This window comes from Stegodyphus dumicola, chromosome 1 (assembly GCF_044657685.1).
Source record: "Stegodyphus dumicola isolate Sdum_Otavi_A_Nest chromosome 1, ASM4465768v1".
NCBI classification, from domain to species: domain Eukaryota; kingdom Metazoa; phylum Arthropoda; class Arachnida; order Araneae; family Eresidae; genus Stegodyphus; species Stegodyphus dumicola.
The window spans coordinates 115,324,101-115,396,189 of record NC_140768.1 but is presented as its reverse complement, the minus strand read 5'-3'; the positions used below and the strand labels follow the sequence as shown (position 1 = coordinate 115,396,189).

Below are 72,089 nucleotides of genomic sequence, written 5' to 3'. Positions count from 1 at the left end.
TGATTCAAAATTATTTAAATTGGTAACTAAGAACCGATAAATACATTGAAATGATTCATCGGCTAATTTTGGATTCAGAAAAGCAAGGATTTTTATGTAAGAGAGATTTCAATTGATTTCATTGTTCCTTCTCCTGAAGTTGATTGAATTCCTCTTCTATTATGTTCTTTTCTCTTTAAATTTCATTGATTTTTTGAGGTATTTCTTCTTCGAAGTATTTTGGTTTTAACATTTATTAAATTCTTTTTCGCAGGATTATTTGAAATTTATTACTTATGAATTTCAATTTTTGGTTTTTGTGAAAAATTATGTCTTCTAAATTTATTACTTTATGTCATTACTGATATATATATATATATATATATATGTAACCACTACCTTAATTGTCTAGGCACATTTCAAGGTGAATGTTTCCGTACTTAACAGTATCTTCACAAATATTGTTGAGCGTATATAAACGGCTTTGCTATTTGGAGTGTTAAATGGGACAGTAAACCATCCGGATATTCGATAAATCTCAATAATAGTACGATCTTTTCTCTAAATAGGAAATGCAGTTGTAATTAAAAAAATTATGTTTATATATATTTCATAAGTATTTTGGATTTTTTTATTACTTCATTTATTTATTCATTTGTGAATTTTATGTAATAATTTTATTGTTTACTTTTGTTTAACTCGGTGGTTCTCAACCGTTTTTGCACCATGCACCCCTTTAACGATTGCTAGAACGTCACCCCTCCTTTCCAAAGCTCGAAAAGTACATGTACAATTATTTAGAATTATATAATTTTTAACAGCACAGCAGGAAGCAGGTGGAGTTAGGCTGACCGCATCCCCTGAAATTATGAAATTCCCCCTAGAAGGGGAATTCCTTCATGGTTGAGAACCTCTAGTTTAACTGAATTTGTGGCTACATATTGTTGGGCTTGCAATTGTTTATTTCTTATATTATGTTGTAGACCTTTTAATTTTGAACTGATCAATGTTTGAATTGCAAAGTTACTTCAAATAAAACCAGATTTATCATTAAAAACCCACCAACCTTGGCGACCAGAAATGCAGCTGCATCTGGTGATTTGTTGCTAATCTGGCGACATTTTGGGAGTTTCTGGAGAGCACATGTTTAATGCCTTAGATTTAATATTTCCGGTTTCTTTCCAGAAGTGCCTGTGTGATCCAGTAACTATAGACTACACTGAAGCCATAAGTCGATCAGTTCAATTACGAGTTCATAGAGGTGCGACTATACTGAGATCCTGTTCGATCATTACTGCCTTAGATTTTGTTATGTACTGATATTGGAGATCTACAGTATTCCGAGTGTATTGAAGGAGAATTTGCCTCAGTTGTTTTTTGCTTTCTGAACTATTTAAAACAGTATTGCTGTATGAAATATTATTTATTTCAATAAGGTGTCAATTACTTAGCAGCGTATTTATTAAGAAAATCTGTATGAGTCCGCAATACGCAACAACGCTTATTTACAGTATCAAAACCAAAAGAATATTACATTTTTTATTTAACTGATTTTATTTCAATTTAAACAAGTTGAGAAATAATTTTTTTTTTGGCCCATAAACTTTTTCTACTTTAATTAATACAAAAAAAAAAAAAAACTTTTATTTATATGCGCCGTGAAGTTAAATAAAGAAGAGTAAGCCTATAGAAAATAAATACTTGTTTTTCCAACATTTAGTTTATATACAGTATATTTATTGGCTAATCATTATAGGTTATTCCTTATGCATATGCATACGTTCAATGCTTACCTAAAGTTAAAAAAACTGTTTTTGAACTGTGTTTCAATTAATAAAACGAATGAAAACGTAGAAATAAATTGAAAAACAAACTTAATTTCTCTCAGGTTAGAAAATATAGCACTTAATATTACATTTTTATCTGCAAATATATTTTTATATTAAACTAAATTTAACAAAATATATCATAGTATTAATTACAAGTTCTTTTCAAAATAATGTATTTAATAGATTGCCTGTTATAATATGTTTTACGACTCAGCGAGTACAACATTTGCATTTTTTAAAACTGTGTTTGTAAAATGGATATTTGAGTTTTCGTTATATCGTAAACAAATATCATCATTCACGACCTTTCTGGATATTTGATTCCGAAATTCCCAGGAAACATTTCTAGCAATTAACGGATGTCTGAAAATTATAGAATAAATATTTATAAAGTTATTTATATTTTAAAAATTTTCTTAAACTAACTGATTAGCAATAAATTATTTTTCATTAGAAGAAAATGTTATCGAAATCTCTGAGAATTTCGAATTCAGAACTTCCAAATAAAAATTAGATGTTTGCATGCTCCTTGAAAGATCTGAAATCTGAAATTTGGAGTTTTGACATTTTTAAACTTGCTATACTAAAACGGTTAATCTCCGAGTTTGTTAATCAAGAATTCATTAAATTCGTACCAAATGTGAAATAAATAAAAAACAAATTCGAAATTCAAAATTTGGCTTCCAGGGGCACATACTCGGGTGAAGGACTACGCGTGTTCAAAGTTTGCTGCACCTAGTTGCCCCCATTTTTTCGCAATGCGAAGAACATACATACACACATACAGATTTTTCATAATTAAATAACAGAGATATAAGCTGAAAATTTATTTAAAAATATTTGATGACTTTTATGTACATTACATCTACACGTACTATATTTCTAGACGTTTAATGTTAGGTAGATTTTTCTCAAATAGGAAAATGAAGAATTTTAATTATTTTTAGGCGTTTTTAGAAAATTATTTTAATTAAAAATTTTGTCCTCTGCTCCAATTTGCATTTTTGCACTTTCTAATATTTATAATTATTCTTTTAATAATTTATTTTTATTAACTGGCTAATTATCAAATAAATTGAGGGAAAAATACTCTTACGTTATACTTTGCGTAATATTTACGTCCTGACAAGCTCGAACTATTTTAGTTTCCTGAAATGCTTTCTAAAATAAAAAAACAAATACTAAACAAAAATTTATTTTTGGCAGTCTAGACACTTTTGACATGCTGCATTTTTATACGTTGAGAAATGATTAATGAGTTTCTTTTTATTTTTGTAAATCAAGTCCGAATCATCGAGTAGCCTTGGTTATCTAATTTTCAGCAGAATGTAAAACTATAAGGTATTTCTCCTGCCTTTTTAGCATGCCTCCGTGATGTATTAGCATGCCTTCGTGAGTGTGCCTTCGTGGTCAGGGCACTCAGGACGTATCGAGAGGTCCATGGTTCGAGTTCCGGCAAGGGCATTGTCATTTATAATATCTTCTGCTTTCTCAGTCGCCTTTAAAAAGGAGAGTATATAAGGTATTCCTCCCGCCTTCTTAGCATCTTGCATCGTGGTGTAATGGTCAGCACACTCGGCGCGTATTCGAGATTTCCGTGGTTCGAGTCCCGGCGAGGACATTGCGCATTTTTTATGTCTCCTGCTTCGAAATAACCTATGTCTCTACAAATTTTATCCTTATCAATTTTCTTAAAACAAAAATGTTGAAGCATGATATAGATACGTATATAAAGAAGTTATAATCGTCCATTAAATATAATAACATGAACAATTAAAAGAAAAGATGTATAAAATTATTAAAATACCCGCGAATGTGCCAGCATGGCTTCTAAATCACTGAACTCTGATATGTTCAGTTTTGATATAAGATGAATGCATTCAGAGAGAGTGTTCAAGCACCAGTTTTATACACAAAACACATGGATACGCCGAATTTTGAAATTTAAAAATTATCCTAGACAAATATGTCAAAATAAAAAGCTTTTAGTGAACGACATTATTATCTAATAGAAAGAAGCTTCTAATAACATAAAACTAATTTTCTTGAAACTTTTACTCATATTCTTAGTCTTATTGCTTTTTTTTTGATAAAAAGATATATTATAAATTCATTTATATGCAATCATTTGTATTATGATTATGCTGTATCCCCTATAATACAGTGAAAAGTGTAAGGGACCTAATGGAAAAAATCACTCTTTTAACCTTTTCGCGGGCAGTGGCTACAAAGTCAAGCCACCTAAAAATAATTTTTTCTCTAAGTGCGCAGAGTCTAGCTTTGTTAGCCACTTGCATTGATTGAAGCTTAAATGTTCAAAAATCATTACAGATGGCAGCATTATACATTATTATCGAATTACGATCTCTGATGGAGTGCAGATGTTGTACATCCATTGCATAAGTACTGCAAATTGCAATTTCCTTATTTTAAATAATATTTCTAACTTCTGCAAATTATTTTGACAGTTTTAATATATATTTTTCTATCATTTAAATAAATTAAACTAATTCAGAAGCAAAATCAATTCATTTTCATTAGGTTTTTGGAAAGCTTTTGGATGTGGATACAGGGTCTGTCCACCGCCCTTTTAGGGCAATAATAATGACCTTGAAAACGCCGCACTGCCTCTACACGAGTGGGCTTGATTTGACTCAGTATAGTTTTTCTGTTCGGCCAGAATGTTCATGTTTTTTAGAGAGACAAAATTTAGTGTACTTTCTCTAAAGTTACAAATGGTGACAAAGATTTTTTTTCACTTTATAGATGTTTCATTTGTAAATGCATTCATAATTTACAACATGCATACGGATAAATGCAGTGAATTTAAAACTGTGAAAGATTTCCGACGAGAAGTGATCCGAGGACTGCAAATTATGAGTTCCGAAATAATAATAATAATAATAATAATAATAATAATAATAAGAAGAAGAAGAAACAGAGTCTAGGTTCATAATCAGTTCCCGTAAAAAGGCATACATTCCAACAGAAGAAGCAAAACATATTCCTGTAAAAACGGAAGGGGCATATACAGAAGATGTGCTCATTGTAGTACAGTTTCGATAGTTCGTCGTTTTCGATAGCTGTACAAGTCCTGCAATGTCCCACTCTGCCTTCAGTCAAGTGGTCCTACTTGTTTCGAAAAATTTCATACTAAATAGTTAATAAACTTTATACCACATACCATAATTTCTGCTCTAAATGTTTATTAACTATATTTCAAACTTTTTTCTTAAAAATCTTTTAATAAATACAACAACGATATTGTACAATTATTTTACTGCTATTATTTTATTATTATTACTTTATTCCTCAAACATTTTGTATTTAATTATTATTAAAATTGTTATTTTCATAAAGATTAATTTCTCATAAAAAGTTGTCATAATAAGTTGAATTAATTTTGTCCTAACACGTAAGCTTAAGTGAGCAGTGGCTGTAAGCTCTAGCCACTCCCTAGATAAAAAAACCCTAATGAGAAATTTTTTTTATGGCCAAATAATGTTTAAGAGTGTTGAAAACATTATGTTTATAATGTACATTATCACAGAAAATAGTATTTTAGCTATGCGCCCTTGAAAGGGTTTTAAAAGAAGTCGATGCAAAAAAAAAAGCTTGGAAATCCGTGATCAAGAATCTTATTACAAGCGATTTCGTATTACTAGAAGAAAGAAAATCACATTATTCTCTGAAACAGCTTCAAGTGGATACACATTCTACATCAATAAACTCTTTCTTCATGCACCGTCGCTGCGTAACATAACAGCGCCTTTTTTCCTCCTATTGAGATTGATGCTTCTAATCTCTTGTCAATAAGCAAGAAGGATACCATGAGGAGTTACTCTCAGTATTAGGTTTGTGATGATGGTACCTCAGCGATGATGATTTGAAACAGATTTCCGGAATCTTAATGGATTCTAAAAGCTTTCGAGCAGCTTTGTGTAACACAATATCCATTTAAATTAATGTAACTACTCTAAATTAAATTTAAGATCTGTTTTTTATATTTCTGGAAGTTCTGAATTTTAGTTCTCAATAAATTTTATTAGTGTTAATTAAATAATTTATTGTTATATTACTTAATTTATTGTTTCGGTTAAATCTTACCTAAGCTTCTGCTCTTTCGTCTTCTCTACCAGAATATGCAAATGAAATGAGTTTCAAACAACAAGCAAGAATCTGAGTTTAGGATTGGACATCTTCAACCCTGCCGTTTTGAAACTTACAATTGTGCACTCGCCGCTATTCAAACCGCGGATCTTCCAACTGCTAGCTGAATACATTCGCCACTTACAGTACGTTCGTGGAATTCTAATGATGCCTAACAACTTTTGTATGACTGTTAATGCTGTGTAGAATGGCGAGGAGGGGAGGGAACAGTTGAATATTTAAGAAAGAGCATGTAGAAGTACAGAGTATTGAAATAGGGCAAGCAGAAATAGTGTGTTGCCATTCGGTCTTCCATGCTAATTCTCTCATCAGCAGCTTGCACTTCGATGTATGTCAATAACAGAATCAGTTTATTCCTTTGATAATCTCTATTATTAAATAATGAAAAATCTGTATACATGCAAGTAATGACGTTTGTATGTATGTAGTTATATTCTTCGCTTTGTGGAATAACGAGGCCACAGCAACCAGCGAATTTTGAATATACGTAGTCCCCCAGTCGGACATATGCACCTCGAAACCTGAATTTCCAGTTTCGAGTTTTTTTTACTTATTTCATATTTTGTTCGAATTTAATGAGCTTTGCTTAAATGCTCAGCGATTTGAAAGCACTGTCTTGCCATTCTGCAAGGCACAAGATATTTACGTTTCAAATTTAATCACAAAACTCAATGATAGAGTGAGTGTGTTGCCACTCGGCAAAACGCAGTATAATTTCCTCTTTCAAAATAAAGTTCATTGAGGGAAAATGGTGGTACCTAGGGTCACCAAATTTTGAGCGAATGAAATTAAATATCCGGTCAATTTTTGTCGTACGGGAGTCAAACTTCTTGTACTTTTATTTTTTCCTAACGAATGTAAAATTTCCTTAAATAGTATATGTTTCTGTATAGGAACAGGGAGACCGCATTAAATGTTAGATTTCTTTATTTGACCAAAATTAATTATTTTTTAAATTTGACATTGCCAAAGCATGAATAATTTGACATTTAAATGACTTCTGTGGTTGGAAGTATATGACTACGACCAAAGACTGCAAAATAAAGTCCGAGTAAGGAATTTTAAATTAGAATAATTCGAGGAAATAAGTTTAAATGAAGTGCAAGAAAAATTGTGTGTAATTTATTAGGTTGTACAAAAAAATCATGTGGTGTCCACATTTTAAGACGTATTTCTTGAGGAATTTCCTCGGAAATTTGTTCGTCGTAAAGCTTCCTTTGCGTAAAACAACTTGCTAACTTCCGTTCAGGAAATCAACCAATAATCTAGTAAAGTCTGAAAACAATTACTTCCTTTACATGGGGTCCAAACAGTAGGCTACAATTGGAGCTGTTACAGAAATTTGAAAACACATGTACTTACTCCCTAGGGAAATGGGTAGCTCCCATTTGCTTACTTTCTTGACTTGTCGGTGTTGCTAACTAATTTAATGGTTTGTGAGGGAAGTAGTTAGGATTCGGAGAAAGCTTTTGGAAGAAAAATATCGCGCTTTCCTTCTGGAAGTGCAATAACTTATTCTGACTGCGAACGTAAAATGCATCTTGATGATATCCAGAGTCAGCATTTCAAAACTGACTTAAGAATCAATGAAACTGGACCAATGGAAATAAAATAGAAACCACTCAGGATTAAAAAATCTAACATAAATAAAGCGGAGTGACCTAATAATGAGGTTTGAATGCATCAGAGCTGCATTCTAAATTTTTGGAAGACATACTTCGGCCGTTCTTGAAATAAAAAAAATGTCTCTTAAAATTAATTTATTTGAAAATTATTGTAATTTTAATGTTAACTTTATTATTCTTTAAACAAAACTGAAAGTCAATTTGCAGTGCTCTGCCTCTGTTCATAAAAGTGTATTTCATGTGTATAATACCTTATTTATTTTCAATGATTTTAAAATGTGAACCTACTGAGAAGAAATAAATTTTTTGGGTTAGCAAACCCGAGGAGAAAAATGTAAGTAAAACACCTAAATGTAATAATTCCTCTGTTTCATATTCAACAAATAATATGCAGCAGCTTGCTAGGGAGTTTAAAAGTAAAAACGATTTTAATCAGAAGGAAGTAATTACTTTCAAAATCAACAGAGCAAAAAAGCAAATCAGGAAATCTCAAAGCAGAGACCATTTCCGAGAGTGGAAATTTGTGACTCTAATTAAAAACAAGTTAATTAAAATATGAAATGATTCCTCTTCGGAAAACTGTCAAACTATTATTTTAAAATCTTAGATTGTTAATCAGTAACCATATGACAGTTGACAGTACTTAAATTACTTTCGTAGAACTGTATGCAAATTCAAAAGTACACGAGAGTCGAAAATGCTATTATATAAATATCATAATAATTAATTGAAAAATATTATTATACGACAGGTTTCGAAAATGGAAATGAGAATCCGCTTCCAGTCATTACAATGTAAACGTTTAATTGCCTTAAAGAGATCAAAATGTGTATCTAAAATTAAAATTAGTAAAGAGCAAAAAGTTGCTTAATATGTATTAAAAATAAAAGGTTTGCATTTCTTGCCTGTTACGCATTCAGAAAGGTTACTCACGAATTTTACAACAGAAATTAAAAGTCTCTTAAAGTATTCATGAATTATGTCTATGAATATTTTTCAGTGGTAAATCAGAAAATTCAATGCCAAATACGTTTTATTTTGTTTTATATAAGAAACTGTTTTCCTTCCCATAAAAAGTTTGAATATCGTTGTCAGCGAAAATTTGAAAATTTTTGTGATATGAGAAAAGCGATATGTTCTTACTTCATAGTGCGTTTAAAGAATTATGATAACCATAAAAACTGGCGTCTGCCTGTAATGAATGTAATTAAACGAAAAAGCCTGAACGCATGCCGAAAAATTAAAATTTTCTATACATTTGTGATAATTGTTCTTAAGTTTTACGGACAGTTAAATTACGCCCTGTCTTCTCATACTTGATTCATGTCACAATATTCATGCAAACCAGATAGTTCTAAAAATTTACAGGCATATGGCATAATTTACGCTTAATTGTGGACTTTCGAAACGAAAGCACACTTATTCCGGCAACATTTATAGAAGAATTAAAGTAGATCAGTAGCAGTGCTATTGGTTAATGTGCCATTAAAATTTTAGCTGCAATGTAGACCGACCAGATGTTTAGCTTGAATAAGAACATTAGTCGTTTTGATATGCTGTTACTTTCAATCGTAAACCACCAGGAGTGACTTATAAAGTGCTTTTTTAATGCAATTTGTATTCGGTTTAGTGTTAAGAGTTAAGTACGGGGTGGGATAAAAAAAAAAAAAAAAGTTCGGTGTAGGAGTTTACTCCTAGCGGCTTATCGGCTCAAATAATCGAGATTGTGATGATTTAAAACAATACAGCTGTCACGGTTACGGTTACAGACAAAATATTTCGAAATTTTCGAATGGCTACATTCACGTTTCTTTCTTGTTCAAGATGATCAGCTCAATGGAAAACCATAAACACCTCTGAACCCATATATATATGACGAAAATTGCCGGTGTAAAACATATGAGAAGACCATAGTTAGATCAATGACATCACAAAAAGGAGGGAAATTTTTTTTATTGGATCTACAAGTTTTCAACGGGTACAATGCTTTTCTTTGCAAATGTTTCCTCACACCTGTATTGTTCCAATACCGATTAGGACTTCTAAGAGCGCTGATCAGTTTGCGCAGAGAAAAAACTCCGAAAATTTCGAAATGTTTTCGCAGTAACCGTAACCCTGAGAGCTCTATTATTTTAAATGATCGCAATTTCGAAGGCATATCTTCAAATAACTATGTCCGAAATTTCATTTCGATTGGTTGAGCGTGTAGGCCATTAGGGGTTTATATATCGAGAAAATGTTTTTGTGACTACGATGTAGATATTGAGGGAATATCTACATCGTAGTCATATCACTCTTCAACATGTTGAGATAACTCTGTATTTTAGGCATTAGGTTGGATGTTCTCTCTCTATTAATTACTACAGAGTTGCATAAACCTAATGTTTATAACTACAGTTGAGAGTTGTTATAAACATTAAATTTGGATTTCATATACAGTTATAAAATTGTAAATAATACTTTAAAAACGAGAATTCTTACAACTGTGTTCAATTTCTATACGGGAGTGATATTGAGCTTTGATGCTAAAATAATCTTTAGTTTGAAATTTCAAATGAATCCGTTATGTCTACAAAACAGTTATATTCCAGCATCAATGTAATGTTTCTAAAAATTTCAAAATATTATTGACAACAAAAACATATTAATAACAACATTTCAAGCTATAATCTTGTGACTAAAATTGTTTGAAAAACAAAGAAAGAGATTTTTATGCGAGGTATAGATGCAGTTTATTCTAAAAAATTATTCTCGATAATCAAAGGAGTTCCACCCCTGTATTTTTGGATATTTCTTTTTATTGAATATTTGATCACTTTTATAAATGTAAGTTTTTTTTTGTTTTAATAATGTTTCATTATTATTTTTAATAGCTTTTTTATTGTATCTATACCATTCTATTCTAAAAATAGTATATGAATCAAATTTATAATTGTTCAAATAGCTTTAATATCTACTTCCTGTATTATTTTGTTATCTCTGTTTGATATGAATTAATATCAGGTTTGTCACAAGCTAATTTAAAATGTTATGCATTTAATATCTACTTCCTGTATTATTTTGTTATCTCTGTTTTTGCAGTTACATGTTCTTGGGTTTTGTACTGAGCCATATCACTATATTATAGGTTGTCCTGTTGTTTTTTACGGATTTTGAAGTTAATAGCTGTAAAAATAAAACAGAGAAAATTTATACAGTTTTTGTTTGAGTATGTTGTGTGGCGCATATGCTTTCTTTCTTATTTAAATTAACGACACAATTGAATATAGTGCTATTACCAAGATTCGAATCTAGGTTACTGCAGTAATTTAACTACGGTTATTGTATCGGTAATTTAATTGCGATTATTGATCGAATTTAATAACTGCAATTAAATGACTGATATAATAATTAAGAAATAATTAATTAATTGTAATTTGCAATCATTCGGAACATTTTTGGGTGCTTTTATATAAATCAAGTTTTACTTCATTCTTATCGGTGTTTTTTTGAACCCATAGCGGGCACGAGAAAATATTTCAATAAAAAGTATTCACTAATAAGCATAATTTCTTAATATAACAAGATATATTGTTGCAGAAGAATGTAGGTTACAATATAAATGATTATTCTTCTTAAACATTATTATGTTATTGATATTAATTAATATCAGGTTTGTCACAAGCTAATTTAAAATGTTATGCATTTAATATCTACTTCCTGTATTATTTGTACTGTACAGGTACCAAACAACTCCCTTACGCATTTCTCTGTGTTATTTCAGCAACTTTTACATTATGTGATTGCATGTCAGCAGGCGCATTACTGTCCTCTGGAATATGTATAATGGGGGCCACCAGTGGCCGAGGGTTAAAGCTCCTGAACACTGGTAGTTCGGTTCGAGGTTCGAATCCTGCGAACGGGCAGTCTGTACGGCCGTTTTCGTGGTTTTCCCATGTGTAACGCGTTAGTACGAGACCGTTTCCCTTAGAAAGTCCTCCACGAAGACATCCCTTCCCTCCGTGTAGTGCTTTAGGGCATAACACGTAAATAATAATAATAATAATAATAATATGTATAATGGTGAAATCATAATTATGTAGGGATAATACCCATCTGCCTACTCTCCCAGCGTCTTTTAATAAAGTGCAAAAGTTCATACGGTAGAAAGTCAGAATATTACTTGTGCACGAGATCCAGTTCAACAATATATGCCATCTAACATATGTATATATGGCTTACAGTTATTCTGGTTATTCCCAATACCTATTCTGGTGGTTTCTTAAGCGAAGATTCTTTTTTAGCGTTTATTTTTGCAGTAATTTTTGTTTTGATGTCACATCGGATCAGATCATATTTTGATGATTAATTAAAATTAAAAAAGGTTTCAAAATTTTTACTTTAATTTGCTTATCAAGGATTTTAATAATTTTAATTAAGTTAATATTTATTTAGCATTTCCCTTTAATTATTTCTTTTGAATTATTTCAGGAATTCGCATTCATATAGATATAATTCAGAAACGAAGATATGCTGAAAACCCTTCGGCTGCTCCTTGATAAAGAACAAGAAATCTCAACAGCTTTTTATATTAATTTTATCATGCAGTTTTTTTAACTGTTTTTTGTTTCAATTGTAATATGTTTTCTTCAGATTAGATTGTTAACCCCTTTCTTGATTTAGTTTTCGATTTAATTATTACCGCATAGCTGTGAAAAAAATAAAAAGAAAAGGAATTCAAATCTTAATTCAGTTGTGTGCTGATAGCAGCAACAAGTAGAGCGAATAATGTAAAATAAATTAAATTAATATGTTTAAAATCTATCCCATATTTATTTCGGAACAAACCGTATGTAATGATTAAGATGCAAAGGAAGAAGTAAATATATCAGCTTACTTCTAAGCTAAAAATTTCACAAATTAAAAATTAGAGTTTAATATTTAAAATAATATCATAGAAGTAATCAAAATAATTTGTGTTTTTATCAGTCCAAATGATTTAATTAAGTTTTATTGATTTGCATTATATATATATATATATATATATATATATATATATATATATATAATTGAACTTTATTGCACTAATATCGGCGGAAACAGATGATTTCATCATCAGTTGAAGTAATATATTAATATTTTATAATATAATTTATTCAAATTGATGTTGGAATAAAACCATTTTTTAAACATAAACTCTCTTAAATTGGAGAGATATGCTGAATGGTGTTTGGTAAATTTTGCTGAAATTCTTAAGGAGAAATAAGAAATTACTTCTTTTTTAATGAACAGCAATACGTATAGGAAACTAGGAATGGATTTTAAATGTATGAAAATAATTATGAGACAACATCACGAACACTGACGTAGATGATGAGTTGCTATAAAACAAAAACCTTAGAAACATTGAATGAAAACAGGGATCTAAAAGTTCAGGTTATAAAACAGGTTATATGTTCATCTGCCTTTTTATCAGTAGAATATTGCTTGGAAGGATATGGACATATCACTTTGCTGTTTGTAAATTACTACCTTTACTGCATTAACACGAAATTTAAATTGCAGTACGGAGCTAAACCTAATAAAAATTCATCTTAAACTGTAAATATATTATTAAAAACGCTTTAGGTTTTTAATCACATTGAGTTAATTTATGCATATATGTGATGGTAACTATGCGCTTCTTTTCATCTAATCATTTCTGTATTACCTAAATGCGTCTTTCTTTGCATTTTTTGTTTAACATAAGAAGCATGTGTTTTGAAAAGCCTAAAAACTGTGGAAAAACATAAAAGGGCTTTGAATAATGGGCTGCGATGTGCTTCTATAAATTGGTATAGTTTTAAAAATAAATTGCTTTGCAGTAATGAGATAAACGTGATTTGAATCCCATAAACAACATGAGAATATGAACGAGTGGTTGAGCAAATATTTGCACTCAAAATTCTCTAAGATTTACTAGTTCTTTTAATTAACTACGTCCCTGTAATGACTATAAAACGTTCCACATTTCATCTGTTATGTGGCACTATCACGAACGATTTTTTCTCTGAATCCCGTGTTACTCATAGTCAAACTGGAATTCATAATGTAGAATAGATTCCACATAAGAAATCAGATGATAGATTCTTGGTTGTTATCATCAGGGCTAGGTATAGTCGGAGACGTCGTTGTGCCTGTCGCGGTACACAATTGGAGCTCTATTTCGGCCAGTCTGCTTTCCACGTCCCACTGCTGTTGGCTAAGTTTTAGACTCATAGTGGCGTTGTCGGCTTCCAGGCTAACCAGTCTTTCCCTGAGCCTCTTGACTTCTGCCAGCAAGATCTCTCTTCCTGGGTATGGTGGTCCGATAGCGTAAGGCAAAGATGGAGGAGGTGGGTATCTCTCCTGGTGGTCAAGATTCGAAGAATAATCCGGGATGCCTTGCATCGGTGACCGCGTACGATAAGGGGAGGACGGCATGATGGACAACATGTTCGATTGGGATGGGGGTCTCTGAGGATCCGCATTTGTAGAATCCGAGGCACAGGATTGGATACTCGAAGCCCCTTGCACAGTGTATGTGACAGATGGTGAAAGGAAGTTAGTGGCTTGGAACTGTTGACGTAGAGTTCCTCGAGCCCCACAACTGCCAGAACTGTCAGGATCTCCCATCGAGCTGGTCGTCATGGGCTGGTTGTCGTCTTCAGGAACAGACATGTCTTCCAGAGGCACTTTACCACGTGATTCTACGAGACCAGGGGTGCTGCGACTGCGGCCCATGGACACTGCAGGAGGGACAGAGATGCATGACGTCACTAAATAGAATACATAGAACAAAATGTATCCAACAAAAGACTGATAATGCATTATTTTCTTAATAACACTTTTCTACAACATAGATTACATGGTAGCCTACCCAACTTATTGACTTGCATAAATGACTTATTTCCTTCTTGTAAAGCCTAAAGATGATAAATAGTATTTACATATTCGTATGAAGGATTGAAATTCTAATCAGACAATTTGTATTTGTTATTATCATATCGATACGATATGCAATTTGCAAATAGTACAAATAGTTAGTGTGAGTTGGTGTCACTAGCCAATATGCCATCTTTTAACAAAATCAACCATTCTTTAGCAACACTAGAAAACTACATATTTAGATTAAATTAGAAATAATGGGAAAATATTAAAAAGAAATTCTTTATACTTACCAGCAAGATGAAGTAATTAAAAATTAACGCATTTTTTATACACATTCGTTAAATTTCTTATTAATAAACGTACAACTTAATTTATTGAATATACAAAATGACCATTAAACATATTAAACATCGCTACACAAAATATTAAACATCACAAAGTTCTTTCTGGGTTTAATTTATGCATATCTCATGATTATTACTTCATAGAAGAAATTTAAAAAAAAAATTGTTTCGAAATAAAATTTTATCAAATTATCTTTAGAATTTCATTAAAGTTCTCAAGTTAGCAAAAACAATGATTTAAACTATTGTGAATACATCTTGATTATTTTGTCGAATACAATTTTCTCTGGAAAAATGTGCTGCTTAATGAAGCTAGGTTTCAGACAGAAAGAGAAACGAGTCTTTATTTAGTTTGAAGAAAGAAAGTGCACTTTTCTTTTTTTTACAAGGAGATAGAAAGGAACTTTGAGCAAACAGTGTTTCATTTTACAGCAAAAACATAAAATTCATTAAAGTATCTTATTAGTAATAACATTTTTTAAAGTCTGCGCATTGGAACTTAAAAAAATAAAAATAAAAATAAAAGTGAAAGTTTGTGACAGTTTTTCTTTGTCACGGACCGAAAAACGTCTTATTAAACAGCTCAGTTAAAAGTTCAGGCAGGCATCTCTCTTAAATGATACGTTTATAGGAAATAATTAAAATGACTTACTCTACTACTGGTTCTGCCACTATGAAAGGAGATATATGTTTTAAAGAAATTTTCTTGATAAAAATTAAGAAAGTTTCTGTTTATTTTAACCTTAGAATTCACTTGAGAGTGGGCTCAATGATTCAGATCATTGAGCAAAACGGATCGATGATTTTAATGCAAGAAAAGAAAAACCAAAGTTTTTTAATGAAAAGCAGATAGATGACTGATTTTCAATGAAACAGATCAATGGTTTTTAATGAAAAACACTAAAACGGATCAATGATTTTTAGTGCTCGATCATTAACATTATAAAGGACACTTCAGATTACAGTTGTATAATTAATTATACGGTTACAGAGATAAACATAACAACGCAAAAAGAAAAACGTCATACATCAAGAGAAAGAAAAAAGCATCACACGAAGAAAACATCGCAGTTGCCAAAATGTCGGTAGAAAAAGCGGTTCAGAAATTTCGCAGTTTTAAAACATTGTCGTAAAACATAAGGCATCTACAAGTCACCGTATAATGATAATGCAGCAGACATATATTTTCAGACTTTAAAAGTTTTAAATGCACGGTTGTCCTACCAATCCAACTTTATAAAAGACATTACTCTAAGTTTATAAAAGAGATTAATTAAATAACGAACTTTAATAGTTAATTTGACGAGTTCAAAATTCTGTAACTGCTATTTGTAGCATTAATTATCTATTCATTTTTCAGTTTTTGAATGCGTAAGCTTTTTTGTTGCTTTTCAAATAAAATGTTTTATTTAATTCAAAAACATGATATGTAGAGGTAAGAATATTCGGTTAATATTTCATAATCAAAGTGAGCGCCAAACTTGGCGAGAGATTTTTATTTAGCGGGAATTTGTTTGGTTGTGATTTCTGGCTGTATGTTTCCTTGTGGGAAACTTAAAGCTTTATTTCGGTAATTGTAAGAGTGCGAAATTAATGTAGCCAGAAGATTTCTTTTTACTTCCTTGTACGAAGTAAAAAGGATGTATTGCAATCGCGAAAAGTTTCAGGCAGCATATTTCAACGAAAATATCCATTTTGACCGCTATCGAATGCAATTCAACGATGTTTTTGCGTGACATCTGTACGTAAGGACAGGATAAGGGACTCCCCCCCAAAAAAATTAAAACTAATTTAAAATGAATTCTAAAGACAATTTTTCGTGGCGTCTGTGAGTACGTACGTATGTATCTTGCATAACTCAAAAATGAGTAGCCTCAGAACGTTGAAATTTTGTATATAGGATTGCTGTAACATGTAGATGTGTACCTCGTATTTTGGTCGCAATCGACCGCACCAAAAGTATATAAATATGTGTATATATGTATCCACTCTGTTACTTGTCTCAGTGATCTCAGTTTTTTTATTCTTATATGTTTGTAAATTGTGCATGTTTTGCTTTAAATATGATTGAATTATGTTGTTCCTATCTTCCGGTTAAGGTTTTTATGCCTTTAGTAAATCTGTATGCAATATGTTTAGAATTACTACCAATTTAAAGGTTGTTTAAGGACCGCTAAGCCTAATAATTTTTTTCATGGAGGCCATTGCTTGTTTGCATTTGAAACAGCAGAATAGTAGATTTGTTGCTAATCTAGAGAAAGTAAGCTTCGCAATAACAAAGATAACGCCTTCTTTTATTATTGTGGATTAAATCATACTTAATCCATTCTGGAATTTATTCGAGGAAATAAGTGTTTAAGATTTACTTTATAATTTTCAGTACAGACATCTTGAGTTTTAATATATTTTTGTCTTGTCGCGAAGTGAGAACTGAATTAATTGAATGAGAAATACTGAATCGTCTGTGAAAAACTGTTTCTTTTTTATTGTTTTTTTTTTTTTTTTTTTTGCTTAATTTCTTTTATACTTCATTTTAGATTTATTATAGTATTTGAATAGAACATGTGGCAACGATTAGATAATTCTTAAGATGATATAAATTTTCTGCATTCTTAGTTATAATATGGATTCTGAGTTAAAAAATGATGGGACGCATTCTGAGTTACGATATGAGATTCTGAGTTAAAAAATGAAAACGAGAAAAAATCATCATGAGGTAGTTTCTCTCTTCCGACGACTACTGCTCTTCTTGATTTTTGGTAAATATCATTTTTGCTTGTTCTGCGCGATATGGCCAGTAATAGCGAACCGCCTGATAGGGGCAAAATTCCTTGGCATGCTACTTTCAGCGATTATGACAGCGATAATGATGGTACATATTCGAATTATTCAAGAAAATTGACTACATCTAAAGAGATGCCTGTAATTGCTTCAGATGACTCGGCGCTTCAAAGTATAATTGCTACTCTAATTTCTACTGAGAAAAGTAAAATCCAGAGAAAAGAAAAGAAAACCGTAGGAAGTCCTAAGAAAACAGCCGATAATTACTAAAAAATTCAAACCCTCTCCTTCAAATTTTGAAGCAGTAGTTAACAAACATAGAAAAGTTTTTCCTAATTTAACAGAAGCTATCTCGCAAGAATATCTTAATACTCAGCTTCCGATTAACCCAAAAGATCTCTCACTCAAATTAGAAAACGAAATTGCCGATAAATTAAACTGTATTGAGTCTATGAAGACATTAACCTCCTTACCAGCGATCAAATGCGTTCAAAGTTACAAGATGAAATCGAACGAAATCAGTTCATTTTAGCAAGCATTCATAACAACCCCGAAGCTCGCAAATTCTAAAACAGATGATAAAACAATAATTCAGAAGGATTGGCCAACTCCAAAGAAAACAACAAAAAGTTCCGAGTCTATCCCACCACCAGATATTCCGCAAAATAACAGATTTGAAGCTCTTAACGAAAATAACGAAGCTATGGAAGTTACAGATGAAACGCAGACGACTATAAGACAGAATAAAGTAGAAAATAAAACGAATGTTCCCCCATTAGTCATTCCAGAAAACGATGTTGATTGGCCTGAAATAGACAAAATGCTCAGAGAAATATGTAAAAACGAATTTGAAGTTACAATCAAAGCCAGACAGATTTTCCTTTACACTACCAGCGAAGCCGATTATAAAGCTACAGTTCATAAATTCCAGAAAGCACAGGTTAGTTTTCATACGTACCAAATTTCCTCAGCCTATTCAATTAAAGTTACACTTAAGAATATCCCAAGATCCTACATAGAGCAAGCAATTCACGCAGACTTAGAACGCAGAAGCTTCCGTATAATTAAAGTAAAGCAATTCACGAAGAAAGCAGAAGACCAGATTATCCGTTTACCAATATTTTTCCTTGAACTAAAAGGAAATTCTGCAGGACAGAAAATTCATCAATTAAACAACATATTCGGGTTCAATATCACAATAAAAAAATATCAGCCCAGAAATCGCCCAATTCAATGTTTCAATTGCCAGGAGCTCGGGCACTCCCAAAATAACTGCTTTAAAAAGGTCAGGTGCTGTAAGTGCGGACAAAATCGCAGATTCAATACCTGTAAATTAAAACCAGATGAAAAACAAACTTGCATTTACTGTCACGAAAATCACGTTTCTTCTTATCGTGGTTCTAAGGTATACAGAAAAAGATTCAATTATTTAGAGAAGTTAGAAAAACCACAAAAAATTCCCACTAAAGATGACTTACCCGAATTCATTCAAGCTTCAGGCCAAACTAATAAAGAAATGCCTAAAAACCTTTATAGTGACAAAGTTAAGCAGAAAAACTCGCAGGAAAATTTAGCAGAAATCATTAATATTTTCAAAGATCAGAAAACCCTTTATCGCATGAAATCAATGACCACAATAGCTCAGAGAATTAAATCATCTAAATCAAATATGCAGAAAATTTGTCTAGATTTTTAAGCCATCGAGATTATTTTGAACTCTGCAGATCAAGATTAATACGCAGCTTCTCTCAAGACAATCATAGCCGAGCGGCAGAAATCCTCAAGCTGCAGATCCTCATATCGTGGGGCCACGTTTACTTCTCTTCTAGAGACTCTGCACTAGGTGCAAAACGTACGTTCCATCTTACTGGATTCAACTCATCATTAAAGACACCCTACTTATAATATATTGGTAAAGGTCGCACTAGGCCGACTGCCTCTTAATTGTGTTACGACATAGACATAGACATAGTTAAAAATAATGAAATGTAACGCTGTTAAGTGAATCTAGGGCCAGAGTGTCGCTATAGTAAACAAATATAGTGAACTTTAGAGAGCGCATTTAATCTGATGTGGTTTATGCGCTATCGACGAAGTAGAATTAATTCAATCCAATAATTTTATATAAAATGTAAGAATAAAGGGTATAATTTAATACAAGGAAGTCATGTGATGCACACATCAGGTTTTTTAAAATTTAATTTTGAAATACTATGTTTGTTTTTAAAAGTTTTACTGTTTAATATTATATTTATACAAGTAGTTGCAGAAGGTTAAGCTGTTCTTGGTGGGAGAATGTTGGATTTCAGATGACGTGAAGTTTATAATTTATGAATGTTTTTATTTAAGTTTATTTATTTATTTTAGTTTTGTTTCTTGCATGTGGCAATCGAAAGACGTGGAATATTTAAAGTTTTGAAGGAAAGTTGTTTAGTGTGTTGAATTCTAAGACGATAGTAACTTGAATATTTTAGTGAGTTTATGATGCCTCCGTTATTTGTGAATTTCAATATATTTACTATTTAGTAGCAAAGACAAGACATTGTTTTTACTTACAAAGCTGATGCATGTTGTTTTATCATTTAATCAATTTCATTTACTATTCTGTTTGCACATAATAATCGCTGTTCACCCCTGTAAACAAAAATTTGCTATTCTGTTTACGTTTAAAACTCACTTCGCAGTGCTCTGATCTGATAAGTGTATATATTTATTTACTCAATAATTATTTAAAAGAATTGTTTATTCTACTATTTTATGACGAATTACGTAGATAGGAACTCATTTTACTATTCTGTTTGCATAAAATAACGGCGTGTCACTACTGCAAAACTTAAAACTATTCTGTTTGCGTTTAAAAATCACATCTTAGTGCTTTCTTTGGCGCCAAAAAAAAAAAAAAAAAAAAAAAATTCGCTAAATTTTGAAGGCCAAAAACGTTTGGCGCCAATTTACTCCGCTTATGGAATATTAGCCAAAAGTCTTTATTCTTTGTTTCTCTTACAAATCATTATGTGAACATGTGCATGCAATTTTAAGTCTAAACAAAATATCGCCGATATTATCATGCTGCGATTTGTAGGTGTTAAAAAATTTTGCCACGATATTTTATATGATGATGTATTAAAATTACGATGTTTTTGAAAAACTTTATTTTCTACGACGATGTTTTTATACCACGATTCTTTTTCTTGCAGTTTTTCTACCACAATGATTTTTAAGATGATGTTTTCTCCTTACTTTGTATTCTAAGCGACATATTTGCCCGTGATATTTCCGGCGGACACCAATTGTACTGATATACTTATTATACCTTATAAAGTATTATATTATAAAGTGTTTATTATTTAGCAGTATAAAACTCAGGTATAAATTCTACAATATTAATGTCATAGTCTTAAAATATTATTACATATGCATACAATGTGAATACAGCTTTAAAATCAGTGATGGGAGCTGAAGAACAAAATGGATGATTGAGAGAATTCTGACAATTACAGGAAGTCTTTTCATCGCAATGTTCTTGAAATTTCTGCTATAAAGACATATAAAGGAAGGGCGAGCGGCAGAAGAATCCGCTTTTAAATTGAATACATCCTTTAAGTATGAGATCTTGTGCACCGAAACGTTTGAGAAAGTTCTTTGTTCTTGGATATCTGCTCTTTTATTCTCAACTCCTAGCTTGCTGCTACGAAGTTGTCGCTTTAGCACAGCATTCGGTGAGGATCTAATGAAAGAAAGCCTTGCAACATTAAATTTCGTGATGTTAAATAACGGCACTGACGGTTTTGGGCTGTATATAATAGCTTCCGCTCGGGGGTTGACTCAGAATTCATGGGAAGTACTAGCTAGGGTTTGTACTTAGACAACCACGAGGGTATAAAATCAGTGAGACCTGAGTTTACTCGGGACGGTGTAGGCTCGGCAGGGACCGTACTGGTACTGCCCCTGGGCCGTGGGTTTGAAACATTGTAGATAAATAAGTTGGCGGGACGGCACTTAATTCCGATTGGTAATGTACCTTAGGACGGAAGTTGTCCCGTCACAAGATTTGTATATAATAGCATACCTAGACATTATAACATGTAAACTTGAAAGACAGACCTTAAAAGTGCACTACAGTTGTCTCTCGCCACTTCGCGTTTTGACTTTCGCGGCTTCACTCTATCGCGGTTTTTTCATAGGTCTGAGGTCGTGCCTTCAGAGCAGCAATGACCTTGCTCTTCTTTGTTCTGCAATACATCTCTTCTTCTTCATCGCTTCATCAGCGAACAAGTTGCACTGTTTTCATAGGTTCGTTGTTGTGTGTAACATAACATAGTTGCACACGTGCCTCGGCTACCGTATGGCATTACACGGACTGGACCCCAGCTGGAGACCCCCATAGTAGGCAGGGGGCAGGATCCCAGTCAGAATATCCCCAAGAGGATCGTAGTTCTCATTCGCTACCACCCCAAGGCCCTAATCCAAGGTGGCAGACTTTTAAAGGTTTTCTCATTAACCATGGTTACGCCTGGGCTCGCGGGGTCACCACTCCCGGTTTTCAGGTTTGGCCAATGGCCCGGGAAAGATATTGACTTGGAAATTTGACTGGTCGTTAGAGTGTCCCCGCCAGTACTACGCGGGTAGTCTACTGAGCTGAGAGTTTGACATGAAATACTTGTGATGGCCACGGACTGTCCGTGGCACTCACCGCTACCAATGCCGTGGACTTCAGGTCACGGAATTCGAGTCAAGAGGCAAAGTCACGCCCTCTACGGATACCACCAGCCCAGTGGCCTATAGCCTTTTCCCCTTACAACGGTCTTCCCTCAGGCTTCTGGAACCGTCAAATTCAAAATGCTTTTTCCCCCAGACTACGCTGTCATGATATAAATCAAACCAGTAATGCAACCCGGAACTTTTCGCTTTTCATTCTGAGCTGTGATTCCAAGCTACTAGGTTGTGCTGTGGTTACGCTTAAGATTTTCGGATACTGACACAGTCCCGTAGGCGGTCGGTGATTTTACCTTCGATAGATTAGTTACCCTCGGGTAAGTAAAATGTCCGTTTATAGGGCACCACTCGATAGTTCTGCTGAAGAGGACCACCGAAGCGAGCGTTCGTTCAAATCCAACAAGACCTATCCATTGAAGAAAGAGGATTTCAGCGTTTTGGCCAAGGACAAGAAAAGTAAAACGAAAAAGGCGAAAACTTTGTCAGATACGGAAAGCGGACAACCTAGTAAGAAGAAAGATGTTAAACCTGGCAAGGAAAAAAGATACATTCAAACACCGAATGGAGAAGCTACTGATGAGCAGGCACCAGATTGGACAGATGAGGACACTCCAAGATTTTATACAGGTAGTAACGAAGAAATCCGAAACCAGATTGCGAAATTTGGATTTGACGTCATTTTAAATTACTTTCATGAAAGATATAAGGGTGACTTGGATGTAGAGGCATTCACGAAAAATTGCTGTCCAGAGCAGATAACTGAAAGAAGAACAGACAGCAGGGAACAAGAATGGATTTCTCCTAAGAAAACAGCGAAAGTAACTGAAAACGAAGCTCCAATGGAAGTTACGAAAGAAAATCGATTTAAGCAGCTAAGTGAAGTAGAAAGTATGGAAGAAGAAGGAGGAGCCGTAAAAGAGGAAACTCCACCCCCAATAGTTTTCTAGCAAAGAGAAGTGGATTGGCCGAAAATTCATGAAATTCTTATCAATACCTGCAGTGAAGAATTCGAAGCTGAAATGAAGACGAAACTGCTGTATGTAAATGTAAAGTCAGTGGACGATTACAGAAAAGCAACTCTGGTTTTACAGAAAAGAAGTATACCATTTCATACCTTTCAGTTGCTCAGCGAAAAACCTATTAAGGTTGTTCTTAAGGGCCTCCCATCTACGATGAAGGAAGAGATAATACAGGCAGACCTGGAGAAAAGGAAATTCCCGATAAGCAAAGTCAAGCAGTTTACCAGACGTAGAGGGGATGTTATCGAGAAATTTCCGATATTCCTATTGGAGTTGAAGAAAACGAAGGAAGGACATGCTATCCATGGACTCAATAATATGCTAAGTGTTAATGTCAAGATTGAGAAGTTTGCCCCGAAAAGACGAGTGATCCAGTGCTACAGATGCCAAGAGTACGGACATTCTCAGCATCTTTGCTCAAATCCTGAGCGATGCTGCAAGTATTGACAGCAACATAGAAGTAAGGAATGTCCTCTAAAGCCAGAGGAAAAACCCAAGCGCATTTTCTGCTCACTACTGCATGTAAGTTCTTACAGGGGTTGCCCCGTGTACAAGAAGCGCTATGAAGCCAAGAAGCAGCAGGCGAAGCCAGCAGCCAAGATTCCTACGCCGGCAGATTTCCCGAAATTCATCGAAGCAAAGGAAGACAGCAGTAAAACCCTGATGAAACCCCTCTACAGTGATAGAGTAAAGAAGAAATTGGTAAACCCACCCAAAGAGTACAAGGAAGTCATAGACTGGATTTAAGATCCTAAAATCATAGAATTTCTGAACAGTATGTTCGAGCTCGTTGAGAAGATCCGCTCTGCAAAAACTACGGCTGAGAAGTTTGCTGCCGGGTTCAAAGCAGCCATGACACTGATGAGGTTTGCTGAAAGTGAAGAGTAATCATCACCTTAGAAGCATATGAGGTAATTTCACAATGTTTACGATTTCTTTACTTTTTCAACACATAGGTTCTCCTGTTTACAGCAGCAGAGCTCGGGGTCAGTACTTGGGTGGGTGACTACCCACGTGACTGGCCTCGACGTATCATCTTTTCCTACTAGTGAAGATACATCACAGCTTGTACGGCGGCCAATGAAGCACCAGATGCTTGAACCCTCCTTCTCCTAATTCACCTTCAACTTACATGCAATATGCATTTGCAAAGTTTCGCCTTATATGGCGCGGCGTAACCACCTTATTAAAACTATGTTTACAAACGCCTAAGGGCATATTTTAAACAGAGGCAGTCAAAGTAGCTTGTCCTACTAAATGCTGCCTAATCACGACAAATGACAATGACAATGCACCCCGGGAGGTGTGGTTGTGTGTAATGAAAAGTTAAATTTATTTTTAACGTCTAATATGCCTTATTTTGTCTAATATATTTGGTAAAACGAGTGCAATGGGGACTAAAGGGTGTTATTTCATGTCTGCAGGCTCTAGAAATATTAAAAAAGTATTTAGATGATAAACGGGACGTTTGTGCTCTAACTGCTAAAATTTTGGAATTATAAATAAAGAATTTACTTTTCTAAAAAAATTCACCAATGGCGATAGAGTCTGGAACTGATTAACCGCGATAAATGTGAGCCGACTGTAGGCCATCGTGATCATCCGTCAGAAAATACTTGGTTTACTAAACAAACATCCGCCATAGGACGATTCGCCCACCAACATCAGCAAACATATGCCTGTTCGCCTGTTCATCATAGATAACGAAAAGTAGGGCCTCTACGTCAATGCAAAGCTCAATTAAATTCAGATTCCCACGACATGATCCTTGGACATCTTTCGCTAGGAGCCACCATCACTGCCAAACTTCACTGTTGGTAATTACAGCATCTCCCTGATAAAAGACGCTCCTGCAATGTGACTCTGTGCAGCTACAAAACGAATATGGAAGATCATATACGGTTCGAGCAACGAATTTGAAATTATTTCAGTGGGATATTAGGAAGATTTATCTGCAGAATTGCCCATATCTTCCATTAATATATTGGCATCTTTCCTGGACTTCGACATACATACTAATGGTCTTTTTATTATGGAATGTTTTTAAGGCCATTTTACTATCGAATTAAATTTGCTCGTTATTATCGATTATTTATAAAACAAAAATACCATACATGTATACATGATTCGCTATTATCGATTTGGCGAACAGCCAGACGACAAAAGGATTTTCTCTGAAGTTAATCCTTGAAGTTTGGAATCCTTACAGAATGAAGATGTAAAACCTGAAATCAACTTTACGTTTTATTACAGCACAGCTATTAAACAGTGTATTTACAGATATAAACTTAAATTGAATTTTTATTCGATCTAACTTTCAAATACGGAATACCAGCGCGGAATAAAATACGGAATACTAGCACAGAAAAAACTTCAATTCACACTTTAACACCGTTGACGATTCTTTCTCTCAGAAAAGTAAATGTTTAAATTTCGGATATCATTGCCTATTTACACTTAACCAATTCATTTCATTTTCTTTTACCATTTTTGATGATTTGCTAGTCTGTGCATCTAAACTGACTATGAACTGTTTTGACTATGAATTTTATAGGGTTGCCTTTGATGGTAATGCAGTTTTAACCTAAAACCCTAACAGACGTGAAGAGGATTATCGCAATGCATGAGAACAACGATAAGGTCTTGAGAGGTTAAAATAACCTTTTTGTACAAACATAAATTTAGAGCATAAGGGGTGTGCTACAATGACCGCAACTCGTAGTGAGGCAAAAAAATAGAACAATACAATTTAACCTTAACGTTGAACAGTAGTCAAAGATTACACAATTAAATATTATACTAGAATCTGGCTCACTACTGCACCGTAGATGTTAGAATTAAAGTGTCGGCTGAGAGAAGCAACAAAGCCGAATGATTAAAGTTATTAGAGCTGGCAGGAAACTACCCACGTAGCGCGCATGCGTAGTACCAGAAGCATTCTCTGTTTCAAATTCAAAAATCTCATATTTAAAACTCACTACTAATTGCATTTTGTTGAGGAATACGGAAAGAGGTAGTTATAGTAAAGACTAAAATTATAATAACTAGTTAATTAACATAAGGCTCCTTAAAACCTTAATAAAACTTTCAAATATTTTCGCAATTTTAGAGTGTTTTTAATATAGTCACATGCTATTCAACTGACTTCATTTCTTATAAAGGAATCTTATGTATCTTAAGAGTTTATGAGATTGCAGAGATAATTGCAAATAATTTACAGAGATGACTAAATGTATTTATAACTGACTAAAATAACAGGACCCATGACTAAACCCATGACTAAAATAACAGGACTTAAAAATAATGATTAATCCTAAAATAAATGGCTTCTAAAAATTGAATTTAATATCTATGATGTACTAAAACTGTTGAAGGGTTGAGTGTTTTGAAAAAATTGTTGAATGTTATTGGAAAAAGGAAGGAAAAAATAGAGCAAAATGTTTTCATAAAAGGTGCAAAAAATGCCTTAACATAAAAACCTCGCAAAATTAAGAAAGAATAGCAGATTAAAAGGAAGTTAAAGCAAGAAGAAGAAGGAAAGGAAAGTGTAGTTAGAGAATCGAATTAATCAGTTTAAGCTTTAGCCTTAAAAAATTCAAGACGTATTTTAACTTCGGTCTCCACATTTCCTAATTGCCATTTTAAATAGGAATTATGAATTATTGAAATCAATTACTTAAATGTTTTTATTTAAAGTGCGTTTTTCACAGTTAAATACATTCAAAGAAGCTAATTAACTACTGAAAGGAAATGTAAGTTTTATTTTAGGAAACTATCTTCGGGAATTTAATTGTATGAGAAAACACCCCTGTTTCGAAAAGAGAAGTATTACATCACCTATAATTGTTGTATTTACTCACGTAATTTTCCCCGTCACTTAATTCGCTCCCCTAGCTTTTAAGCATAAAGCCCTGAAAAGTTTTAACATATTCCTGCAATTTCTTCCTTTCTCATGACGTTCAGAAAGCGAGTTATTCTGAATTTTAAAATGGAGTCATCCACATAGTGATTAATTTCGTCTTACTAATAAATATGCTCGTGAAATTAGGGCATATAGGCTATTGGTTTACCAATAGCGGTGAACAGGTTCAGAAAACAAGAAAACAGCAAGAACATGAAAGGGCGAGATTCAAGTTACAGGTTAACAGAAATGAAGATAAGTGATATTGTAATGCTAATATTGTTACGAAATGTCCAGCCGCGGTAAGATAGCATCCCCACAAAGCAGGTTTAGGGTTGCCCGAAAATGACATGAGAAGGCAGGGTTGCTACATTTGGCGAGAAATCGCCCATTTGGCGCCAAACGTAACAGTATGTTTATTGTGTGTGATTATGGCAAAGCCTCGAAGGCTATCTGCCTAAGGGGAGGGATGCCTTCGTGAAGGACTTTCTAAGGAAAACTGGCTTGTATACACATGAGGAAGAACACGAAAACGCTCATGCAGCCAGCCCGTTCGCGGGATTCGAACCTCGGACCGAACTACCAGTGTTCAGCGATTTTACTGCTCGGCCGCTGGTGGGCCCGTATTTTTATCGAAGTGCAGGTTTCTTTTAAAGGAATATTATTGTGATAGTTACCTGTAGAATAAGTCTATAGCTGACAGCTGTCGCGTGCATTTGAGAAGAAAGAATTGCTTAATTTCGCAACTCCCGAAAGGTTAACATCATGATATCTAATCAGATATCTTCATTTCTACTTCCTTGTAGCTTGAATATCTCCCATTATTATTGTCGGCTTTGGTACTTCTTCCGGATAAATCATCCTTAAATAATTAAAGAAGGTGAATGAGAAGCTGACTGGGCGGAATCGTAAACTGAATGTCAGTCCGAGCTTGCTTCACTGTAAAATATCAGTTCTCGTATTATCCTTGCATAACGTTCAAGAGTCAGAAGGGAAAGGTGCAACATGACCTTCGCGGTAGTTTGAGATGGGATTGTCTTCATTAGTAAAACGAAAGTAGTCACTACATGGATAAATCCACTTTACAATTTAGGGGAGCTCGTTCTCTGAATGCAATAAGGAAGGGAAAAATTGCATGAATATTTAAAAAAAATTTAGAACCTGGCGTTAAAAAGATAAGGTTAAAAATACGGTATATAATCCGCTGATCGAATAAAAAATTAAAGTACAAATATTTTTATTTTTAATTAATTTAAATAATCTAACAAGTTGGCTCCGCGCCAATACTGAAGTCTTCCAGTATTTTCTAGAATACAAATTCTATAAGATTCTGTGAATAAAACTTCTTTTTGAAAAAAAAAAAGTTATACTGATTAATATTTTTCACAACAATTTGCACAAAAATGCTTGTCACGTAATCTCTTGCCTTAAGAAACTTTTTCCGAAGTGATATTTTCTTTTATTTGCGTACTAATGCAAACACTTCGCTCTTCACTTTGTGTACGACCTACAAATACAGTTCTCTATTTTAATATCAAATAACTCGATAAATTTAAATTTTTGTCTTACGGGAGTGTAACATAGCTTTTTGTTTTCATAACGAGCTCACAATTTTGCTAAATATAAGTGGAACACAGGAAGAATGAATAAAAAGCTAAATGATCTCGTATTTTATGCAAAATTAATATGTTTAAATATAAAAGTGCCAAAATATGAATCTTTGTATTATTTAAAGCATTTTTTTAATTGGAAGTCTTTATGTAAGATAAACGGTTGCGAAAATGTTGCCCGGGTAAAGAATTTTGCGAGAATGGTATACCTGAGAGAGAGAGGCTCATAAGTGGGTTGTGACTTCATACTTATGCATTATTTTATACCAGGGATGGCTTATTGTGTTAGCTGGGATCTGTATACAGGTAGCATCTGCACTGGGGCTACAAAATCATTGAACTTGGCGGTTTCAGTTCCGGAGCAAGCTCCTAGGGCCCTCGGAGTGGCTTGGTGTTAATCCATTAGCTGGTAGAATCGGTGAATTATGGGGGAGTGGAGTTCTCTGTATAATTCATCCACTGATGGGTATTCCTCAGAGTATTGGCAAGCAGCATTTCTCATGACCAGTCAGATGTCCAGGCATCCATAGTTCCCTTTAACGTGGATTCTGGCCTCCGGCAGGGATGACCCCGATTAGTCAGTGTTTGGCTGTGGTTTTACAGAGATTTTTATTAAAGTCTGCCGTCCGCGATTAAGACCCCTGGACATACAGCATCATCAGCATATTTCTAACCTCTCTGGGGACTTTTGATTACCCCCTGTCTGCCGCCGCTGACCACATCCTGCCACCCAGCCCCTGTTTGATATGGAGGACCGGCTGTGTATTGATCTAAATGTAGAGAGCGGAACATGCATGACAAACTTACTTACTCGTGTATTATTTGACTTCATTCATTCTACTTGGCTATAGAATTTGTTTGCCGAAAATGGCAGACAGGAGCGTACATAAATATCCTGGTATGATGCATTTATGATTTTGTTACTTTAACATTTGGATATAAAGGCCCTCATGATATATAGTCAAGTGGTCAATGAGAAGTTCTGGAGATTAATGATCGCATTACGAAAGTATACAAAGTTAAAAAAATGACGAAATTACTCACTTTTCTTTCCATTCTCTTCTTTTTTGTACTTTTCTAGACGTTTTACTGCAATAGCCTCAAGTCGGACTCTTGCTGCAGGATAGTCCTTGAGTACATCCCACATGTCCTGCTTGTAAAGGCAAAACAGATCCGAGTATCCAACGGATCGAACAGATGCTGTTCTTCTGTTTCCAGCAGTTCCCATGTTGAGGACGCTGATCTCACCGAAGTAGCTACCCGCTCTCAGCGTAGCCAAAACCGTCTTGCCGTTATCGGTAACAACTTGCAGGCGTCCTCGGTTTACGATATACATCTCCTTTCCAACTTCACCTACGTAAAGAAAAAAAAGATGATATTTATGTTCAAGCAAATAATCTTTGACAACACTCGATGATAACTTAGATCAGGTATTATCCAAAAATGAAACACACGCATATACACACACACTAAAAAAATCTGAAACCAATCAGATTTTAACGTTGCACCAGAGGATTTGTTAACGTTTTTTATGTTCTCGCTGACCGTCGCAGGTTACCAATCTGCTACTGCACTCGCCCCTGTTAACAGAATTGTTTCTCTTTTTAGCTTTATTACTAAGCATTGTTTCCTTCGCACTTACGCCACATAAAATTCAAGAGCAAAATCACAAAGTATTTAAAAAAAGCATATCTTCAGAATTCCCACTAATGTATTAAGTGTTGCCATGCATTTTTTGCATTGGTTATATTATTTCTTTAAACTAATACATGGCAATAAAATTTGGTGGCAGCATCCTTTTATTTGAAAAGTGATACAGACAAAAAAGTGAGGATTTAATAACACATCTGCTGCTAATAAAATCCGGATCTCGTGTTCGCTAATGGAAATACTACCTATTACAACATGAAGGTATGCAATGAGGAGAGGGAAAATTCTTTACATTCTCTTAAATTTAAAGGCCAACTAGTATCTTGAGTATGTTTTAGTATGTTGAGAAAGAATGACACACAAAATAAAACTGAGTGTAAGAAGAACAGTATTGACTAATGTAGAATTTATTTTACCAGAAACATTCAACACCATCGCCTTCTTCTCCTGCAATTTAAATGCAGGAAAGGACAAGTACCATAAACAGAAAGAGAGATTGAAGATCTATCGAGAACTTTTTAGTAGAATAATTTTACGATAAAGGTGTGAATTTACAGACATGAAAAAAAAAAAAAAAAAAAAAAAGGAATTTCAACCCAAGTAGATAATTCGGAGATTGATCTATACTGAGGCAATCAAAAGATAGATGAATTTGGAGAAATTTATTTGTAACGTAAGTGTTCGAAAATTTATTAATATCTCTTTTTGTTTGAGCTACTTGTCTTTGATTTAGTGCAGCCGGAAAAAATTTTGAACTGCTAAAGGTACTTTCGATAAAATAAAATTAACAAGCTTAATTTTTCTTATACTCACTTTAGCATGCAAGATATTAAATTAGATAAAAAATGTTCATATTGTAATTGAACTATTATATTTTGGCTCGTATATCTTCGGCTTAAAAATAATTTTAAACTTCTGTAAATATATTCAGCATGTTTTCAGTTTAACAAAAAATGGCACAAGAAATCAGTCGTTCCATTATTGAAGCATGAGCAAAATATAAAACAGCGTTTCAAATACATTTGATTAAAGATTTTACACATACGATTGACCTTTTTTTAGAAAATACCATCCTGGGATCAATACGGCTTATCCGGAGGTTGCAGAACTTAATTTAAAATTCTTTTGGGATTTCCATTACAATGTTCTGCGAGAATTTATGCTATAGAAATGTTTTAGAAAAATAAGCAGAAATTTTAGTCTGTCTCTAGGAATACATATTCTACTTCAGCATAATCCGCCTGAAGTTATACGAGAGGAAACACTGTATGCATAATAATTTGAAATATAACGAAAAATTCTTAATATCTTTCGAAGTATTGAGAGCAATTTCATCTTCTTAAGAGTTATCCGCTTTGTTTTTGCTCATTTTGCTTTTAAGGCTAATGGAGTCGATTTCCAATACCACTGAGTCTAATAGAGGAATAGAAAGAAGGAGATAGTCTAGTTGACATATTATCGATTTTAAAATTGTCAGTGTCCTCGGCAAGAATAAGCTATCTTAGAAGTTTTCGATCATTTCATCTCCCATTGATAAGCATATGTAATAAAAATATATACATTTATCTCTCACATAATAGAGTATTTCTACGCGTATTCTCCCATTTTAGTATTGCTCCCCCACCAGTTTTTTTCCTAAAAATTTAAAAAACAGTCGCTTAAATCTCTCCTTCCTCAGTGCGATCAAAGAAAGATCTCCCCTCAATTTTTTTTTGGGGGGGGGTTTAATGGATTAGTCGTAGTAGTGATAGTTTTCGTCTTACTGACACAGACAAATCCTCGCAAACTACATGCGACAGTCACGCCGAGCCTTTCATTTCTAACTGTTGCACTTCACAAGAACTAACCCATCCCATCTAAGCAAACACGAACTGCCATTCAGTTTACGATTTTCTCCAGTCGACTGCACATTCACTATCTCTAATTATTTATATAGTATTAGGAGTTAAGCAGTAGAGAAACAGGGATAAGAGCTTGAGAGATACAAATTACGGAAAGCAGAAATGAAGATATCATACTAACTTTTCTAATGTTAATATTACTAAGCGTTGTTATTGGTAATTATAATTCTTTTAAGGAAATAATATTGTTATAGTTACCTGTAGTTTAAACATGGATACTTTTCATTTGTTACCTTTTTTACAATTACTGTATCCTTCGCGAAATTAAATTATTCGCATAAAGTTTCCTTTTCAATTTTCGGCTTGGTTTAGCTTTATTTGATTATGGCAAAATGGTATATGCTTCGAAGGGAAGGGATGCATTTGTGGAAGACTTTCTAAAAGAAACTGGCTCATATATGCGTTACACACGGGGAAAACCATGCATCCGCCCATGCAGTCAGCCTGTTCACTAGAATTCGAAACCCATACAGAACTACCAGTGTTCAGCTACATTACCGCTCAGCCACTGGTAGGCTCTCTCGATTTTCGTGCGTGCGTGCGTGTGTGATTATGGCAAAGCCTCGAGGGCTATCTGCCTAAAGGGAGGGATGCCTTCGTGGAGGACTTTCTAAGGGAAACTGGCTCGTATACACGTTACACATGGGGAAAACCACGAAAACGCCCATGCAGCCAGCCCGTTCGCGGGATTCGAACCTCGGACCGAACTACCAGTGTTCAGCGACTTTACCGTTCGGCCGCTGGTGGGCCACTCTCGATTTTCAGACGATCATACTATAAAAATAAAGGGGAGGGAATTCGCAAGAAAACGCGACTTGTGATACTCTAAGAGAGATTTATCGCAAATTTCTTACAATATCACAAGCTTTCAGTGATCAGAGAGTTTTGTTTTCATTGCACGCACTTTGTTCTGAAAGAAATAATCTTTTAAACTGATGATTATATTCTTTCTCCGAAGATAATTTTCTTTTCAGGAAATAAAAGAACTAATATAAGTATAGAACAGACACCGATTAAGCTTCCCCGTAGACTCAACGTCGTTTAAGAGGCCTTAATTACCTACTTTTTTCTTTCTTGTCCGAAGTATAGAAATTATTGTAACCTCAAAAAATTCCGGATTCGATATTTCATTGGAAGTATCCACTTTGACATTCCCAAATATATTTGGGACATTTTTTTTTTTGCTCGATATCTGCACATACGAACAAAGGCTCTTTTTTCCAAAACTGAATGTAAAATGGATTTAAAGTGGAATCAAAATTTATTTTTTTTTGGGGGGGGGATCTGTGAGCATAGCATATGTACGGATGTATGTATCTCGCATAACACGAAAACGATTAGCAGCACAACGTGAAAATTCTGCAGAACGTTTAAATATGGAACTTCTGTAACATTTAGTGGTGCATCTCCCTTTTTTATTGCTTTAACACAGTGTGTTTCATACTGAATGTGCCGAAAAGAAAGCATACCTGCGTGAACTTTACTTTTTTGATAAATAAAATTAACGGAAAACTTATAGTTATCCAGTTTCTAGAGATGTTCTTTGTTTGCCTCTATGGTGACACGGCAAATATCTATGCGTATTCGATTTCCTGCCATACTCGTATTATAATATCCTATATTAATGATTCGAGCACTTCATTTGTTAGCTGCTTCAGTTGTTGTTAAGTCCTTAGGAAATGTATGCACGAACACTTTGTCTTTAACAGAACTCCATAGGAAAAAAGTACAAGGGGTTAGATCTGGGGATCTTGGTGGTCAAAGAAGCGATGGCATATCGTTTGACCGAGCACGGCCGATTCAGCTATTGGGTAGACTATAGTTCGTCGACTATAGTTCTATTGGGTAGACTATAGTTCAGGTACTGGTGTACGTTTTTATGCCAGTATTGTGGAGCACTGTCTTACTGCAAAATGAAGCTGGGAATTGCTTCCTCTAGCAAAGGAAACAGCGGCTGTGCTAGCATGTTTTGGTAAATGGACCCATCAATCGATTTTTTGATGAAGAAAAAGGATTGAAAACGTAACTGTTGGAAATGGCGCAGAAGCATTCACCTTTGGAGAATTACACTGATGTTGTGAATGTTGCGTGTTCCCAAATAGTAAATTATAGCGATTAACTTTGTCAGAAACATGAAAAGTGGCTTCATCCGTAAACATAAGTCTGTTCGCGAAACTGCCTACCGCAAGCTTATCTTGCAAAACACCTGCACCATCTAAAAGGTCTCTAGGCGGAATTGTAGAGGTTTTCGTAACACGCATCAAACCGTTAAGTTGTGAAACACATTGAGTTCAGAACTCGCACCACGCGTTGATTTTGTGCGACTTCGTAAAAACGTTTCACGAATTTTTCAACACTTTCGGTTTTGGCTGCTGTTTGCCCAGGGTTGGTTTTCTTATAGAAGTAGCGATTGTAGTGAAACTACTTCACCCATCGTTCAGAGCTGTGACAATGGGGTTTACCAAGTTTAGTGCAAAAATGTCTTTGAACGACGATAAAGAATATTTTGGCGTATTCAAAACACAGTACGCTTTCTTATGCACGGACGGCCACATTTTGATTAACAATTTGTCGCGATTTCGTAAACCAGAAGATTTTTCGCCTTTGCGAGATAAAATTTGTATAACTGTAGTATTAGAATTAATTTCTTTCCGCTTAAGATATCAGTTACAGAATTCATACTATAGTAGTCATTTGTCCCATTCAATATGAAACGATATATAATTTAAAAATAATGTGAAGTAAAACTAATTATAACTAAACCGGTAAAAGGAATTTAGTAAAAAAATCTAAATTAATAATATTGCAATTTTTAAAATTATAAAAATATTTTGCTTTTGTAAAATTATAAAAATGGTATATATACCCACACCTCTCTTACTCATCTTAAAAGTCTTTACTCGGCCTTTATTTTCGCAATTCGTTGGTCGTACTCATATACTTACAATTACAGGAGTGTTTTGAATGACGAAATTATTCATGTTTTGGTAATATCAAATTTAAAAAAGTTGATATTGGACAGATAAAGAAATCTAACCTTTAATGCGGTCCAGGATGCGGATGTTCTAATTGCTAATTATATGTGCTAATGAATCATACCACAAGAGCTTGCATGGGGAATGTGGTAATGACTTCTAACATTGTGATCACACTTCTAGTAAATTTTTTTAAATGCTCTAGTACATTTAGTTTGGTTAATTGCTAATATAGCTTTTATGCTTTTAATAATTCCACTTCTTTAAGTATTTAAATGTAATTGAACTCTTAATTTAGAAAATCATCAATTTAATTGAAATTATTATTTTATTTTGGAACTAAATATTAAATAAAATCTAACATTTTCTTTTAAGTTTAATCTAACATTTAAACAGGCAGAATAATATCAATCTTACGAAACTTGCCGCAGGGAATTATTTTACTCTCTGATACGTGAGTCAGTAAGTCATATTTAAGCTGATATTTATTCCTGAAAACAACAGCAGTTTTCTAAAAAAGATCGCTTAGTATTGAAAACGTTATTTCCTTCTCAAGGGAAGGAGTAGTGTAAATGCTTAACAGTAAAATTACTTTCCTCTAGTGAAAGAGTTTCGCTAAAACGTACGTTTTTGTCATTCGAGGGGGGGGGGAAGAATGTAGGTAGTGAAAATTTTGGCGGATTTTAAATGAGGCTTAGTAAACTATGGGAAAGCAATCGAGGCAATCTGCATAAAGGCAGGGATACCTTCGTGGAGGACTTTCCAAGGGAAAATGGCTCGTCTGCGCATTGCACATGGAGAAATCCATTAAAAAACACCAACGCAGTCAGCCCGTTCCAGGGATTCGAATCCCGAAACGAACTACCAGTGTTCAGCGGCATAGCAGCTAGGCCATTAGTGTTCAGAAATAAGAAGGGCAGTGATTGCATTTTGTTCAACGTCTGTAGGAAAGCACAACGTAATTTTTTGGGATCTTAAAGAATTAATCTTTTCGCTTGCAACGTACCATATGAAGCTTTATTTTAACTGGTAACCAAACATCTTCGGAATTAACTTACTTTACGACAGCTCATGGTCCATATTTGGCTTATCTATTTCGTTTTGGCCAGCGTCACGTGGATAATTGTGTTTGCGGCGAAACAGGCTTATATATAGATTATTACATGTTTGATTGCGAAATTACACAGGATCTTCATTTTAGACCCCATATCAGCGAAAACGCCCGGTGTGGTTTTTGCTGATACTGCAAAGTTAACAACTGTGGTTAAATTAAATACAGTGTTGCATTACCTTTCAGAAAACAGTGACAATCTTAATTCGGCTTGAAGGAATTAATACTGTGAAAGGTCTATTTGTTTTACTAATGACTACTTTATTTTTAAGACTTACTAACATTACTTAGCATTTATTATATGAAGATTTAATACTGTTTTTGCTTCCTTGTACGAAATAAAGGAAGTATTATAATCGCGAAAAATTTAGGGTACCAGATTTTAACAGAAATATACATTCTGATCATTCCCGAATCCATTATGACTACTTTTCGCAAATAAAGGGCTCTTTTTTTCAAAACGGATTAAAAATGGAGCTTTTCGTGACGACTGCACGTACGTACGTAGGTATGTCGCATAACTCAAAAACGATTACCCGTTGAACGTTAAATATTTATATATGGAACTACTATAATCTCTAGTTGTGCATTTCCCTTTCCCATCGCAATCTGCTAGCCGAAAGTGTGTATATATATCATAATTACAAAACAATTTTTTTAAAACAAAATATAATCATACCTAGTATTTTCGCCAATTAAGCTGCTGAAAAATTATCAGTAAAGACACTATTATAATTAAAATACATTGAAATGGTTCATTGGCTAATTCTAGATACAGGAAAGCAAGGACTTTACTGGAAGAGAGGTTTCAATTGATTTCAGTGTTCCTCCTCCTGAAGAAGTGGCAATGAGGTTGATTGAATTCCTTTTTTATTATGTTCGTTTTTCTTTAAATTTCATTGATTTTTTTTTTTTTTTTTGAATTAGGGAATTGCTTGTTTAAAGAGTTATGGTTTTAAAATATTTGAAGTTCCTTATTGCATTTATAGGATTATTTGAAATTTATTACTTATGAATTTCAATTTTTGGTTTTCGTTAAAAATTAGTTCTAAATTTCTTTACTTTATGTCTTTACTTATATATATATATATTATTATTATTATATGTAGATATATATATATATATCTAAATATAATAAAGAGTCTGTCTGTGTGTCTTTCGTTCGCGCTGCGCATAAGCTAATAGACCCACGGCTAGGAAATTTGGTACATAGGTGCATCTAGACAAGAGTCAATGCACCTCGAAGCGATTTTTTCAAAATTCGAATTCGAATTTTTTAAATTTTATATTTTGTGACGAAATCGCGTCATTTTGAGAGACGAAAGAGAGACGATTTTGTGACGAAATCGCTTCATTAGTTCGTGTTTCAATAAATCGATTAAATACGAATTTATTTAACAAAGTGAGCTTAACATCTTTCCAACGGGATTTTTTCTAAAAGGTTTATTTTTAAAAATGTACAGTTTAATTTTCTTTGATTTTTGGACACGTTAAGCTTTCATCCTTGCGACTGCTTTTACAAAAAGAATTTTGGAAAAATGATAATATTTTGCATTTAAATTTTTTTTTTAAATGAAACTTCCGAGTACACTTCTCACATCTCAATCTTTAAAAATGTGATTTTGGCAACAATTTTCCTTTCTTATTGTTGTTGATAGATTTTTGATGAAATCGCATCATTTTGAATAGTTTCATTCTTTTAGAAATATGGGTTTGGCAACAATTTTTTATCGTATTTCTTATGTCACTGTTTTTACGAGATTGGCATATTTCATTGTCTCTTTTTTACATATATAATACATTTTTATTGATTTTTTTTGATAAAGTTGTTCTGCAGAGTAGAATTCTGCGCGGAATTTTCTTGTTTTTTGAGTTTCTTTCATGTTATTTTTTCTTATTTCACTGTTTGTAAGATATTGAAAGGTTTTGCATGATTTTTTTTTCTTCAACGGAAAGTTGGTTAATTTTTTTATTAGGATAATTAATTAAGGGATTGGATTATATTAGGGGATATTAAGGGATATAGCTTATTTCATCGTAATTTTTTTTTCTCTTGAAAACCTCTACATATAATAAAAGAAAGTCTGTCTGTGTGTGTGTCTTTCGTTCGCGCTGCGCTTAAGCTAATAGACCCATGGCTACGAAATTTGGTACAGAGGTGCATCTAGACAATGTATATATAGGCATACGTTTAAAAGCCAGAAGAAGGCTGGCCTTATAGCGGCTAGTATATATATATACCATCCGTCATATCCGACTTAAAAGTCTTTACACGGCCTTTATTTCCGCAATCGTTTGTCGAAATCATATACTTCCAGTTATAGGAGTGTTTTAAATGACGAAATATGCGTGTTTTGGCATTGTCAAATTAAAAAAAAAAAAAAAAAAAAAAAAAAAAAAAAAAAATTGTTCTGTGTAAATAACGAAAACTAACCTTTAATGAAGTCTCTCGGTTTGTATGCTTATATTTGGGAAAGTTTTATATTCGGTATGAAAAAAAAAATTACAATAAGTTAGACTTCCATAAAAATTAACCAGGATATTTAATCTCAAAATTTGCAGTTTTCGATATCATTTTCAACTTATTTTGTGGGATCGGTCTCCCGCCTTCCTAGCCTGCCTTCGTGATGTATAGGTCAGCACATTCAACGTGTAATTGTCCGTGGTTCGATTCCCGGCGAAGGCATTGCTAATTTTTCATCTTGCTTGCTTTCAAAAAATACCTAATTTCTCTACAGTGGCGCCCGAACTAAAAGAGTGTTTGATGATGATTCTCCTCATCTAGGATTTGGAGATTGGGTCCCCTAAAAATCCCAGTCGCCCTTTAAAAGGAGGAGTATATAAGGTATTTCTCCCGCCTTCCTAGCATGCCTTCGTGGTGTAGTGGTTCTGCACGCTGGGCCGGTATTCCAGAGGTCCGTGGTTCGATTCCCGGAGAAGGCGTTTGCTAATTTTTCATTTCTCCTACTTCCAAAAAAGTCTTAATGTCTTTACACGGTTAATTGAATTAGAATAATTCGAGGAAATAAGATTAAAAGAAGTACAGCAAAAAAAATGTATATAGTTTAATAAGCCGTAAAAAGAAGTCATGTGGTGTCCAAATCAGATTTTTTAATCAAAGATTAAGTAAATTATAATTAGTTATGCTTATGAATTAGAATTATTTTATACGAACAATGCTATTTTCTAGTTTCATTATAGGCATTGGAAATACATTAATAATCTTTATGTAAGTAGACAGTAATATCAGTGGTAAACAAAACTTTAAATCACAAATTACTAGTTATACAGTCAACAAACCAAACAGAATTATATTACATTAACCAAATTACGTTTTTGGATTTTAATCCTATTTGCACATTAGAATGCAACTTCTGGCAATTTTTATCCTCTTCAACAGCTCCAACTAATTGATGCTAATGCACCTTCAGCCCACCGAACCTTTGACTTTTGCTGACCTTTTTTTCCCAGGTTTTGTCGAGAAGAGAAACCTCTTAACGTCAAGGTTTTCGTAACCCCGTAAAATAAACGCCTTTATGGAAATACGGAGAAAAAATTACATTGCGAAGGAATCTGAGTTAATTTTCATGTGACGCCATTAGGCAGGTTAATCAGCTATGGTAAGTAACAAAGAAATGGCTGACCTGCGATGCGTGTAATTCTATCAAACTTTCTTCTCATACTTTTCCATCAAGTTGGTTACAGCGCAGCATGAAAAACGATGATGCCCTTTTAATCAAGTGTCAACTCTATTTCTTTGGGGTCGACACATATCGTCAGAGACGTGATTACACGAGGCTCTGCTAATGGCACGAGCAAAGGGGTAGCTGAGGTTGGGCAACAGTAATAGCGACGATATTTCATACAGGAGGAGAATAGGAAGGCATTATGACTTGGAAGGCATCAAAGAAACAAAGGGAATTATAAGAACAGGAAATGTTAGAATTGCATTCTGATGTACTCTCGGAATAACAGCAGCAGGTTGTCTTTGCCTCCTTTTTATTGCATTATAATGTTCCGTCGTGAATTTATTAAACAAAATATAAACAAGAACTAATTTAGGTACCCGTGCAGAAATCAAACAACTTTTATACTCTGCGAATTTTAGTTCTAATATAAAATATATTCTCTCTGAAATTTTCTCGATTGCATTAATAAAATACATTTTATTATCAGAACAGATCAGAGGTTGAAACTGTTGAATACATACTATCCAACAGCTTTGAAAAATAGTAATTAAAAAAAAGTATGCTATGAGCACCACATGACTTCTTTGATGGCCAGTAAAATTATATATATTTTCTTTGCAGCAATTCATTTAAACTTATTTCCCTCGAATTACTATAACTTAATGAAACGATCTCTCAAGGTCAGTTGAAAATGACATAAAAATATCCCGGTCAGTGTTTTCGTACGGCAGTCAAGCTTTTCATGAATTTATTTTGTCATAATGTGTATAAAACTTTCTCTATAGTAAGTATAGAAACTGGGAGACTACATTAAAAATTAGATTTCGTTATTTGTGTGAAATCAATTTGTTTTTAATTTAACGTTGATAAATAATGAATATGTTCGTCATTTAACACTTATATAATTGGAAGTATATGGCTACGGCCAACGACTGCGAAAATAATGGCCAGGTAAGGACATTTAAGCTGGGTAAGGGGGATGGATATAATATACACTCATGTCCATAAATTAAGGATAATGCAAAATCAGGCAAAGGAAGAGTTAGAAGCAAAATAAATTTGACTTATTTGTAAAGCTTTTTTATTAAACAAAAGGTAAAGAGCAAAAAAAGATGCTATATGTTTGATATTATTAAAAAAATTAGCGATTTTTTCAACCTGGAGCAAATTACAAAAAAAAAAAAAAAAAAACCTATTTACAAAAAATCAATATTGCATGGTTGGTATGATTGTTAATACATTGTACAGGGGTTGGACAAAAATATGGAAACACCTTTAAAAAACATGTTTCTTTGCTTAATATGGTGTAGGAAACCCGTTGGCATCAAAACAGCTTGCAGTCTTCTCGAAATGGATAAATACAGTTTCTGTATGTTTGCCAAGGGAATATTATACCATTCTTCCTGCAAAACGGTGGCAAGTTCAGATAACGATGTTGGCGGTGGATAACGAGAACGCACTTTCCGTTTCAATGTTGACCACAAAGGTTCGATAATATTCAGGTCTGGTGACTGTGGTGGACAGGGGAGATGGGACAACTCATCCTCGTGCTCAGAAAACCAGTTCTGGGCAATGTGAGCTGTGTGAACAGGGGCTTTGTCGTCTTGGAAGACACCATCACCATCGGGGAACAAAGTTTGTACCATGGGATGAACTTGATCAGCCAAAATGTTCACATAAGTCTTGGCAGTCATGTGCCCTGACACAGTTATCATGGGGCTAGCAGAGAACCACGATATGGCTGCCCAAACCATAACAGAACCCCCGCCATGTTTCACTCTTGGCAACAAGCAGTCTGTATTATAGGCTTGAGATGGCGTTCTCCAGACGTAAACTCGGCCAGAAGTGGGAAACAATGTCAAAGAAGACTCGTCAGACCATATTACTCGCTTCCACTGCTCTATAGTCCAAGCCTTTATGACTTAAACACCACCTTTTCCTGTTACGGGCATTAGCATAACTGATGAGTGGCTTCTCAATTGCAGCACGGCCAGCAATTCCCTGTTTATGAAGCTCCCTTCTAATTGTTTTGGTACTCACAGGGTTCGGTAACACAACATTCATTTCAGTAGTAACTTTTGCAGCTGTGGTCTTCTTATTTTTTGTCACAATTGCCCTTAATGATCGTCTGTCACGATCACTCAGGACACACTTTCGTCCGCGCTGTGATTTAGCAGATGATGTTTTTCCGCTTTTCAAATATGCGGAATAAATCTTCGATACAGTACCTCTTGAAACACTAAACACCTCGGCTACCTTGCTTACGGAAGCACCTACCATACGTGCTCCAACAATTTGCCCACGTTAGAAGTCTGTTAACTCTGACATAATGCAATGACAACTTCACATAACAGTACTCCGGAAACAACTGAACTGTTTAGCACATTTACGAAGTTGAATAGGTGGCGTCAGTAGTCAAAAACGTCAGTGCCACCTACATATTTCATTAAAATCAATCTTTCTTTTCAAACATGCATTTCACAAGGTGTTTCCATATTTTTGTCCATCCACTGTATGTCTCCCAGACGATGCAATACAGTCCATACAACGCCTAGGCATGCTGAGTATCAAATTATCGATCTGATCTTGGGGGATATTACACCACTCAGCAATGCTCTCCGAAGTTCCGGCAGACATGTAGGAGGAGGTTGACGGGCTGGAACTCGTCGGCCAAGCATGTCCCACACGTGCTCTACTGGATTCAAGTTCGGTGAGAATGCTGGCCAGTCCATACGGGTGATATCCTGCGATTGAAGGCATTTGCTTACGATGTTTGCACGGTGAGGACGGGCGTTGTCATCCATAAACACAAATTGTGTGCCCATGGCGTCCCGAAAGAATCCAGAATGACATCCCGATGGATTTGGCTTGTCATGGTTCCAATTTGAACATGCAGGTGAGTTCTGGAAACCAGAATAATTCCATCCCAAACGAGTACTCCTGCACCACCGTAACGGTGTCGTTTAATGATGTTTTCTTGGTGGTAACGGGTACCTGGAGCTCTCCATATGAAAGTCCGGCGAGAATCAGACTGCAAGCTGAACCTGCACTCGTCGGAAAACATCACACAAGCCCACTGTTGCGGTGTCCACAATGCATGCTCTCTACTCAAGGCTAACCGCAGGCGGCAGTGAGTTGCAGTAAGTGGAACGCATCTGACACGTCTACGAGCATGTAGACCAATCTGCCCTAAGCGTCTGTACACTTTCTGCCTTGAAATTGTCGTACCAGTGGCTGAAGAGAGTTGACGAGACAGGTCTGAGGCTGTGCTCCGCCTGTTTCCTTTGGCAATAACTGCCAAATACCAGTCCTCATTCGGCGTTGTAACTCTGGAGTGACCTGTGCTGGAATGTCTACTCACATTACCATCATCTTGGAATCGTTGCCAAAGCCTGAAGATGACACTCTGGGCAATTCAAAGTTCGTCTGATACATCCAGTTGGGTACGCCCACATTCCAGACGGCCGATAATTCTACCACGTAAAAAATCATCCAAATGCGTCCTTTGTGTCATAACTATTCGGTTATTGTACTGAAATGCTTATAAAGCGTCTGCGAACAATTTTACTTCTTTGCCTGTATTCCTTATATATCACTCTCTTACATTCTCGTCATTATGACGTACCATCGGTGTCATCTGGTTACTTCCTGAAATTTGCATATGATTCTTGAAGATGTGTGTAGTGATTTTACAGGTGATATATTTATTTTAGAGTTCAATTTCCGCGTGACTTCGAATTATCCTTAATTTATGGACATGAGTGTATAATACTTGTACCTTTGGTGCTGCGGATTGCAATGTAAAAGAGAGCTATATGGTAAAGCATTATTATAAATAAAATTTCAACGTTGCGGGGATAATCGATTTTGAATTATGTAAGATACCTCTTTACGTACGTACGGTCACGAAAAAATCTATTTCGATTACATTTTATGATCCATTTCGGGGTAAAAAAGTGCCTTTTATTCTCTTTAGTGCATACGGACGTCACGCTGAACATACTTCCAAATGGTTGCGGGAACGGTCAAAATGGATATTTCAGTTAAAAAATGACACCTGAAATTGTTCGAGATTAAAATACTTCCGCGTAAATAAAAGCTACGTATTCTAATATCTATACCAGGGGTAGCCAAACTTTTTTGATCATCGCCCCCTATATAATTTTTTGAAATCTCCATAGACCCCTACAAAGGTAATTTTCAGGTAATTAAAATAAAACTATATATTAGTCTAAATATTTAATAAATCAGAAACAGTAAGTAAAGTAGCTACAGATTTTTTACTTCTTAATGAGATGAGTGTGCCTGGTGTTTCTTGGCAAGGTTCGCTATATTGGGTTCGAAATTAGTCAATTTTAACCGTAAATCCCCTCCAAGCTCCACATTTAATTTATTTCTATTTTTAGTTAAAATTGAATTAACGTGACTGAAACCGGCTTCAACCATATACGAACTTGGAAACGCCAGCATAAATGGCTGAGCCATTTCGTAAAGTTTCACATATTTTTGCTTTATATTTATATTAGTCCAAAATTTATGTATTGTCAAATTTTTAATAAGCGTTTTTGCTTCAAGATCGGACAATAGTTCAGCAAGCTCATCTTGTATGTTGATGTCGACGTTATCAATTTGCGCCGAAAATGGCGCAATAATCCAATCAGGGATGTCGATGTTTTCTAAATCAACAAAGCGCAGTTTAAAATCGTCGCTTAATTTTTGAAGATGATTTGTATACATTTCCAAGTCTTCTTCGTTTATTTTTATTTGTTGCAGATTTGAAAAATACTTATAATTCTTACGTAGCAATGAAGATCTAAATAAATTTAATTTTACTTGGAAGCCTAACAATATTGTCCGAGCTTGGATAATTGTTACATCTTTTCCTTGCAGTTTTCTTTGAACGTCATTAAATTTTCCAAATAAGTCTGCTAAATAAAAAATATGGTTATTATTGTTTTGGAGTTCATTGTTTAGAACAGGATTTATTTCGTTCAGAAATTCTGTCGTGGAGTCAAATAAATTGACGAGCCGTTGCAAGCATACACCTCTAGACAACCATCTAACCTCGGTGTGCAGAAGTAATTGGTTAAATAACTCATTGTTTTCCTCACAAAGTTTGGCAAATAATCTTGATTTAAGAGGTTGAGCTTTAATTTGATTAATAGATTTAATACAAAACTGTAAAGCTTCATGTAACTCTGTACTCAGATATTTTGCTACTAAGTTGTGTCTATGCAACACACAATGAATAGCACGAATACCGGGCACTTTTTCTTTGAGGAATGTAGCAAAACCTCGATAACGCCCTACCATAGAAGGTGCGCCATCTGTGGCTACTGCTATTATATTTTCAAGCGGAATGTCATATTTATTTAAACATCTAAAAATTCTTGTAAACATCTAAAAATTGTCACTCCCTTCCCATCGGTTTCAAGATATTTAGCAAATAAAAATTCATCAATGATTTCTCCTTTAATTTTACTGAAATATCTAACATATGCCATAAGAATAGCAGAAACGCCAAAAACAGATTCATCAAGTTGTATAGAGAACTTGCAATTTTTTAGCTCCGAAACTACTGTGTTTTCTATTTCTTCGGCCATTTCGTCAATACGCCGTTTCACAGAATTTGCACTTAATGGCAAAGACTTTAAAACATTAGTAGAGTCTTTTTTCATCACATTCTCAATGACGTCTTTAATTGCAGGTACTACAATTTCTTCTGCGATTGTGTGGGGGCTTCCCCTCTTTGCTATATTAAGCGAAATCTTATACGAAGCAATTAATCCTCCTTCATTTTCAGTTTCAGTAGACTGTTTCATAAAACTTTTTAGAGTTGGTCGACATGTGAATTTTTCTTTGAGATTTTTGAAAAATTTTAATTCTTCATTTTTTTTATCTGAATGAAGCCTTTCAAGATGATCTTTCATTTTTGACGGTTTCATGTATTCATTTCCAAAAGTTTTTTCGCATATAAGACATATAGGAATAGTTTCATTTGTCGGTGAACAAATAAATCCAAATTTTAAGTAATCCAATGAATAATACCGACATTTCTTTTTAGATACTGAAGCTGTCATTTTTAAATTAGGGTTCTGTAAATCAGTTAAAATTAAGTTGGTATATTATACTAATCCACATTATTAAAGCTTACCTTTTCACAAGTAACAATAGTTAAAATTGATATCAAAACTAAACGAATAGTTTTATAGAAACAATAACTCATTATCCAATGGTAGATATACACAGTTCACAAAGATAGCTGAAAATGCATATGATATTTGCGTTTGTAGCATCCAGTGTAGAATTGGACAAGCGCACATATGCATCTGACTCATATGCAAGGCTCGTATGGTTTGCGATGGAGACAAAGGGCGAACCAACGACACAATGCGTAACTGCCGTATAAAAAAGAAAAGAACTAAAACCACACACAGAAGAAGAAAGAAAACGGAGTACTGAAGATTCCCTTCGCGCTTAATGCATAGAAAGCCAACGGCAGTGTCGTCGCTCGCCAAGTCTGCGCCAGAGGCTCCTAATTGGTTGATGGGTTCGCCAGCAAGAGACACGGATAAACCTCAATCGCTCTTCTGGCTACGTACTATGAGTCGTGCAAATTACAAACTGGTCACAAGGTCAAGTTGTGACGTCACGGTATACATACGAAAACCCATAAGGAAAAAAGGAGCAGACTGTTTTCTGATTTATTATTTTATTTTCTATAAAGAATATAATATTAATTATAAAAATATTTAAAATTTTTACGTACACAGTTAGATATGTGTGATTTGCGTATTAAGAACTGTTTTTCCTTCGAGTCCCAATAGACCCCCATTCGACCCCTTGGGTCAGATAGACCCCTACTGTTGTTAAATAGACCCCTAGGGGTCTATATAGACCACTTTGGCGACCCTTGATCTATACTATTAAAAATCTGCGCTCGTCTGTTGGTTTTTTTTTTTTTTTTTTTTTTTGTAACATTATCTCCTTTGAAATAGACTAGCGAGCTTGCCTGTTAGTCTGTAATAAAACGTGGTAAGTAGGGTGCATCAACGTAACGCTTTGCGTTGTTACTCTGCAAAATACATTATATTTGAAATTAAATTAGAAAGAAGAAGATATAGAAGAAGCGTGTTGCCAATGACAATATACTTGTGTTTCGAATTTAATCAACAAACTCATTATTTAATAGAAATGTGTTGGCACTGCCCGAATTAAAATATTTTTTTTTCGTTTATGCAGGAGTATTTTATCGTTCAGTAAAGCGAAAGGCATAGTTTTTCTTACAAATTTATTCTGTTATTAATTAACGAATTAAAAATTTAAAAGCAATAAATACAGATTTATTTCATTTATTATTAATTACTAACTAACGCTATTGAACGACACTAGCTGAATTCATTAGAATCCACTATATATATCAAGAAGAAAACAAAACTTTCCGTTTTTGTTTTATTGTGTGTATAATTAGTACGAATATACGATTTTATTCCGACCTTTATGAAATTTTTCACTCTTGATCTTCAAAACAAGGAGAAGGTCAGTATTTACATGAAATTTTGAACAATTACCCCATGGGGGTTCAGTTTAGGGCGTTTATATTAGAGCGCAGCTCTCACGTCATTCTTCTTAGGTTTACGTCGCCGCTGTTGTGGTCCCGCTATCTATGGAAGTCATACTTGCCAAGCAGGGAACTCATAATTTTCTTTTAGAAAAAATAAATATTAATATTTTTACACAATTTCAACTTTGGTATCACACCACCCATCTTCGGTTCACGTCGTCGCTCTTGTGTTCTCAATATAGGTCCTTAATAAAACCATTACATGGTGCTGTGTTAGTATTACATTGTTTTACAGTTTTACTGCAGCTTGGTGAAAGTTTACTAAATTTATAAGGTATTTCTCCCGCCTTTTTAGAGTCTCTTCGTGGTGTAGTGGTCTGCATACTGGGCGCGTATTTTAGAGGTTCGTAGTTCGATTCCAGGCGAAGGCATTGCTTATTTTTCACTTCTCCTGCTTTCGAAAAATACCCAATGTCTCTACAAATTCACCCTGATCTAAAATAAAAGGAAAATCTGTACCTGAGTTTTCGAAAAAAAAAAAAAAAAAAAAAAAAAAAAAAAAAACAACTACTCCCATTTCCCTAAATAAGGCCTCTTCAGTCTGTGTAAAGCGCGAGCAACGCCTAGTACTTCAAGTAGTAAACTGTATTATATTTGCAGAGAAGAGCGTACATGATATGTTAGTCTGGGTGTTTCGAAATATGCAGGTTTTAATTGAGAAGCTAATAAATAGAAATAAGCTCTTCCTGTGAAAATCGGATATTTTCGTCAGTCATTTTCAAAGTTATCTAGCTATATCTTACCAGCTATTTTTCGGTTGCTGTGAGTTAGATTTTTACACGTGTGAAACGGGATGTTGGATTTCGAGAATATAATATCTCTCATCTCTCTAAGCACAGATTAAAAAAAAAGTATATTTTTATGCAAAATCGTATATGAACAGAAATAATTATCTACTAATGAAAAAAGTTTTTGAGGTCTTGAAAATAGCACGGACCGTAGCTGTGATGGAAAGAGGATATTTTTATTAGAATAGAAGAAGGACGGAATGAATGGGCATGAGTGAGTGAGTGAGATTATTGGCGCGAAACCAAAGGTGATTATAATATGCCAAATCCGAGGTAGTATGATCTAATTTGAAGAAATCAAAACAAATTACTGCTAAATAAAATAGGAAGGTGGACAAATGTACCAAATCCAGAATGATGAAGTTACATAAAAACAAGGTAAAAGTACACTAGTGGTAACCATTAAAAGATAATTCACAACCTTAAAATTTGATTAGATTAGGTAATAAAAGCCAGTCTCTTTTAAAGAATAAAATAAATTACAATTAACATCTCTTGCGATTAAACGGTTGACAGGTGAAAGGACTGGATAAAATCGCTTAATAACGGTAGCCTGTTCCGGCTACTGTTTCCGGCAGTTACAGTTGTTTTTCAGGATTTCCATAAAATGCCACAAATGCAAATGTAATTTTATTTTAGCTCTGTAGGTGTCTCAGTAAATAAAGAAACCGAATGTCTGTTTGTGGATCCTTCGTTGTTATTGATCGATTCTTACACCAAGCTGGCATAAGGTTCAAAAGTCAGACTTTAAGAATGGCTTAAATTTGTGCTCGGAAAAATGAGTGCGAAAATTAGCGCTTTCGAAGTTTTTAATTAATATTTCGGTTGATTAAAGTCGTACGAAGAAGGGAATAGTCGAAATGGCTTCCCAGGAATTTCTGGAATCGAGAATAATGTATATAATATTTGGCAATGCTATTTTTATTTCAGCGTAAAACTTGGAAATTTTTTATTAAAAACTTTAGGATTTGAAAGCGAGCAGTTTCAACGACTTTCGAAATAAAGCAGATTTTTATCTCTAGCTTGCAAGACTCTTACCATTCGGATAAAGGAGGGCAAAAATGATCGTTTTTAATTAATATCTCTGATTTTAGCTTTTTTTTTTTTTTTTTTTTTTGAAAGAAGTGTCAATCTTTTCCAAGTTCCAAAAAAAATCGTAGAAAGTTTGGCGACGATAGCTATAGTAGTGACTAAATTATTAGAGGACAAACAAACATACTTGCTTCTTTATATATTTAGATCGAGTAAACTTTAGTTAACCAGTATAAACCGCATTTTAATGAGGATTCAGAGATTTCGCAAAGTTATGTATGGCACATGGGATGTTGATATTTTGGATTAATTCTTTTTGATTTTAATGCAGAAAGGAAAACCTTCAGAATTGTAAAATCTCATTTAAAGACACTGAAAAAAAAAAAAAAAAAAAAAAAAAATCTGATGTGATCAGCATATCCGCCAATTCCATGGTTTAAATATTAAGGAGTAAAGTATCACTTCCGACAACTCACAAAATCTAATTTATTGTGCCCATTAGCAGAAAGGTCTGTAATGCGAAATTTTGGATTATATTTTGTCAGGAAAAATTTGCAAGCTACGTGTAAAAACTGGTTTACTAAATTTACACAAACGTAAGCAAATGTTTTCCCTTTAATTTTTTTATTTGAAAATTGTATTTTATTGGGTAGTTGAATAACATATAACTTAATTGGTTTTAACTAAAGAAAATTAAGGTTTTCTAGTTTATTTAAAACAACTACTTGGCAACGAATGCAATAATTTAGTTTTCTTGTAGCGTATTACTGGGAGGTCATAAAAAAACTTCTCCAATATATGAACCCTTAGCTGCTTATACGATCTATCAATCAAAATGAAATTTCAGATATTGTTACTTGAAGGTATGCGCTCGAGCTTGTGATGATTTAAAACAACAGAGTTGTCCCGGTTACGATTACAGAAAAAAATTTCGAAATTTTCGATGGGCAACACCCACCTTTTTTCTTGCTCAAATTGATCGGCGCGTTGAAAAACCGCAAATGACATAGGAACGACATACGTATGACGAATATTTTTGGCGTAAAACATTTACAAAGAAAAGAATTGTAAAGGACTAATGATAACACAAGAGAAAACAGGTAAAAAAGCTTTTATTAGAGTTACAAGTTTTCAACGGGCCCACCTTCGCAGATTGTAACGCATTACACTCGGGATATTATTGACAACAATGACGAACGTAACATCGCAAGAGGAATCTGTATAACTTCATGTTTAATGGCATCTTTCAATTTTGACAAATGTCATGGATTTGATGTGTACACCTTAGGATTTCAGATAACCCCAGAACCAAAAACTAACCGGAGTGAGGTCAGGAGATTGCAATGGCTACGAAACTGCAAAGTTACGGGAGATTACTCTATGTTGAAACGTTGTATACGTTGAAAACTTGTAACATACGTCATGCCAAAAATAGTCAAAAGGGATTCTGGAACGATCAGAATCGATTATTTTCGTTGAAATATGATACCGGTAATCTTTCGCGATTAAAATAACTTCCTTTACTTCCCACAAAGAAGTAAATGACTGTTAGACTTCTTTTATACATAACCTTTAATTTAATATATTGTAGGGTTTATATTTATTTTAACTAACATTTATTTTAAGTTTAAACTATCTTTCCTGTCAAGCCTTACTTTCCCCTGGAACTGCCAATGCCAGAATATGTAAATTTGAGTAGAACGCGCAAGCATTCAAATTATCAGCGGAAGTAGTATGATTTAAATAGAAGGAAACGAGTTCGGTGAGAGAGTTATTCTTACTTCGCGAGCGCGGAGGTAGAAATCGAGAATTAAAGAACCCCGCGTTGCGGCCTATGTGCTTGGCGGGAAGTAGTTGCAATTGTTCCAGTGAGCTTCAAGTCTGCTGAATTAGCTGTGGTATTTGTAAAACGCGGTGAGTTAGTTATTTTAGAGAGCCTCGTAGTTAGAATCTTGTCTTTATTTTCTTTTCAGGTTATTATTTTATTTTGACTGCCTAGTTGGCAAAGTTTGTAAGCGTCAAGAGGACGCAATTGTAAATTAGTACGTTGAATAAAAAGGGACTTAAACCCTTTATAAGACTCTGTGGTTTATACAAGGTTTCACAGTCACCTCTTGGTTGCGTGCTAGTTAGAGGCGCGCAACGTTATATTGGCGCCCGAACACCTATCGAACTGAAATGGCCGAAAACTGGATGGAAGCTGCTGGACAACACCAAGAAATGACAACGCAGTTAGAAGGATTTGGATACCTGGTCCAGACTTTGAGAGCATCAATCAAGCCAAACGTCTATTTCGACGGAAACAATTCGGTGGCGGTATTTCTCGAAGGTATAGAAAACCACTTTCAGCTCTACCCTGTGCCTGAAAGACAAAAAGTTGCCATCGCCACATCAGCACTAAGAGGACAGGCCGCGCTATGGTGGAAAATATAGGCAAATTTCTTCTAGGTGAATTTGGAAGCCCGACGTATACATTTGAAAATTTCAAAAAATCGTTAGTAAAGGCCTTCCCCATAGTGAAAGATCGCGCACGGCTGGAAGCCGAGCTATATAGTTTCTATCAACGGGATACAGCACAATTGACGGACTTTATTTTACGAAAAATCAAGCTAACGGATATGCTGTATGGCAAGAAACCCGATGCGGAGATTATTGAAATAATATTACCAAGATTGTTACCCGCTGTCCAAGACTACTTTGAAATTAGAAACCCAACCACATTGCAGGAACTTTCGAATTGGCGGTGAAGTTTCAAAATCGCAGAATCGCGGAAAGAGCGAGAGGGGAAACATATTCTCAAAGTACCAGAAGGAAGGAGGAAACAAGAAATGGAAATCGCTCATATGGGGGAAAGAACTATCAAGCTAACGCATCGAAACTTGAAGGGCAAGGCCCAAAAAGAAAATTTGAAAATAAGCATCCGCGTACCCAGAAGACACAGATTGAAAGGAAAGCTTTAAACGACTAGAGGGGCCTGTGAAAGGGAGGGTCCAGACCCCGGAAGTTTTAGAAAAACCCTCAAATAGACATCTAAATACAGTCATCGTAAAAAACTCACAGCTACCATTTATACAAGTCCTGGTTGGCAATGTACCAGTAGAAGCCCTCATAGATACAGGAGCAGAAGGAAATTTCATGAGTGAAAAGTTCTTCAAAAAGAATTTTTATAGGATACGACTCTTTAAAACCAGAAATACGGAAATTATAGCGGCGCAAGGAAAAACATGTCACTGCATCGGGAAAGTATCATTAAACATACAGGTAAAAGAGGAAAATCTCAAAGTATTAATTTTTGTGGTGAAACACCTCCAACACTCTCTTATTTTAGGTATGGACTTTTTAAGGGCCGCGAGGGCCAAATTGGATTTTCAGGATAGTTCCGTGGTGCCTGAGATGGACCAGAGGGTGGCGGAACCTGCGGAGACACCTGAATTGGACCTTAGCCATTTGAATGACCAGGAAAGTAAAGCAATACAGCAAGTGGTGAGTAATTTTTCTCATTTGTTTTCAGAAAAACCGGGAAACTGTCAGATCGTGACTCACAAGATTCAATTAAATGCCGAAAAACCTTGTAGGACTAAACCTTACCGCTATGACAAACAAAAAGACGTAATCATCGAAGAACATATTCAGGAGATGTTAAAGAATAAAATAATAACGCCCATAAATAGTGAATACGCGAGTCCAGTCGTATTATGTAGGAAAAAGAACGAGTTTCCTCCTTCGGATAAAAGGGCTTGGAGGTTTGCTATCGATTATAGAAAACTAAATAGCATAACTAAATTTCCAGTTTACCCTTTGCCGGTTATAGACGAGATCATTAGACAGATCAAATCGACGAGATATATGTCTACTTTGGACTTAACGTCTGGCTACTATCAAATAGCTATGAGACCCGAAGATATACATAAAACCGCGTTTATAACAAAATCGGGCACTTATGCATTTTTACGCATGCCTTTTGGGTTGTGTGGGGCCCCATCAACATTCCAGAGAGCTATGGACATTGTTCTAAAGCCTGTCCTAGGAAAATCAACTTTAATTTATCTAGATGATATAATTATAACGAGTAGTACGTTGAAACAACACGTTAATGACCTCGAACAAGTTTTTAAATTATTAAAAGAGGCCGGTCTTACAATTAACGCCTCAAAATGCAAGTTCGCAACTAAAGAACTTAAATATCTCGGTTATAAAATTTCGCAAAAGGGTATAGAAACGCAAGATTCAAAAATAAAAGCTATTAAGAATTTCCCACCGCCCAACACCGCCAAGAAACTTTCGTCTTTCCTTGGACTATGTTCTTACTATCGATCTTTCATAAAAGATTTCGCCAATATTGTTGAACCACTCTTAGTAATCAAAAGAAAAAAGAGTAAATTTACGTGGACAGCTGAAGCTAACAGAGCTTTTGAAAGATTAAAAGAAGCGCTTATTAATGCCCCTGTTTTAAAATTCCCTGAGGGGGACGAAAACCTGGAAATTGCGGCAGATGCATCAGCCTATGCGGTGGGTGCGGTTCTTATGCAAAATAACCATCCGCTGGCATTTTTTAGTAAAACATTGAATCAAACACAAAGGAATTATACAGCTACAGAAAGAGAAACATTAGCCGTATTAATGGCTGTACACAAATTTCGAGTTTATTTCGGCAAATCGCCAGTAACAGTCTTTTCGGATCATGCGGCGGTTGGTAGACTTTACTCGGGAAAAAACCTAACGCCCAGGTTAATAAGATGGGCTTTAAAACTCCAAGAATATAATATCACAATAAAATATAAACCGGGTAAGGAAAACAATGTAGCTGACGCACTTTCTCGTATAAAACTGGACGATGAAGGAAATGAACTTAAATGCGCTGTGTTGACTTCAAAAATTTTAGATTCTAGAGATACGGTTATTACTGAACTGAAAGCTGATCCTGAATTTGGAAATATCTATGCTTATTTGAAAGACCCCGAAAGCTTTGAGCATACAGATATCGATGCGATAAGAAATAGAGCAAAAAACTATGAAATAATAGATAATTTATTATTCTATACGAAAACAACGAACGAAAATCTTGAGTATAAGCCAGTCATCCCAGCCTCGCTTCGATTAAGCATATTGAAGGAGTTGCACGAAAAAAAAAACAGCGGGCCACCTCGGGGTCAGAAAAACTTTAAAAAGGGTACGCGAGGCGGTATATTTCCCGCAATTATACAAAATAGTAACGGCGTATGTCCGGTCCTGCAATCAATGTCAGTTAATAAATGATATTAATTACAGCCCGGCCGGGTACTTAAATAGCATTCGCGCTACATTTCCGAATGAAATTTTAGGCATAGATCTCCTTGGTCCCTTTCCCCAGAGCGAGTTAAATAAAAATCGTTTTCTTTTAGTAATAGTAGATCATTTTTCAAAATGGATAGAAATTGTTCCACTTAAACGCGCGTCAGCCAAAACAGTCGCAGATGCATTCTTACACAGATACATTTTAAAATACGGTGCACCGATAAAAGTCATTAGCGATAACGGAAAACAATTCATTAGTCAAATATTTGAAAACATATGCAATGGACTTGATATACGCCATATCAAAATGGTTCCGTATAGACCACAGGCTAACATAGCAGAAAGAGTTAATAAAAACATTGTAAAAATAATTCGCAGTTACGTTAGCACACATCACAAGCGCTGGGATGGCTACATAAATGAATTAGCTTATGCTTTAAGAACGGCACATCATGATACTACGGGAAAAACTCCAGCAGAATTATTTTTAGGCAGAAAGTTAATTACGCCTTTAGATAAATTATTCTTTGTGCAACAAAGAGAGCAGGAATTTAGACAAAAGGACGTGCAAAAACTAATTGATCAGGCGCTTAAAACTTCGGATACGGCAAGAAATAGACAAAAGTTATATTACGATAGAAAACGCCGTGAAGCAGATTTTAAAGTTGGGGATAAAGTATTGAAACGGAAATTTTCTTTATCAAGTGCCCCAGACAATTTTATGGCAAAGCTAGCTCCAAAGTTTGAAGGCCCCTATATAATTCAGGAAATCAAAGGAGTAGTCTTATATCTTAAAAACGAGAGAGGGGAAATCTGTAAAGCAAGTCCCGACCAGGTGAAAAAATATTATAATCCAAATGATTTTGAAATCCTTAAAAGTTTCTTGCAGGACTCAAGTCTAAACGAAATAGAAGGGCCAGAGACTGCAACAACTATTCCACCACCCAAGAAACGGAGAACTGAAGAGAGACCTAGCACTTCTACAACCCGGACGTCGGTATCAAAAAGAAAAAATGAGTTTCAAACTCCGGCGTTTAAGAAAAACAAAAATACAGATGAACCGGGTAAAGAAACCGTGGTAAAGACGAAAACACCACCTACAAAAGATGGCAGGAGAAATTACACATCAAGGAGAACGCGCACACGGCCACAGAGTCAGGTGCCAGCAAGGCCGCCGTTCCGGAAACTGAAACGCCAACAGGAGGCACAGAAGTACGAGGAACAGAAGAAATTCAAGAAGGACTCCAGACCGGAGGACGTCAAGACCAGCCGTCCCAGGCAGAAACGCAAAGGCCAACAACCAGACGATTACTCCGTCAAGAGGCCAGCATGTAGAGGACGCAAAAGAAAGAGCAACGTGGACGACACTCGGAGATCAATAAGGAGAAGATTGACATCCATGAAACCTCTAACTTGGGATCAATTTTGCCAAAAACGGATGACGGAGTTTCAAGCATCGAAAACTCAAAGATAAGTTAAAACCTTCTATAAATTTTTTTTCTCTTTTGTTCCGAAATGTTATGCATAAGTACGCAGTTCTATGTTTTGACGAAAGTCAATATGTCTCGGTTGAGACTTAGTTTTGTTTTACTTTATTTAGCTAAGGCAAAAGTATTATTTTCTTTAAGTGTAAAAGCTAAAAACAAGCATTTTCTGTTGGTCGAAAGACTAATTCTGTTATGTTAAAGCCAAAATTTGGCCGGAGATACAAACAACTTCGTATTCTTGTACTAATAAGAATTTTAGTTTCAGTGCCGCCAGCTTGGCGAAGAATGAGTAAAGTAAAAATTTATTTTCTCTTATTCATTTTATGGTAAATTGTAAAAAGCATATGTATTAAACTTTTGTAAATGTATGTAAATACTTGCATGTTATGTAAAAGTAGAATTTAGGCTAGAAGCATAAAATTGTAGATGCTAAAAGTGAATGCTTAAAAGCAATGAAGTCAAAATTTAAGTAGTAAATTGTAGATAAAGTCATGCTTTAGAGCGAAAGCCTGCATGTTTAAAGATGAATGAGGGGGAAGTTAGAATGAATGTGTTTTGTAGGGTTCTCCAACTACATTTGAATTTTTAAGACTGTTAAAGTAGCTCATTGAGTTGTAGAATGTCGAGTAAGGTGTGTCTATTTGGTTGTTGAATTCTAACAAATCATGGTGGTTAGGGGAAGTGTTGTAAGACTAAAACACGAATATTCCCGTTTGACACCACACATGGTGGAGAGCCAGGGTAAAGTTAAATTAATGCTTGAAAAATTGAATGAATGTGAAGTAAGCAATAACTAAGAAAAACGAAACGTTAAAAACAAAAATTTATTGTGTCAAGAAAGTGTAAATTATAATGTATGTAGAAAGATACTGATACTTATTCCTTCCAGATGCTGGAAGGAAAGACCAAGATTGATTGATGAAGTCCAGGAAAAGTTGCTGTAAGAAGAAAGCTTTGTAACGACTAACAGAATTTTAATTGTTACATAAGATTTTTTTTTGTGTAAACGAGGCTTTCGCCAGTTAGTTCAGAATTAGATAAACTTACAACAGGTCGTTTGTAGGACCTGCTTCCAAGTTTTCCAAATTCTGGCAGCGGCAAATGTAGGGTTTATATTTATTTTAACTAACATTTATTTTAAGTTTAAACTATCTTTCCTGTCAAGCCTTACTTTCCCCTGGAACTGCCAATGCCAGAATATGTAAATTTGAGTAGAACGCGCAAGCATTCAAATTATCAGCGGAAGTAGTATGATTTAAATAGAAGGAAACGAGTTCGGTGAGAGAGTTATTCTTACTTCGCGAGCGCGGAGGTAGAAATCGAGAATTAAAGAACCCCGCGTTGCGGCCTATGTGCTTGGCGGGAAGTAGTTGCAATTGTTCCAGTGAGCTTCAAGTCTGCTGAATTAGCTGCGGTATTTGTAAAACGCGGTGAGTTAGTTATTTTAGAGAGCCTCGTAGTTAGAATCTTGTCTTTATTTTCTTTTCAGGTTATTATTTTATTTTGACTGCCTAGTTGGCAAAGTTTGTAAGCGTCAAGAGGACGCAATTGTAAATTAGTACGTTGAATAAAAAGGGACTTAAACCCTTTATAAGACTCTGTGGTTTATACAAGGTTTCACAGTCACCTCTTGTTTGCGTGCTAGTTAGAGGCGCGCAACGTTATAATATAATCCTTATAATTTGCCTAGATGACACTTTTGCTGTTTGCAAAGAATTTTACCATTATTATGCTGAAATTAAAATTTAACGTAATGATGTTTCCGACCATGTATAGAAGCGATTACAGCTATTATTAAATGCTCATCACTACAATTATCATTCCATCAACTAATTATGTTATCAGCAGAGAGAAGACACATTCTGACGTTTAATGTTTACAATACCAAATCTACCATATATCCAAATTTAACCCGAAATTATGTGTGACGGAACTGCTATTAATTATTTTGCTCTCCGGATTTGGGAATACTATTACGTTGATTAAAATGCTTTGATTTTAATTTCGGCATCGGGAAATTTATTTTCGATTTAAATACGTATTCTCGAAGAAGTGTACAGAAAGATTTCTAAGCGTTTTTTGCAATATCAAAACATTTTATCGAAAATAAGTATTGTAAGGAATTTTTGGAGAATTGCTTGATGTTATAGTGGAGAAATGACAAACGTATCGACCAGATGCTTCCAGTCGATCCTAAGCGACCTGATTGTGATATTATCACTTTATATTTTAACATATATAATACTGATGTGTGACATGACATAATCCATAGAAAACATGCAGTGTACTCTCGATTATCCGGGTGTAGATTATCCAGTTTGTGGGTTATCCGTACTCATTAGCGCACACTCACCGCTATGCGCGACAGTGTGTAATAAACAAATATGATAAAATCGAAGCATGCTCTAAAAATTGGTGAATCGCCGAATTGCGTCTTTAGTTTCCAGAAAAGCCTGGTATAATTCATTCTGCAAAGTCCAAGGCACCGCTTCGGTTGATCGCTGAATGTTTTTGTTTTACTTCGTACTCATTTTTTAAAAATGATTTAAAATTTTAGAACTAAAATAAATAACGAGCTACAGGTACTAAGCTTGTTAACTGAAACTGTATGAAAAAAAAAATGAAAATAAAAAACGCTTTCAAAATGTTGATCGGGAAAATATTGAGTACCGATTCAATGGCAATTAGACTGAGACGGGCTTTCAATGCTTGCGCGAGATGGATATCGTTTCAAATATCATGAGAAGAGAAGTGGCAGAGAGTGATTCTGAAAATACAAGCAAAGAAGATACTGACCGTTGCATTGGTCCCAAGACAGCAACGACTTCTGTTGTAACTGTGTTGAGCTTTGTCGACTAAAGGAGTTTCGAACACAATGACAAAATAGCGCTTCAGAGAATATGAACTAAAATTCGACAGATTTTAAACGTTCTTAAAGATTTTTTAATGACATAAACACATAGAATATTGTTACGAAATTGCAGTCGCGGTAAGGTAGCTTCCCCGCAAAGCAGGTTTAGGGTTGTCAGAAATGGCAAGGGAAGGCAAGGTTGCCACATTTGGCGAGAAATCGCCCATTTGGTAACAAAATCGGCGATATGCCAGAGATAGATGAAGAACTTTCTGGAACGAATTATTACTGGTTTAGCTCAGAATGTTCTCGAACACAAGCCAAAAAACTATATAAACCTTGCTGGTACGCGGAGAGTCAGTCCGTGCGGAGTCGATCGAGTTGATAGTCGATCAGCGAGCGAATGTTTCTTAGTCTTGTGCCAAGTTTGTGCATCGAGAGAGACTCTTAGCGTATCGCGAGTTAGTTCATCGTCGAGTTTTATGTTAAACTGTGTTGAGCTCCGTGAACGACTGAACCAAGTCGGGAGCTGTACTCTAGTGTATTGTCGAGTGCATCGCGAGTTGTAGCATGGGGAGTCTCAACAGTACGTAGTTCCGAGAACTACTGAGTACAGTCGGGAGCTGTACTCTAGTGCTTCGCCGTGAAGCTGTCTCCACCGTTATAGTCTGGAGGCTGTGTCGCTGATTGTTTCAGCCTGATTATAGTAGTTCTTCGACAACTGTAAACGTGTTATTGGAGCTGTCTTGAATAATACTGGCTAATAAAGTGTGTCTTGATACTTCATCAAGTGTCATCGTTATTCACTCCAAATCCAAGAACCCGTACCGTACGTACGTAAGGGGGGAAAAGTAATAACATGTATGAAAATTGACAGTTTGGATTATGCATGCTTTTCAATTATCCGTGACTTGCATATCTGGCATTAGCCTGGATAATCGAGAGTACATTGTACTTAATTTTATGAAGTGGTTGGACAGCAATAATGATGAAGCTTTTGGGAGCTGAGAAACGGGTACGTAAACGTTGCGGAGAAAACAAAAACTGAAGGGGAAATCCTCATCATACAAAATATTATGGGGGAAAAGAAAGCAAGAAGAAAACACCGCGATTCTAAAACATCGTCGTAAATGATATAAGGGATAGAAAATTCTAAGTTTTAAAATACTGTTGCTTAAATTATCCTGTTAAGAAATAAAAGACGTACAAATCATCGCATTATGATAAACATCGCAGACATGTGTTTTCAGACTTTAAAAGTTTTAAATGAATGTTCGCACTACCAGCCCAACTCCATAAAAGAGATTAATTAAATAATATTTTTAACAATTTATTACAGAAGTTTAAAATGCTAATAACAGCTATAAGTAGCAGTGATTTTTTATTCGTTCCCAGTTTTTGAATGCTTGTGTTTTCTTCTTGCCTTTTTCAATAAAAATTTGTTACTTAATTAAAAAAATAAAATATAGAGATAAAAATATTCTTAATTTCTTTTTGAATTTACAAATCATTAAGCAAATATGCTTTTAAAAGAACTGTTAAGTCTGAAACCAGCGATAGTTTGCAAGGGCTTTATTTTCTCCCAAGATATTTTGAACTGCGAAATTTTTATACCGCTTATTTTCTACGACGATGTTTTAGAACTATGATCCATTCTTTTCTCCCACGAGATTTTTTGCACAACGACGTTTTCCCGTTGCTTTGCTTTGTCCGTGATGGTTTCGGCTGTATCCGAGAAATAATATAAATTAACTGTGCCTTCCGTGGGATTAAAACACCGTGGATTCATCCTTTGATAACTGAATGTGCTTATCATTTACACTGCGTGAGCACACACGGAGGAATGCGATAATGCCTTACATTTTTTCCTACTTAAAAGATGACTTGGGAGAAGCACAAGAGCCAGCCGATCAGATTCAGGTGGTGAAAAATAACGTTTCACCCCTTGGATTACATTTCACCCCTTTCTATTACATTTCCTCTCTTTTCATTACATTTTAGCTCGGGTGCCACAGTCGGAACGATTACACTTTTTGGAGGCGGGAAACATAGGAAATTAACTGTGTCTTCTCCGGGATTCGCAACATCAGCCTTTTGCTTGATAGTTGCTCATGCTAACCGTTTAAATCACGTGATCATGCTTCGAAGAATGTGATAGTTCCTTATAGAGTAAAGATCTCAACGCCGTCTAAGGTCCGAAGGCTACGATTTTGCTTCGAGTGTTAAGTCGTACTTAATGGTACTTTTGAAGATGGTACTTAATGGGCAACGAATGTATTTACTACTTAAAGATGACACTCGTATTTTCTTTCATGAATACCGTATCTGTTCACGAAGGTGCTATAATCACGCTTTTCGATTGGGTGCGAGATTCACGGTAGCAAACTGTGAAACTTTTGTCATTTAAAATGCTCAACATGAATAGTAAGGGCTTTATAAAAAAGAAAATATAATACGGATTTCATGATTAAATTTGTCAAGCGGTAAAACTGATAATCATGCTAATTTTACAGAAACAATTGATATGAAAAATGATGCGTTTCTCGAAAACGCACCACATGCTCATCTTAAGTCTGCTGATACGACTGTAAGATCACAGACAATTATTTCAGCAGGACTGAGAAATTAAAGGCATGAAACATGCTATATTTCTGGACTAAAATACATACGAAAAAGTATTTACAATAAATCACTAAGGATGCACTTGCTTCTTTTATACAGTACAAGGGATGCGCATATGCTGAGCTTATGAAATTACACAAAATTTGTTCCCATGAGAGCCGACTCGGCTGGAGGAAATATTCCTGAACGTCCATTACGTGGTCCTGATGGAACCACGTGGAACGTCTAAGCCTAACTGCCAATACATATGTAGAACACTAGAAAACATTGAAAGTTGCCGACTTAACACGACGTATCTAAAAAATCTCGTTTCTTTATCGAGCCGCCCTTAATTACAAAGAAAAAGTGCCCAGACCCGTCTACACAGACAGCTCCAGGGATTTTCAGTAGCTATGTCTACTTAAACAGCCTGGAAATTTCTTGCAGACTGCTTAAACAGGGCTCAGAAATCTGTCCAGCCAATGCGTTTCCTTGAATTAATCTGCTACGGGCCACACGAAGATAAGAAATTCATGTGTCGCAGTCTCTAAGTCTCAATCTAGAGACTGATGATAGATATTTGAGCTGTTAAGAACTTTCAGACGACGAGGTTCTGACATTAAAAAAGCAATAACTTATATAATAATGTTTTCACTTGAGATTACAAAAATCATGTTTTCGTTAACAGTGTCAGGGGATTTTAGCAATCTTCATTGGGTCCGTCATTAAAGCTTCTCGAATTGAGGGCCTAATGATTTTCAGCTTTTCTTATTCAATCTTCAACCATATCGAATCAGAAGAAGTAAAACGCCATAGAAAAACTAAAAGAGCATGGCTAATTTAATGCACAAAATATACCGGATTGAGGAAGAACTGTAACTTTTGTTATTCTCAACTAGAGATACTCATGCTGTTATACAGGGTGACACAGAACAACGGGAATTTTTTTAATGTGCAGTGGCAACAAGTGGCAATACTGCGGAACAGTGCCCTTGAGCAAGTAAACACTCCACCATTTTAGTAACAATGGATGAGTGGAACCGGCAACAGTCACAAATCCTAATGAAGTTCATGAGCGGCCTATACACGCTAGTAAGCTGACAGTAAGGAGTGCTGTTTCATTACATGGGATAATCGAACTTTATTTTTTTTAAAGTGGACAGGAGATCATAATAGCTGTTAGTGCGGATTATTACGTGCAGATGTTACAATCTTCGTTACACCTGAATTGAATAATTTTCTGCACGTTCAAGAAACTTGGTTTCAGCAGGATGAAGTGGAACATCACACACTGCATGGCAATCAATGTAAGCTGTGCGAGAATTGTTCGATAACCGTGTGATCTCAAGATTCAGTAACGTTCGCTTGCTCCTTAGATCACCAGATTTGTCCGTTTGTGATTTTTCTTGTGGAGCTATCTCAGTAGTAAAGTGTACACAACTCGATCCAGAATTCTGGATGAGTTAAAACAGAGAATTCAAGATGAAATCCCATCTCAGATATTGCAGCGATCAATGAGGAATCTCAACAGCAGATTTAAAGAACGCATTCGTACAGGAAGAAGCTACCTAAAGGACGTAATTTTTAAAAAATGATAAATTCCATTAATGTTTATCAAATAGCAGTTTAAAGCTTTCAAGTACTATGAATAAAATGTTTTTCTTCCATCACTCTTGGTTTTATTGGATTGTTAGAAAGTTCCTGTTTTTTGTGTCACCCTGTAGAATTGTGCCTAATGTGGGACAATGTCCTAAATGAGATTTAGTGCCGCGTCTAGTTATGAGGCCTTGCCGGTCTTCTCGGACCATCTATATTTAGTAATCAGTTTTATTAGTTTGTTCGTCTAAGTAATTAGGAGTCATTCATTCTGATGTTTGCTGATAGATGGCATACGGTTGATATTGATTTAGATGCTCTAAACAGTCAGAATACAACGCGGGATGCGAATATCCTACATGCATAATTTTATCGCAACCGTGGGAGGAGGTTTCCACGTTGAGCCAATAATTAGCAAGTTGTCTCCAAGAGTCTGTGGTTTCGTGAAAATTTTGCCACCGACTTTGAATCAACAGGAACATTTTTCTGTTTAATTTTATCTGCGAAGTAATTAAACTCCCAGCGAAATGTGGAAAGGTTTCAGATCTGATTAATTGAATTTAAAAGGATTATTAATATATGTTAGACATTCCGCAGAACTTCAGAAAATGAATTCTTACTTTCACTTATATTCTTACTTTTCATACTCACAAAATGTCACTGCAAATGAAGCCCATTAGTCCATTTTAAAAGCCATTTCCACGGTTGCGACACCCGTGTGCATTTAAGAAAATTTCACCTGAGATTTGATAGTACAAAGCATGATGCTTAAATCGGTCACGTTGAAACAGCTGCCTGAGTGGGAAAGATGTCTTTTTTTAAATTAATCTTGTAAATTAATCTACAAGCAGACAATGGAAAATCGAGTTTTTGTCCACTATAAGACATTAAGACTAGCGATTACCTTAAGAGGCCTTACATAAGGCTTCAGAATTTTACAATAGTAGCACGGAACGTTTCTTCGCAACCCCTTGGAATGATGTGTAGGTCGTTTAGAAAAACTACTACTTTCAGAAGTTTTATACGTAATCATTTGAAAGATCATTACAGATTACATTATTATTTTTTCCCGGGAAATGACCTGAAGCATATTTAATTATTTAAGAGCAAAATCTCGATTGGTGCTTAAAAAGGAAATGAGATCATTCATCTTGGCACTGGGAGTACTTTCTGGTAGATGAGGTTAGGCAAACAAAAAGCATAGATGTCGATTTTACCACTCTAAAGGTGCACAATTTGTAAGGAATTTTCTATTTCTCCATCTTGTTCTTGTTATGTGAGTGGTTAATATATTGAGCTAGCAGATGGACGATCAAAGGCTGAAATTCCTCTCAGGACATTATTGGCTTTGTTATGATGCTTAAAATTGATTTTAGCTGGGTGCCACTGAAAAGCTAATACCTTTTATAGTGGCGCCCAAATTTAAATCTCGCATAATTTAAAAATGAGTAGCCTCAGAAAGTTGAAATTTTGCATACAGGACTGGTATAACATATAGCTGTGCATATCCTATTTTGGTTGTAATCGGCCGCACAAAAAGTATATATATATATATATATATATTCCCTCTGTTACTCGGCTCAGTGAGCTCAGTGTTTTTTTTATTCTTATATGTTGGTAAACTGCACATTTTTTGGTTTAAAAATAATTAAATTTTGTTAGTCGTATCTTTAGTTAGTGTTAGTTTTAGTGTTAGGTTTTTATGCCTTCGGTTAATCTGCATGAAATAGTTATAGGATTATCAACAATTTAAAAGCTGTGTAAGTGCGGCTAAACCTAACCTTGTTTTACTATAGCAGCCATATTTGTTTACATTTGTAACTTAGCAGAATAGTGAATTAAGTCTTTCTGCACGTTCAGTGTCTTTTTGCCAAGTGGGACGAAAAGGGAGCTTTTAATTTTGTGCACCGAAAAATCTGCCTTCTTGCCTGTTGGCCGACTTGCTTGTTTTTGCGTAGAAATTGTAATTTTAAATGTAAAAATTGTTTTTTTTAATTGCTATAACTATATTTGGTGTTTTATGTTTTTCTACATTTTTCAATTTTTAATATACTTTGAGGTTTTATGTATTTTTGCCTTAGCGCGAAGGGAGAACTGAATTAATTGAATGAGAAATATATCTTTAATGAAATTCGAGGAAATAAGTTTAAACGAAATGCAGGAAAACATGTGTATAATTTAATATTCCGTACAAGATGTCATGTGGTGTACACACCAAATATTTTTATGCTTGATATACTATTTTTAAAAATAATACATAAAAGATAGATGAAAGATAAAGGCAATATTTGGTGACAACATTCGAAAAGTGATAGAGACAAAAGTGTGAGTCTCAGCACTTCTGGTGCCATTAGTCTCGTTATGACACATTACGTTGATTATTCACAATTCATTCTTCGGAAACCTAACGAGTCTCTAAGTAGGTGATTGAATTTAATTATCTCAGAGCTTAAGATGAACTATAAAGACATATATCAAGACTTAAGTTCTGGTTGCGGCTTTCTAAACGCTATGTTATTGTCACAAGTCATGTTTTACAGATGATCATGTTCAGTCCTCTGTGACGCTTTCCACGGTTATTATATTGTGGCAATTAGGACATAAAGCACTTGGAGATGCACATTTAAGTGGCTTGTTGTCTCGGTCGGGATTAGCCAGGTCGCATTATGGCTACTCAGCTTTATTAAGCGGATAAACTTGAATTACGCATTGCATCAGGTAAGCGTCCTGTACGTGTCCAAAATGAGAAATGCTCATTGCTTTCGTAAATGAATTTACTGAATTTACGTACTTCACAGTAGTCTGAGGAGAGGAGTGCAAATTTCACTTTGCAGTAAATATAGCGCAAGTTAATTTGAAGGCAGTATACATAAGCTCAATTACATATCATACAGATGGGTGAATAATAAGCCCAAAATTGTTGTTTTGCAATTTAGTATTTCTGGATTCTAGTTCAGTAAATAAAAGGAGTTTTAGACTCACAGTTATGTGAGAAATATATTGCATTTCATTTATCATCTGCAGAAGCTCGTTCGCACTTTATGGAAAAGATTTTCTGTTTAAAAATTCTCATTAGCCCTTTATATAGTATAAATACACATTATATGATAAAGTAACTAATAACAGAAATAAAGAAGTACGTTTATTGCTTTTAAATCGCTTATTTTTTCAATGAATAACAATTAATAATTTTTTAATAAATTTAATCAGATTAAAATTAAAATGAAATTAAATATCTCAAGCTTCACCAAATGGCAACAAACTGGCGCATGGAAGATAAAAATATTTTTTATCGAACAGTGGCAACATATTTCTTTTATGTAGCTAAATTAGAAAGACTTCCTCTTAGATAAAATATTTGGTACTATTCGGTTTCGAGGGCCGTAAAAAAATTGCAGCGAGAATGTATGCGCGAAAGTGCCAAATCTAGCAAACACGTCCATTTAACGGCGTGTCAAATCTCGCGTACGCGCTGATTTCAGATTGCGTAAGTTTATATAGTTCTATATTTCTTCCGACGCCATTGAAATACTAGTTTAATTTTTAATTCCTTTTTTGATATCTTATGGATTTAACAATTTGGGAATTGCTTATGATGAAAAGTCTTCGATAGAATTTTGGGTAAAGTGCAGAATCATTCACTGCTTGACGCGTTTTTAAGAAGTGCACATACTCGGTATCCATGTACACATCAACTTATTTTCACTTAAAAAAAATCCCAGAATTGCACAAAAATGGCACTGCGCACACTCTTGACTTTATCTATGTACACATCAACCTATTTTCACTTAAAAAGTAAAAATAAATTGACAAAATTCCAATTGTTTTTACCCTTGTAAAAAGCGGCAAAGAAATAAGCTGGCGATTCTGCACTTTACCGAAAATGTCTTCAAAGAATAGGTATCATTCATTATAGAAAATTATGTTTGAACAACCAACGAGATGACATTATGTTTTAGCGATAATTCGGTAGCGAAATATTATATGAAATTAACCTTTCATCTAAATTAAAACATCAATATTTAGATAGCTATTTACTATTATACTTCCTGCGTTAGGGTTGCCGCAATTACTTTTGGCAGCACTGGCATCAACAATAGTTTGGCGATTTTTTACGGCTCTCGAAACCGAATAGTACCAAATATTTTTATCTTCTATTGGCAGCTTATTTTCACTTAATAAAGCTCAAGACTTTTCTTTCAAATTTAATCTGCCGGTTTTTGAGTAACAAACTAAATGACCGAAAAAATGCACTCAGTTTTTTAAAATATTTTAAATCCTTTAAAAAGAAATATTTTTAAATCATGAGGTACTTAATTAGAAATACTAAATAGTTTTACGAAATCAAACTAGCTGTACTTATTAAAATCATTATATATTTTTTCCTTTTTTATAATTATTTTAGGTGGATGGCCACGCAAGCTGTTTGTACATCTCAAATTAAGTTGACAAGGTATGCTACAATTTCCTCAAGAATTAAAATCAGAAATGGGATCATAAGAACCGAACAAGGAGTTTCACCGATAGAGAAAAAAAAAAATGATCAAAAATTTGAACTCATGGAACTGTTTCAAATACACTGGTGAAATAAATTAAGAGGATTTGCATATTTTATCGAATTGCATGAAAAGAACTGAACTGAAAGAAAAGCCACTGCTTCTAGGTAAAAATGCAAATCTTGCACGGCAAATACGTAAGCGTACACCTGTGTGTAGGCGGAGCCAGAAGAAAAACAATCTTTATAAGCGCGGTGTGGGTAAGACGAATTGCGCTCCATTTCTGCGCCTACTTACGGAATCACCCATAGATGGCAGCACGCAAAAACGAGAAGATCACCAACTCGGCCGGCTTCTAGACTTTATTTTCTCCTCCCTCGCCAGGTTTCAAGGGACTTACTTGAGATATTTTTCTTCTTTTTCCTCCCTCTTCCTGCTCCCTCCATGGGATTCATCCAGGAACCTTTCAACACCATGCCCATTGTGGATTTCCTTCAGGTTTACAGGGAAGTACTGCGAATGTAGTAGAACCCCTGTATAACTACCTACCTCTGTATCAACGAATTGCGTTTACTAGCACACCTCGGCGAATTTCTTGGTGTTATCTTGCAACAATCGGTTAAATCCACATCGGAACAGTAAAAATAAGTAACCACCAACGTTTAGATGATGGAATGAGGTGGCGAGTTATGAGGAAGCTAGAGGAAGGCCAATCGCAAGTCCAGATATGCAGATAGTTTAATTTAACGCCCAGCGTCGTGTGTAACCTATGGAAACAGTTCCAGGATACTGGATCCATCGAGAGAAAGCCTGGGCAAAGTCATCCAAGAGCCACGACGGCCAGAGAAGATCGGTATTTCTGCATTTTAGCGACGCGTAACAGAGGGGCTACATCTTCTCAGCTCTTTCGGGACCTATATGCAACCTCAGGAACCCGTGTAACCAGAGTGACTGTTTCCAAAAGATTGAATGAGAGAGGGTTGTTTGCGTCCCGCTCACGTCCCGAATAAGAGTCAGATAGCATGATGCAGGCAGCATAGTGATTGGAGTACGGAGCAATGGGCGACCGTTTTGTTCACCGACGACTCCCGTTTCAGCCTAAACACCGATTCTCACCGTACTTTCATATGGAGAGAGCCAGGGACCCGCTACCTACCTTCCAATGTCCGCGAAATCAATAATTATGACGGTGGCTGTGTAATAGTCTAGGCAGGCATCATCTTGGATGGCCACACACCTCTCTACGTCTTTGCAAAGTCTCTGTGACTGATGTGAGGTATAGGGATGAGGTCGTGAAGCCTTATGTTCGCCTTTTACGGGCTGCAGTGGGCCCCGAGCTCATCTTACAGGACGATACGCGAGGCCACATAGAGTTCTTCTGGTCGATCAATTTCTCAAGAGTGAGGATATTCACCGGATGGATTGGCCAGCCAAGTCTCGAGACCTCAACCCTATACAGCATGTCTGGGAAGGGCAATTGCAAGTCTCAAATCCCCTCTGAGAACCCTCCAGGAACTGAAAACAGCATTGCTGAATGAGTAGGACCAACTGCCACAGGCACTGATAAATTGCCTTATTCCACGCTGCGAAGCCTGTATGGCTGTAAGAGGGGACCATACCCCCTATTAATCCATTTCTTTTGTGTCTTCTGCAACTGCTGTTTCAGACCTTCAGACTCCCATGAGTGTTACACACGAACACGTGTATCTATTATAACTATTGAAAGTTTATTTTGTTTGTATTATATCAACCTATGTTCACACCAAATTTTATTAAAATTTGTCCAGTAGTTCTGGAGATCGTAGATCAAATATGAAAATTTTCTTAATTTTTTTCACCGGTGTATATATTTTAAGAAGTTGGATAACGTAACTTCATAAGGGGAGTGAAATATTGTTCAAACAATAGCTTAAAGAAGTTTAAAGTAAAAGAAAACAGTTCTATAAACGGCGTATCATTTTTCATATTGTTGCCACCAGATATATTTTCCTGTATTATTTATTCATAAAGAAATTTAATAATGAAGAATCTGCATGTATATAGGTATATATGTTGCGTGCATTGTGAAAAACAAAAACGTACCTAGAGACATTAAATTTTGAATAATGTTCTGCTCCACCTGAGTATATGCACCTGGAAGCCCGAATTTTAAATTCGAAATTCATTTTATTATTTCTTATTTCATATTTTTAAAATTTAAATGAATTTTTGGTTAAGAAATTCGACGATTTGAAAGTGAGCTCTGGCACTACTATTCGAAAATAAAATATTTTTATTTTCAGTGCGGGAGACTGCTGCCATTCGGAAAATTGTAATATATTTATCTTTTAATTTTAATTAGCAAACTCGGCTCTATGCAAGCAACATGTTGCCGCGATCGGAAATAAAATACTTTTATCTTTCACGTGCCAGCGTGTTACTTCATTCAGTAAAGCTTAAGATATTTTCAAATTTAATCTAAAAAGTTACTGAGTAATAAATTAAGCGATTTAAAAGCAATAAATATAGTTCTTAAAACTATTTTTCCTACTTTTTAATGTGATTGATTTAAACAAACATTTATTAAAATCATGAAATTTTAATTAGAAATATTCAATATTTTTATAAAATTAAACTAGTTGGGCTCATTAAAATCATTACATAATTTTTCATTTTTTATGATAGCTATTTTATGCGGCTGGTTTTTATAACTGTTTTATGCATCTAATTTCTAAAGAAATAATGTAACGAATACAAAAATATGTATGATAACCTATAACACTCTATCGGGAATTCTAGATATGCTGTTATTAAATATTTGTGAATTTGCTCTTGAAATGAGTTTTATGAGGCCTAAATGCGGAGAACGTGGAATTTAATAAATACAGTTAATAATAACTAAGCTAAAAATTTTTGTAGCCATTTTACTACAAAAACTGAGCAATGATGATGAACTGAGAAAAGATCGAAAAATAAAAAGAATTGTACTCCAACAACTGCATCTGTATGTAGCCTATAAAAATTTTGTGATTTTGTTGTTGAACTGCATTTGGTGTAAGTGTGAAGAAAATTATGCTTAATAATAAATAAAGCTAAAAAACAAAAAGAAAAAAGGTTAGTGGAAGTTAGTGCAAGAGCAGACTGGTAGTTTATACGAGCTCAGACAGAGCTTAAAAACTTTAAGAAATTTTTTTGAGCGACTGTTAAAATATAAAACCTTTTACATTAAATTTTTTAAAAATATTTATGGCAAACTTCGTACAGCATTTTCAATAAACGTTACGCGTTTGCTACTTAAAGAACGTCACTGTCCTGTAATTAAGTTGCAGAATATACACGGTACACGATATTTCATGTGATCACGTTTATCCACGGTTATTCTGATAACATTAAACAATTAGAAAAAATGACCTTCAAACTATCAATGAAATTTTACTATTTTAATACAAATAAATGTAACTAAAATATATAAATAGGTACTTTCACAACACTTTAATCAGGAAAATGGGATTGGGATTATTCAATTATGGCAAAGCACACGAGGACTATCTGCCTAAAGGGAGGGATGCCTCCTTGGAGGACTTTCTAAGGAAAACTGGCTCGTATACACGTTACACATGGGGAAAAGCACGAAAACGCCCATGGAGCTAGCCTGTTCGCGGGATTCGAACCTCAGACCGAACTTAAGCAGGACAAATGAAAACAGTTTGCTTATGAATTGGTCATAATGTCTTTAAGGCAAAAAGTGTTTTATAAACGGCTCAGAACATTTCTGGAAATTATTTGGTAGATGATGTATTTTTGATCTTGACTTTCGGAGGGCATCCCTCATTGGAAGAGAACTTGCCAATGTAAAATTTAAAAGCAGGGAAAAAAAAAAAAAATCACAAAGGTTTTAAATGACGTCCAAAGGGGCGTTTTTTAACGATTTGTGCGTTACCTTTATTTAATAAATATCATGTTCTTTGCACTTAAACCATAAAATTCAGTTCAACAGCAATGTCGCAAAATAATTTTACAATGAGCATATCTTTAGAATTTCCGATACACAGTTCCGCGCGCTGGAGATAAAAAGGTTTTTTTCACCCTTAGAGTGTGCCATTGCTCACTTTGAAATCCTTGAGTTTTGTTAATCAAAAATTCGTTAAGTTTTAAAAATATGAAATCGATAAT

The 72,089-nt window shown here is 34.9% G+C and overlaps 1 protein-coding gene across 1 annotated transcript; it reads right to left on the bottom strand.

Annotated features, from left to right (window-relative positions):
* Positions 1-12,852: 12,852 nt before the first annotated feature.
* On the bottom strand, positions 12,853-30,202 carry LOC118190692 (uncharacterized). Its single transcript, XM_035361449.2, has 2 exons — positions 29,907-30,202; positions 12,853-14,379 (listed from the first exon to the last, which is right to left on the bottom strand). Exons 1-2 carry the CDS (start codon positions 30,196-30,198, stop codon positions 13,697-13,699), a joined length of 975 nt encoding a protein of 324 aa, XP_035217340.1. The 5' UTR covers positions 30,199-30,202; the 3' UTR covers positions 12,853-13,696.
* Positions 30,203-72,089: the final 41,887 nt, after the last annotated feature.

What these genes read in the sequence shown, in the direction of transcription:
- LOC118190692 (XM_035361449.2), bottom strand. Translation starts at nt 30,198, where the DNA reads ATGTATATCGTAAACCGAGGACGCCTGCAAGTTGTTACCGATAACGGC. An exon ending in AGAAGAGAATGGAAAGAAAA is followed by an intron (nt 14,380 to 29,906) that starts GTGAGTAATTTC and finishes TATTCTATTTAG; the next exon opens with TGACGTCATGCATCTCTGTC.